The sequence below is a fragment of the Pelodiscus sinensis genome, chromosome 22 (genome assembly GCF_052426305.1).
Source record: "Pelodiscus sinensis isolate ZL-2025 chromosome 22, ASM5242630v1, whole genome shotgun sequence".
NCBI lineage: Eukaryota > Metazoa > Chordata > Testudines > Trionychidae > Pelodiscus > Pelodiscus sinensis.
The window spans coordinates 20,843,815-20,913,691 of NC_143073.1; the positions used below are offsets into that span (position 1 = coordinate 20,843,815).

Sequence of the window (69,877 nt, forward strand, 5' to 3'; positions counted from 1 at the left end):
CTGGTCTGCCCCTCCCCACTGCACTCACTAGGCACCCGCCAGATATGGGCTGCAAGCAGGAGATGCCAACTCCCTGTGGGTAGGTAGGGGGAGCCCTGGTCCTGATCCTGAGCTGGACTGGGTGCTCAGCTGATCCCGCCCAACTCCCCCTTCAGTATACGCTGAGCATGAGCCAGACTGCACCGGCCCAGCTATCTCCCGGGGAATGGGGCAAGACACGGGGCCTTTCCCCTCTGGGGGTGCTGGCTCCAATCTGCCAGGGCAGGCACTGGCTGGAGCACAGGGCCTTTTCCCTCTAGGTCAGTAGCTGTGGGCTGAGGGCATTGGTGGAACTGTGGGTTAGGAGTGAGGGGCATCGGCAGGGCAAGGCTATCAAGGTGCAGCGGGTCGGGAGGGACAGGCACCCTAGGGGTGGCTCAAACACACATCTGGCCCCTTCCCCTCCCCCCAACCATCTCTCTCTCTCCCTTGGCAACCACAGGGATGTTGTTGCCGCGGTAACTGCTCCCCATGGAGTTGCCCGATCTTCCTGGTCGCCATGGAGACCGTCTCCCAGAAGGAATTTTAAATAACTTTCCCCCACTCCCTCTCATATAACCCCACCCTAACCTCCCTCCCCCACCTCAGTCCCCCACCATCCCCCCACCATTACCCCCATCAATGCTGAGGAAACAGGATTCCTGCCCCCCATCTGCCCCAGGAGGAAAACTGCTAGCAGGGCACAAGGGTCACCCCCTCAAACCCTGGGGCAGAGGAACCAGGTGCCATCCCTGCTCCCCCACTGGGCAAGGTGCCAGCCTTGGCCTTTTAACAGACTGCCTTTCACAGCCTCACCCAGCCCAACCAAAACAACAACAAAGGCTCATTCTCAGCCCTGCCAGGGCAGCCAAGGGGCTGCGGGTCGGGAGTGAGGGGCACCGGCTGGGCTGGCGGGGGGCTGCGGGTCGGGAGTGAGGGGCACCGGCTGGGCTGGCGGGGGGCTGCGGGTCGGGAGTGAGGGGCACCGGCTGGGCTGGCGGGGGGCTGCGGGTCGGGAGTGAGGGGCACCAGCTGGGCTGGGGGGCGCCCAGGACTGGGCTGGCGGGGGGCTGCGGGTCAGGAGTGAGGGGCACCGGCTGGGCTGGGGGGCGCCCAGGACTGGGCTGGCGGGGGGCTGCGGGTCAGGAGTGAGGGGCACCGGCTGGGCTGGGGGGCGCCCAGGACTGGGCTGGCAGGGGGCTGCGGGTCAGGAGTGAGGGGCACCGGCTGGGCTGGGGGGCGCCCAGGACTGGGCTGGCGGGGGGCTGCGGGTCGGGAGTGAGGGGCACCAGCTGGGCTGGGGGGCGCCCAGGACTGGGCTGGCAGGGGGCTGCGGGTCAGGAGTCTCTGCATTGTTTGGGGGCCTAGGAGGCAGCTCTCAAGCCAAGGGCCTCACCCGCGTCCCCAGCTCAGGTGCCCAGTGAAGGTCAGACACCTCAGGGCTCCCCCATGTATCAGAAGGGCTCTTCCTTTCCCAGCCCACACTCAGGTACCTGCTGAGGGAGTACCAGGTTTGATGGGGAGGGGCACCAAGTGTTCCCCTTCCTCACGCCTGTTGGGTGACCCTCATTCCTCTACATGGAAGATGGGGAAACCTTAGATAGTGCTCCTGCCCCCCACGTCCCTCCCCCTATCTGGGCAGCAGGGGAGGGGCAGGAGCTGTGTCTGCGGGGGAGGGGCACTGTCGTGCTGGGCAGGAGAACACGTCTATGAAGTGGGGGAGGGGCACTTGCTGGGCAGGGACACTGAGGTGGGCGAGGGGCACTGAGGTGGAGGGCACAGGTCTGTGGCTGTACAGTGGGGGAAGGGCAGGCCTGGTGCTGAATGTTGGGGGGGACTGCCCCCAGCTCAGCCCGGATTACCCCGGCTCTTCCTGGCTAAGCCGCTCACTCCCGGCTTTTTGGCAGCTGCCACAATTTAGCCTGGGCTGACTCTGGCCTCCCTACAGCCTGATGCCTTGGAGGGGGGACAGGAAGGGGGAGAATGAGACAGCAGGGATCAGGGAAGGGGGTTCTGGCTCCAAGAAGCCCCTCCCCATTGGCCGCCACCCTCCACCCGCCCCCCAAGGCTGGGACGCCTGGAGCAGCTGATCAGTGCATGGGCAACCCACAAATCCGCTCAGTTGGGACAAGGATGACTAAAGGGAGATTTGGGCTGAGACGGGCTAATCCCTGCCCTGCCCCCGCATTTAGAGTGATGAGATAGGAGGGGGCTCCCAACAGCTCCAGCCCTGGCCTCACCCAGAAGGGGATCCGGGGGGGGGGGGACAGTCTCTGCTGCCCCTACCCCCATCGACTTATTTTATTTATTTAAAATATTTTTACCCTCCCTCTCTGTTTAAAATATTCAAAGTGGCTGACAACATTTTTAAAAAACACAATAAATAAATGTATAGAAAATAAAATACAAGACCCCAACGGGGGGGGGGGGAACATAAAACCTTGGCGGACACCAGAGCATGAGAGTGGGAGGCAGGTGCTGCATGGGGCAGCCTATGAGAGAGGTGGGGGCTGCAGTGGGCGGGGACCGGTGGGGGAGGGGGATGACAGAAGGAACAGAGGCTGCCAGCTGTGCCCCCTCCCCTCCATCCCGGCATCTTCTCCCCCCACCCCATGAATTATCCATCAGTACATTAAGGCACCAGCTGTCGAACCAGAGCCTGTGTCCAGGGGGCAAAGGCGTGGTGGGGGCGGGGGCGGGGCTGACAACAACATAGGACCAAAGAGTAGATGAAGGCATCTCCCCAAACCCATCCCCCAAGACAGGAGAACCCTCCCTCCACAGCACCTGCAAGAAAGATTGTGGACACCTACCCCTTCCCATCCCAGAGAAACCAGGTGTCTGGGCTCCCCACCCAGCCCCTGCATCTCTAGCCAGTCTGTCTCTGGGATCAAGGGGCCTAGAGCCAAGTCCCAGGTTCTACCCCAGCCCTGGGAGGGGAGTGGGGTCTAGGGGTTAGAGCAGGGGAGCTGGGAGCCAGGCCCTTTCCCCTCCACAGATCAGGCCCCAACCATCAACCCAAGAGCAGCTGGTGGCTAGACATGGGGCACAGTGGGCAAAAGGCCCCTGCCTCAGTGGCGAGCTCCCCTCTTCCCCCTCCTGCACCTGCAGACATGGTGGGCACATCCCTTGCAGCAGGACAAATGGGGCCATTGTGGCACTGTGCCAGGCCAGCCAGTGGCATCAGGGACCTGAGTTCTCACCAGGCCTGAGGGCCTCCAGGGCAGCTAGGAATCCCAATCCCCTGTGACTGTGCCAGCCAGGCAGGTAGGCGCCCCTCCCCCAGCCACCCACTGGCATGGGGCACAGCGATCCCCGGGGGAGAGGGCAGCGCCAGCCCGCCCTGTGCCATGGGGCTGCCAGGCCCAAGCCCAGGGTCCCACGACCTGGAGAAGGGGGCACTGCTGGGGGGCCCCCGATTGGGGCCTGAAGGGGGGACCGGGGGCCCCCCCACAGTGCCTGCGCCCCATTGTACTAGGCGCTAACGGGGCCCCGGACTCCCCCAGCTCAGGGAGGCGGGGGGCGTGAGAACCGGGGCGGGTGACCTTGGTAACTCCCCCTGTGCCCCCAGAGGAGGGGCTCCCCCAGCCCCTTTCGTGGCCCCGCCCCCAGAGCTGCCCTCACCTGGCTGGTGGCCCCGGCGCTCAGCACCAGCTGGATCCAGGCTGCCCAGAGCCCCGCGGGCAGAGCCATGACCGCGGCTCCCGGCGAGCTCCCGCCGCCCCTCACGCCGCAAGCTCGCCTCGCTTCGCCGGGCTCGGGCCGCGCTGGGTGCCCCGGGCTCGCCTCGCCGCCGATGAAGCAGCCCCGGCGCTGCAGCTCCCTTCCGGCTGGGCTGTGACAGGAAGAGCCCGGGCCGCCAGCTGCGGCTGCTGCAGCCCCCCCCCCGGCTCCGCCCCCCGGCTGGCCCCGCCCCCCAGCCAGGGAGCCGGGGATGGGCAGACACCCCCCCCCCCATGCTGCTAGCAACACAGACCAAGCTAGGCCGGGGGGGGGGGGCACCTGCAGCCCAGAAGGACGCCAGACAGCTCCCCCCACCCCAGGAGTCCAGCGCTGCAGTGCAGCCCGCACATCCTGTGGAGGGGAGTTCCACAGGCCAATATGACTGCCTGCCTTTCCCAGGAGCCTGCACAAGGCCCAGCAGATAAGGGGCTGGGGCTCTAAACCAGCTTTCCAACTCCCCTCCATCCCCCCCAGACCAGGACAGGAGCCAGAAGGCCCCCACCCCCACCCCCACCCCAAGCCAGCCACAGATAGAACCCAGGAATCCTGGCTCCCAGCCCCAGCTGAGGGGCATCCTCTTGGAAATGAGGCACCCGGGCATCACCTCCTGGACCCCAATAGGAGCAGCAGTGAAGGACCCCAGCCTGTGGGGTGAGGCCCACATGCTGTTTCTTAGGAGGATCAAAGTGACACTAATAGCAGGTCCGAGATGGGCTGAGAATGGGCACAACTTGTCACAGTGAAACCAGACAAGGCAGGGCCAGGAAACCCAAGCTGGGGGGATTAAGAATTAGCAGGCCGCCATTACTCTGAGCTGGGAGCAGCAGCTACCCTGTTACCCCAGGAGGAGGAGCCATGGGGCTCAGTCATTTTCAAGGACAGCCAAACGGAAATCTCTCCCATATGCGGTGGGGAGATGCAGGATGCCTGTGGGGAGTCCCTGTTACCTCCCCAGAACCACAGGCAGGGGGTCACCCCCTCAACTCATCCCCCAGGCCTCCTGGGAGTCCCCTATGGAGGAGCTGGGGGTAACCCCTCACACGCTGGGGAGAGAATCCAGGTGTCCTGTATCTGGCAGGCATAGGTGCCCGCTGCACAGCATGCTGGGAGATGGGCCCCAGCATCAGGCTGGTGCACATTATGCCATGAGCCTGCAGGGGGCAGCAGGGGGCACCAAAGTCTATATGCCCCAGCCCAGCCCTCATGGGCCCCTCCCCCCTTTCTGTCTGGGTCAGACCCATGGCTGCTCCCATCTCCCCCAACGACCCAGCAGGCTGTGCTGGGGGGAGGCAGGAGTGGGATGCATAGGCAGAGGGGCTGGACTGGCCCCCCTCTGAGCAGAGGTTTCTCCAGCCCCAGCAGAGTGATCGCGCTGGTCATAGTGGGGGTGGGGCAGGGCTGCAGACACCTCCTCCCTCCATGCTGAGCGTACAGTGACTCCTACGGGCCTCACAGTTCTGCCCAGGCCAGCCAGCCCGCCCCCAGTGCCACATGCTCAGGGTTTAGCTGATCGCCGTATTTGGGGTCGGGAAGGAATTTTCCTCCAGGGTAGATTGGCAGAGGCCCTGGAGGTTTTTCGCCTTCCTCTGTAGCATGGGGCACAGATCACAGCTGGAGGATTCTCTGCATCTTGGGGTCTTCAAAGTATTTGAAGGCTTCAATATCTGAGCTATAGGTGAGAGGATGATTCTAGGAGGGGTGGGTGAGATTCTGTGGCCTGCACTGTGCAGGGGGTCAGACTAGATGATCATAATGGTCCCTTCTGACCTTAAAGTCTATGAGTCTATGAGTCTATATCTGCCAGTCCCTCCTCCCAACCCTAAATTCAGCCCCCCCCATTTCCCAGGTACCCCCCGTCTCCATTCTCCTTCCCTCCTCTGACACCAGCCTTTCCAGCTCTGCTTCTCCCACCCCCCCACTGCAGCCGTCATGAAAGCCTGGCTCCTGGTCACACTTGGGGGTCCCCACCCACCCCCTGGCCTTTGGGGGCGCAGGCTGGGCACTCAGCATTAGCTCAGTGTGCTCAGTGCAGAGGATTCATGGCCGGGTCACACAGCAACCAGGAGGGGTGACAACCAGCGGAGAAAGGGGGGTTACACTTTACTCCCCCCACACTTCTGCCTTCATCCCCTCCTCCTGCGTCATCCCACTCCTGCCCACTTACCTCCCTCTCTGCAGCCTGACACCTCACCCCACCTCTAGCCCCACTCACAACCCCAGAATCCCACACCCACTGCCCCTGCTGACCCAGGACAATCCCAACATCCCTTCTCATCCCTGCTGAACCCACAGTGCCCATTGGAGGGGTCCAATCAGCCCGCTTCCAGGGACTCTTAAGGAAACTGTTCTCTGCTCAGAAATGCAGTTGTTAGCTGCCATGCTGATTGTAAGTGGAACTGCATGTTGTGTGTCCTAGCCCCGCTACCACGGGGCTTTCCACGAGGGCACGAGGGCATTCCAGTGGCTGGGGGATTCTGGCCCCAGGGTGGGAAGACAAATCAGGTTTCTCCCTTCTAAGGGGAATCCAATCCAACCCCATGACTTATGTGGGATGGGGAACAGGACGTGAGGTTCCCTTCTTGGGGGTGAGGGCTCTGAATCCAGGGAAAAGCAAAGGTACATGAGGGGAGGTGTTTTTCTGCTCACTCCTGCAGGGCAGAGAAGGGACATGGGTACTGGGAACCCAGAAGTCCTAACCCTGGTCCAGCCCCTTCCCCAACCACTAGATACCACTCTCATCTTGGCTACCCGCCCTCCATCTTACCACTAGACCCCCCGCCCCGTCTCCTCCCAGACCCCCGGACAGAGAACCCAGAAGTCCTGGCTTCCAGCCCCCCGCCACTCCTCCAACCCACTAGAACCCTGTATGCGTCACCTGGGGTGAGCTCCTGCACCTCGAAGCCAGGGGACCAGTAGCCCTGGCCTGAGACAAAAGCCATCAGGGCTACGAGCTGGAGGAGAGGCTGGCCTATGATTGTATGGCCAGGGGGCTGGGTGCTTTGGCTCAGCCCCTGAGCAACATGCTGCGGGGTCAGCGCTGAGATGTGGCCACCTCTGGGGAGGGCGACTGGTTATACAGGAATCCCTCACATGGTGTTGAGATGCAGCCACCTCGGGGGAGGAGCAGCTGGGTTAGAGCTGCAGAAGGTCAGCACACTGAACCCCTTCCTGGTGCAGCAATTAGCCGTCCAGAACCCACCCTGCCCTAGGTCCAATTGGCAGAGTCTGGGCAGTTCCTCCCGTGCCAGCCCCACTCGGATGTACAATCCCCATTAATCAGTTAACTGGTTAACTGTTAACCTTGTGCCCCTGGAGATGGATGGGAGGACGGTCACAGGCTGCTGGGACACGAGCGTGGAGGCGACACTGGCCTGGATTGAGGTGGTGGCACCAGACCGCATGGTGCCCAATACCCATCTGACTGACGGGCACAGACAGGACCCCATTCGAGGTACCTGTGGCCAGAGTGCATTTGAAATGGGGGGCTAAGGTGGCCCTAAGGGGGTGGGGGGCACCGTCACTAGCCTGTGGGTGTGCTGATGGGAGGATTGGCTGGATGGACCCCACTGTGCCCTGGTCACTTCCCCCAAGGAGAAATGGAGTTGCAGGGGGTCTGGTGGCAGCTGGTGGTTCCCCAAAAGTACAGCCACAGGCTGCTGTACCTGGCCCACAACGTCCTGTTCTTGGGGCACCAAGGGAATCCAGTGCACCAGGCAGAGGCTGCAACAGAACTTTTACTGGCCTGGGGTCTGTGACGCTGTGCAGAGGTCCTGCCGGGCCTGTGACTCCTGCCAGAGGGGGGAAGGCCGGGGACGAGGGGAAAGCCGCCTCGAGGCCCCTGCCCATCGTGGAGGAGCCCTTCAGAAGGTGGCCATGGATAGAGTGGGCCCTGGTCAGGGTAGAAATCCATCCTGGGGGTGGTGGCTCTGTGGCCGACGTGCTGCTGGCCATTTTCAGCAGCGTGGGGGTCCCCAAGGAGCCATCACAGACCAGGGGTCCAACTTCATGTCTGCTTTGTTCTGGTGCCTGTGGGAGAGGTGTGGGGTCCAGCACACCTGGGCCTCGGCGTATCACCCCCTGTCCAACAGGCTGGTGGGGAGGTTCAATAGGACCCTACAGCAGATGCTAAAGACCTTTATGCATCAGCACCCACAGGACTGGCACAAGTACTTGCCCCATCTGCTATTGACACACAGAGCGGTGCCCCAAGAGTCCACAGGGTTCTCCTCATTTGAGCCATTGGGCAGGAGAAGGGGGAGGGGACCCCTAAACTTGCTGAGAGATGACTGGGGGGGGTCTCCCCGGATTGAGAGTCGGGGGGGGGGAGAATGTCCTGGCTTTCCGGGAAAGGTTCACTGAGCTCCTGGGCCTGGCCAGAGAGAACCTGGGCAGGGCCCAAGGGAAGCAGAAGAGCTGGTAGGACCATACCGCATGGGCCCGCGCCTGCACCCCTGGGGCCAGGGGATGGTTCTCATCCCCGTGCAGAAGAACAAGCTGCGAGCAGCCTGGGTCGGCCCTGTTAAGGTCGTCGAGCAGCTGAATGAGGTGAACTGTGCGGCGGAGCTGGCCAGCCGGGCGTACAGCAAATGGGTTTGTCACGTCAATATGATGACGCCCTACTGGGGCAGGGAGAACTTGGTGCTGGCCGTGTGCAGGCCCTGGCAGGGGCAGGGAGACGACCCCCTGATGGGTCTGTTCCCTGGGACTGGGGCTGACCCTTTACTGGAATCCACCCCCTGTGACCAGCCCCCCCTGCCCAGCAGGCAGAGATCAGGGAGGTGCTGCGCTCCCACCAGCAGCTGTTCTCCGACAAGCCCAGTCTCACCAGCCTGGCTGTGCACTGGATAGAGACGAGCCCCCGCCCCCCCGTGCGCTGCTCCCTGTTCAGAGCCACGGGGAAGATGGCCCAGGACGCGGAGAGCGAGCTCCAGGACATGCTGGCTCTAGGGGTGATCCAACCGTCCTCCAGCCCCTGGGCCTCCCCCGCGATGCTGGTCCCCAAGAAGGACAGTAGATCCGGTTCTGCGTGGACTATCGGAAGCTCAACGCCCTCACCATGCCTGACACCTCCCCCATGTCTAGGCCTGACGAGCTGCTGGACAAGCTGGGGGGGAGCTCGCTATCTCACCACCATGGGCCTCACCAACCGCTATTGGCAGGTGCCGCTGGACCCCGAGGCCAGGCTGACATCGGCTTTCATCACCCTGCTGGGGCTCTAGGAGTTCCTGCTCCTGCCTTTGGGCCTCAAGGAGGCGCCTGCCACCTTCCAGCGCCTGGGGACCAGCGGCTGTGGGGGATGGAGAGATTTGCCCTGGCTTATATCAATGATATTTGTGTCTTCAGCCAGACCTGGGAGGCCCACGTGTCCCAGGTCAGCCAGGTGCTGGGCCGGCTGCAGGGGGCCGGGCTAACTGTAAAGGCTGGAAGTGCAAGGTGGGGATGGCCGAGGTGTCTCACCTGGGCCATAAGGTGGGGAGCGGCTGCTTGAAGCCAGAGCCGGCCAAGGTGGAGGCTGTTAGAGATTGGCCAGTTCCGCAGACCAAGAAGCGGCTCCAGGCTTTCACTGGGACGGGGGTTGTCACCGGAGTTTGTGCCCCACGTTAGCTCCATCGCTGCCCCGTCACTGAGCTGTGTGAGAAGGGGAAGCCAGACACGGTGAGTAAGAACTTGCCTGCAGGCCCCAGGCCCGGCTGCCGGAGCTCCCCAGTGTAGATGAAGCCTGCGCCGGCCGCTCCTGCCATGCAGCCGGGAGCTCCTAGGAGCCTCTCCCAGGGACCAGGGCGCAGGGGCTGCTGCATGGTGCAGCCTGCGTGGGGCTGGGGCTCCCCGACTGTAAACTCTGGGTCCCAGTGGCCAGGCCTTGCTGCAGCTGCAGCCCCCGGGCTGCTGAGAGACGCTGACATTGGTGACACGGGGGTAGCCCAGAGGGGTGCAGGGACTGACTCTGCCTGGGCCTGCCGGGGGGCTCCCTGGGCCTGGCAGCAGGAGGGGAGCAGCAGGGCCCCAAATGGGGCGGGGGTCACTTCCCGCTGTTGGGGCCGGGCTGTGATGTTACCTGACTGAAGTTGGACACATGGTTTCGATGCAGCGCCCGGCCCCAAGGGGGAACCGGCTCCCAGGCGGGAGGCCCAGGGTCAGACTCTCGGGAAGATGCCAGGTGAGAAGGGGGCTCTGACACTGGGCTAGAGCAGTGGTGTGCAACCCGTGAGTCACTGCTTGGGGGGCTGCGTCACTTAGATCTGGCTGACCGGGGGCTGGGCCCGGCTATTGGTGGCCCCTGCAGTGTGGGGGGGTCTCAGATCAAAAAAGGGTCCCACAGCACAGGCTAGAACAGCAGAGCCCAGGTCTGGGCAAGATGCAGCTGGGGCCCCAATCCGTCCTGCCTAGCGCTTTGATCCGTCCGGCAGATGGCATCTGGCTGCCCTGTATTTAGTGACCCAGCCCTGTCCCTTGTGCCTCCGGCCCTGCCCCTTGTGAGTGGAGCCGCCCCATGGCCACACACCAACATGCATTAAGTGGCCCCTGTGTAAATATTATTGCCCACCCCCAGGGTAGCCTGATCTGAAGAGCCCTGTGTATGACTGGGAGGTTGGCAGGCCCTGCTCAGGATCAGGCCCAGTAAAATTCTTCTTTCTGTTCTTAGATGGTTGGGACCCCGCAGGGCACAGGTGCCGCACTCCCACTGGAGGACTCGTTACATTGACCGCCAGCGATTTATTTCCAGCTGTGGACACTAACTCAGCAAGGCAGGCAGAGCGTGTGCAGAGATAACACAGACGGGACATTGGCACGTCCGCACTCCCACCAGGCCCGCAGGACAACCTGGGTGTTAGCCCCTGTCTTCCTCATCACTGCCACCTCCTCGTCTGCCCAGTGGCCCCCATTCTGGGCCCGCCCAAGCTCTGCATCTCTCCCCTCGCTGCCCTGGGATGCTACTTTTATGCTGATGCTACCACATCAATTGCATGTTGAGTAGGGAGCCGCTCTTATGTCTTCTAGGTGTTTCCTTCCCTCGCCGGTGCTCAGGGGCCCTTTCCTGGTTGGCTGGTGGATTTATGATTTCAGCCCATTAGTCGATATGTCAATTCATTGCCATGGATGTTCCATCCAGAGCCTCCCAGAAACTGGCTCTCATCTCTTTTTCTGTGGTGAGTAGTTGGTACATGCTCAAGACTCCCCCTTACATCCTACTTCCCATTCCTTGAAACTGAAGGTTATTTAAGTTTTTCCCTGTGAATAGAGTTTCCAGATGGTTTCAGCAAAAATACCGGACACACGACATTCCATCACAATCTACATTCCATCTTAGTTAGAAAATACCAGATATTTCTATTTTCTCAATTTGTTTCATGAATAGAAAGTTCAAATACTGGACTATCCGGTTCAAAACGCTACTTTTATGCTGATGCTACCACATCAATTGCATGTTGAGTAGGGGGCCACCTACGGTTCAAAACCGGACACCTGGCAACTCTACCTGTGAAAGGTCACAGGTCTTAACACTGCATGTTAACTGCTACAGCCAATGTCTCACAGGAGTCAAACTGTCCGTTGCTTCCATCACTGCTGACTGTTAATAAAGCAAACTATAAAGCAAACAAAGGAAAGCTGCCCCCCCCCCCGCCCCCCGGGCTACAACAGAACTTAGAAATGCAAATGTGCATTGGTAAAGCAGGAGAGTGGTAGACGTCTGCTCATGTCCTTGTGATTGAACAAACAACCCTTAGCTCTTGTTAGAGCTCTGATTTGAGATCAGAAGGAGTATAACATTGACGATGAAGCTTGATTGTAGTAGTGGTGTTGTCTATGTTTCTCTTTCGCAGTTGTGGTACATGGTATGCGAGCTGTTTATTGGATAAATTACCTTGTGCTAATTGCCATGGTGCTCAGGGGTGTGACGAAGTGAGAGAGTGGAGGGGGGTTGAAAGGGGGGGTTGCATGCAGAGGGGGGCATTCAATTCATTGCCATGGAACATTTTCAGTTGGATGTTCCATCCAAAGCCTCCCAGAAGCTGGTTTCGGTTCCTGCTCTGTAGTTGGTACATGCCCAACACTCCCCCTTACATCCTACTTCCCATTCCTTACATCTGGTGAGTTACTTAACTTTATCCCTACCAAAGGACACAGGTCTTAAGCCTTTATGTTAACTGCTAAAGCCGAGGCCTTACAGGTATTAAACCTGTCAGTTGCTTGCATCACTGCTGAATATTGTAACGCAAATTATATTGCCAAGCTGTGAATATAACAAAGGGCAGCTGGCCCCTGGGCTGCAGCCCCCTTGCTTTGATAGGGTGATTGCTAATTAACCTGTCATATACATTCTGGGCCTTACTGTGTGCTGAAAGCCTGCATGTACCTACACACTCAATGGCTGGCAGGAATCTCACCTGCCCAATACGTGTGTGGACGTGCCCATGGGGTATCACTACAATGTTGCTGTGACCTTACACTTCAATTGACCCTGAAAATATGGTGCTGTTTGGCTATGACCATGCTGGCCAACTTTATTACCCCTTTTCTTTTTTAGATGGGCTTTACCTGGTTAACTGTGTAGGCTACCAAGGAGGCGGATGGTGGAGTTTGTTGGTACCTTCCTTTTGGCCACGCTGTGGCATGTTTACCTGAAACATTTTTTGTTACCAACCTAATGACACCCCCTTGGGTGAGCACCAGGCCGTTAGTGGATTCATCTAGTGGGTGATATACTCTTGGAAGTGGTACATAAATGCATTCACCATGGACACCATTTCTGCAGTGACCTGTTGTGTGGACAGCTGCAATGTGACTCAAGAATCCTTATTTGGGTTGAATCCAGTCAAGAAAGTGTCAGAATGTCATTTTAAATACCAGTTTTAAAGAGGGTGCAATGTGACAAACCCCATATCTGAGTTGCTTAGCAGAGAGCAGAAGCACTTTTCATAAGAATGAGAACAGGTGGCGTTTTTGTTTTATGATATAAAACAGTTTTAGCAATACCGTTTTACAATTAAGTTTTGATTCACGGTGGGGGTTTTAAAATATAACTTGTGCTGTGTGTGTACTGTACGCAGAAAGTGACGTACAACAAATGCTATTTATTGTACTTCTGGTACAAGTGTAGCCACCTTTCACCCTGAATTTATTGATTAGAGGATAGGCTATTATCCAGGTTACAAAAAGTGATATTTATGGTTACATAGTGATAGAGATGTAGCTGTGTTAGTCTGGGGTAGCTGAAGCAAAATGCAGGACAATGTAGCACTTTAAAGACTAACAAGATGGTTTATTAGGTGATGAGCTTTCGTGGGCCAGACCCACTTCCTCAGATCAAATAGTGGAAGAAAGTAGTCACAACCATATATACCAAAGGATACAATTAAAAAAAATGAACAATTATGAAAAGGACAAATCACATTGCAGAACAGGAGGAGGATGCAGGGCGGGGGGGGGGGGGGGAGGAAGGAAGGTAAGTGTCTGTGAATTGATGATATTAAAGGTAGGGAGAGTGGGATGTTTGTGAGTTAATGGTATTACAGGTGATAATTGGGGAAACTGTCTTGGTAATGGGTGAGATAGTTCAAATGTTTGTTAAGTCCTTTTTGTAAAGTGTCGAATTTTAACATGAATGACAGTTCAGAGGATTCCCTTTCAAGTGCAGATGTAAAAGGTCTTTGTAGCAGAATGCAGGTGGTTAAGTCATTGAGAGAGTGTCCTTTCTGGTTAAAATGGCAAGAAACTGTTTTCTCTTTGTGATCTTGTCTGATATCTGTTTTGTGGGCATTAATCCTTTGGCGAAGTGTCTGAGATGTTTGTCCAATGTACATAGCAGACGGACACTTTCGGCACATGATAGCATAGATTATATTTCTGGATGCACAGGAATATGTGTTCTTGATCTTATAACTCACTTGGTTAGGTCCAATAATGGTATCAGCAGAATGAATATGTGGACAAAGCTGGCAACGGGGTTTGTTGCAAGGGAAGGTACCAGGGTTGGTATTAGTGTGGTATGTCCTGTGGTGGTTGGTAAGAATCATCTTGAGGTTAGGTGGTTGTCTATAGGAGACTATGGGTCTGTCTCCCAGAGCCTCTTTGAGTATGGTATCCTGTTCCAATATAGGCTGTAGTTTATTGATAATGTGTTGGACAGGTTTAAGTTGGGGGTTGTAGGTGATGACAAGTGGTGTTCTATTGTTGGTTTTCTTGGGTCTGTCTTGAAGTAGATGGTTTCTAGGTATTCGTCTGGCTCTTTCAATTTGCTTTTTTATTTCTCTGGGTGGGTAGTTGAGGTTTATAAATGCTTGGTAGAGATCCTGAAGCTTCTGGTCTTTGTCAGTGGGATTAGAGCAGATGCGGTTGTATCGAAGGGCTTGGCTATAGACGATGGATCGTGTGGTGTGTTCTGGATGGGAGCTGGAAGCATGTAGGTAACTGTATGAGTCGGTGGGTTTTCTGTAGAGAGTGGTGTCTAATTTTCCATTGTTGATTTGTACGGTGGTGTCCAGGAAGTGGATCTCTCGTGTAGAATGGTCCAGGCTGAGGTTGATGGTGGGGTGTAGGTTGTTGAAATCTCTGTGGAATATCTCCAGTGTTTCTGTACATTGGACAAACATCTCAGACACTTCGCCAAAGGATTAATGCCCACAAAACAGATATCAGACAAGATCACAAAGAGAAAACAGTTTCTTGCCATTTTAACCAGAAAGGACACTCTCTCAATGACTTAACCACCTGCATTCTGCTACAAAGACCTTTTACATCTGCACTTGAAAGGGAATCCTCTGAACTGTCATTCATGTTAAAATTTGACACTTTCCAAAAAGGACTCAACAAACATTTGAACTATCTCACCCATTACCAAGATAGTTTCCCCAATTATCACCTCTAATACCATTAACTCACAAACATCCCACTCTCCCTACCTCTAATATCATCAATTCACAGACACTTACCTTCCTTCCCCCCACCCCCCGCCCTGCATCCTCCTCCTGTTCTGCAATGTGATTTGTCCTTTTCATAATTGTTCATTTTTTTTAATTGTATCCTTTGGTATATATGGTTGTGACTACTTTCTTCCACTATTTGATCTGAGGAAGTGGGTCTGGCCCACGAAAGCTCATCATCTAATAAACCATCTTGTTAGTCTTTAAAGTGCTACATTGTCCTGCATTTTGCTTCATTTATGGTTACAGTTATTAGCTTATAGCTGAGGGCATGCCCTTTACCATATGTTTATTTTAGGTACATATTGTGCTTTAATGCACCTAGACATTATATGTACATTTGTACTGTTGGTTTAAGCAATACAATGAAGTACTGTGTATGTTCTGATTAGTAGTTTTTTCTTTATGTTTGGTAGACTGCCATGTGGGGACAAGATTATACGGTGTTACGGCTAAGTGCCAAACATGTTCTTGCACCAGCTCCTGAAACGGTGATCACTGACTTCAGATTACATTTACTGAACTTTAAAGTTTATTACTGGAGGTTTACGACAGGGTTTTTTTTGTGTATTTGTTTGTTTTTGCTTCCTTTACATGGTACAAGCCCTGGATCTCTTGAGTTTGCCAGTTAGAACCAATTATTAAGACATTAAAACTGTCACAGAGGAGGAACAATGTCAGCTCTCAAGTGTCAGAGGGGTAGCTGTGTTAGTCTGAATCTGCAAAAGCGGCGAGGAGTCCTGTGGCACCTTAGGGTATGTCTACACTACAAAGTTAGTTTGAACTAACTTTCATAGGCGCTACACTAGCGCTCCATTAGTTCGAATTTAATTCGAACTAACGGAGCGCTTAGTTCGAAGTAGGTAATCCTCATTCCACGAGGATTAAGCCTAGTTCGAATTTACTAGTTCGAATTAAGGGCTGTGTAGCCCCTTAATTCGAACTAGTGGGAGGCTAGCCCTCCCCAGGTTTCCCTGGTGGCCACTCTGGCCAACACCAGGGAAACTCGTCTGTCCCCCTCCCGGCCCCGGACCCCTTAAAGGGACACGGGCTGGCTACGGTGCCCGTGCCAGGTGCAAGCCTTCCAGCACCCAGCCAGCAGACCCTGCACCTGGCACGGATCGAGCCACCCACCCGATGCCCCCCAGCCCTCCCCCTCTTCCCGGGACCAGGCTGGCGGCTCCCGGGAGCTTGCCCGGGACCACAAGAGGCGGGCACCCGCCTGGGCTAGTGTGGACATCGTGGACCTCGTCCACAACCTCCGCACTAGGCACAGGAAGGTGGCCGGCTAGGGCAGGAGAGCTGCCAGCCTGGCCACCCAGGAGCAGGAGTGCATGAAAATCAAGGGGGTCCACTGAGACCCCCGACCCTGAGCCCTGAGCTTACACTGGCTGTCCTGGGTCAGACCAAAGGTCCATCTAGCCCATTAGCCTGTCTGCCGACAGAGGCCAACCCTAGGGACCCTGGAGGGGATGGACCGAAGACAGTGACCAAGCCATTTGTCTCGTGCCATCCCTCTCCAGCCTTCCACAAACCTTGGGCAGGGACACCACTTCTACCCCCTGGCTAATACCACTCCATGGACCCAGCCTCCATCACTTTATCTCACTTCCCTTTAAACTCTGTTCTAGTTCTTGCCTTCACAGCCTCCTGCAGCAAGGAGTTCCACAGGTTGACTCTTTGCTTTGTGAAGAAGAACTTTCTGTTATTAGTTTGAAGCCTGCTACCCATTCCTTTCCTTTGGTGTCCTCTAGTCCTTCTTTATGGGAACTAATGAAGAACTTTTCTGTATGCACCCTCTCCACCCCACTCCTGCTTTTAGAGACCTCTATCCTGTCCCCCCTCCGTCTCCTCTTTTCTAAGCTGAGAAGTCCCAGTCTCTTTAGCCTCTCTTCATATGGGACCTGTTCCCAACCCCTGATCATTGTAGTTGCCCTCCCCTCTCCCAGCCTCTCTCTTCCCCTCTCCCACCTCCTTTTCCCAGTCTCCCCCAGTTTTGTTCAATAAAGACAGATTCTATTTTTGAACACAATTGTCCTTTATTTTGTACATCAAGAAAAGGGGCTAGGGAAGGGTAAGTGGAAGGAGGTGAGGGAGGAATGGGGTACGCGCCCCCGATGGGGAGGACTGGGCTGGTTCTGCGGGCTTTTGGGGTGGAACCTCTCCTGCAGCCCCCCAATTGCCCCCTCTCCCCAGATGGCAGCCTGCGGCAAGTGCAGCTGGTCTGATGGCCGAGTGCTGTGATGTGCCCAGTGTGAGTGCTCCGGGCACTCCAAGCCAGGACTGCTTTGCAAGCGGGGCACCCCTGAGAACTGTCTGTCCGGGATGGGGGTCGGGACCCTTTAAGCGCAGCCCTCGGCTAGCCTGAGACAGCATCTCCACGCTCTAAGTCCTCCTCTGATGCCCTGCCGGCACTGCTTCCGGCCATCCTTAAGCCTGGTTCAGGGTCCACTTAATGTGGACATGCTAGTTCGAATTAGCAAAACGCTAATTCAAACTAGTTTTTTAGTCTAGATCCGTTAGTTCGAATTAGCTTAGTTCGAATTAACGTTGTAGTGTAGACGTACCCTTATAGATTAACCGAAGTGTTGGAACATAAGCTTTCGTGGGCAAAGACCCACTTTGTCACATGCATCTGATGAAGTGGGTCTTTGCCCACGAAAGCTTATGGTCCAACACTTCGGTTAGTCTATAAGGTGCCACAGGACTCCTCGCCGCAGTGTCAGCTCTGTGAGCTCAGTTTTTCTTAGGTTTACTGAGGTTAACTTTGGTTTTCTTTGGGAGAGTCTACACTACAATTGTAGCTTGAAATAAGATACGCATCTTGAGCCACGCAAATTGTGTCTTATTTCGATCTTATTTTTAAATAGCTTATTTTGGAATTTGGCACTGTCCATACACCGCTTATTTTAGAATAAATCACTATTCTCAAATGTCCCTTATTCCTCTACAATGAGGTTTACAGGGATGTTGGAATAACAAGCCTGTTGTATTTCAAAATAATCGGTGTGTTCAAAAGAAATGGGTGTGTTGCTCCTGAAATAGAACTGCAGTATAGACGTAACCTTTGGGGTCATGTCTATACTAGGAAACTATTTCAAAATTACTAAATTTACTTAGGTTTTCTTTGCGGTTTTTGTGCTGTTGTTGAGTACCTGCAAAGATATGTTCTTTTTCTGATGCAGTATTGTGGGACTTGATGTTAAGGCATTTACCAACTTTGAATTTGGCATTTTAATTTATTTTACTATAGCTAGACAAAAGAACAGAATGTGACCAAATTTACAAGGGCAAACATGTACAAATAGTTAACAAGACTTTTTTGTTTAACTATAGACGTATATATGTGCACCCCCCTCTTGTTGGGGTGATCATTTGATGATTATTTTAATACCATGTTACCTTATCTGTAAGTTGTTTACATTTATATTGATAATGAGAACAAAATAAAATTAAATACAAATACAAACAAACATAAAACAATCTTCGTCATGACAATGGATCCATGGTATTGTAGGGTGTTCAGCTGGTACCAGCTTGTCCTGATTTTCTGAAAGACACACACACACACAAAAGAACATGACACACACACCCACACACACACACAAAAGAACATGTGATAGCATGCCTTTTATTTAGACAACTTAGCTTTGAGGCCAGTGTGTTCAAAATCATCTTGATATCTTTGCTTATGCAGACCCCCTTTTGTATCTGTTTTCACAGTTAGCATTGTGCAATCAATTCTTTTTCATACTTAGGGTTAATCTTTTATTTTTAGGTCTGAGATTTTTAGATTCTCATTTTTAGGATTGACTCGTTTTTTTTTTCACCTTTCTTTCTGGAGGACTACAATTTGAACTTTCTGATCTCAGGTAGTTTGCTAATCAAACGATCAATTAACTGCAAACCTTCTTTGTGCTGACAGCTAGGGCCTTTGCACCACAGACACTTTTTGGCTTGCTTTTAGATCCAAAGCTATCAGTAGCTTTGTCTTAAAAAGGGACAATAACTTTTGTCAGAGTTTTAGAGTTTAGAGTTTTTACTTTTAAGTCCTGCGCTCTCACACAGCAACTTGAAAAGGAAATTACAACCTGTTGTGGCTCCTGGAGTCCTCACAGGATTTTAATTTGAAACAAAAAACAGGACTATGTAGCACTTTAAAGACTAACAGGATGGTTTATTAGGTGATGAGCTCTCATGGGCCAGACCCACTTCCTCAGATCAAATAGTGGAAGAAAATTGTCACAGCCATATATACAAAAGGATACAATTAAAATATGCATTCTTTGTTTATAACATTACTTAGCCATATTAATCTTTGCATAGGGTGTAACTATTTCTTTTATGCTCACAGAGTTTTCCTATATTTTCATTAAACAACTTGGAATGAAATGGCCTTACTGAAAACAAAACAAACCAATTTGTTTTAAGCCTACAAAACAGTTCACTAACCTACAAAACAGGAGTGCTGGATCTTAAAAACCTCACCTCCTATTTACAGTATATATATATATATATACACACACACACACACAGATAGATGCACATATTCTCTGAATATTTCTAACCCTATTTCTACCTAGCTGCACAAAGATTACATTCACTTTTATTCATTTGGGGTAAAGTTCCAATAGAACCCACCTTAAAGTTCTTTGAGCACATTTGACTGAAGTATCCACAATTAAATTTAAGGATTTGAGTCAAACTTGCCTGGATTATTTACAGACATTCTTTTGGAAAAGGGCCCATTTTTCCTTCAGAATGACTGCAAAGAAACCAAGAATTCTTTTCCTGTAACATTTTAGCTTTTTCACAACTGCTTAAGTCTGTAGAATTAACTTCCCTGTGGGGGTTTTTTTAAATTATTTTTCTTAAAACACTTTCTTATTTCTTAAAATGAAAACTGGCCTTGTTTCAGGTATTACTCTTGTAAGTATTGTTTTAAGGATTTACATTTCCAATGCCTGTACTTACTGCTTTTTCTCAGTTCTGCCACAATGCCGTCAATCTATCTTTTGCCTCCTGCTTGTCTGGGCCTGATCCTGTTTTTCTTGCTGAATTGCCCTTTTCCATGGACACAGGTTTTGTCCCATTACCAGTTTGCAAGGAGGGTGGCCTTGTTCACTAAGCCCCACACCTCCTGTTCCTTTTTCTTAAGCATATTCCTGAAAACTTTGAGAGTGCTGCTTTAACTCTCAGTATCCAACCTTAAGGGAATCTAGCTGTGTCTGGGTACTGAGGGAGAGACATTTCCACCTTTTTGCTTCTGCAGCAGAGGCTTTTACATTTTGCAGTTTCATATTTGCATTCTTATATTTGGTCAATTTGAGGAACACCTCATTACAGGTTTCATAGGAGCCAAATTGCATCTGTCTGCTTTTTATTTTCTTTTACTTTTTCAGTATTTAGCCATTTTCCCCCTAGGCTTTAAATTGTGTGGATGTCAGCACAATCCATCCATGGGTTATGCCCAAATTTATGCAGGATATGTTTAAAATGAATCTCTTTTACATAATTCAATTTCCCCTCCTCTTTTAAGGGCTACAGCACCTTGCCTGACCCCAGACTCCCTTTTTCTAAACATTATTAAGAATAGTCCTAGCCCACAATGTTACAAAGTATCCCAAAGTAAAAGCCTCCCACAATGTTGCAAAGCCTCCCACAATGTTACTAATTAAATATTCCCAACACATTGTGCTATAAACAAATATTTCCAGACTCCAACACACAGTGTTGCAAATCCACCATATGACTGGAAACACTAAGCTCTGTCCTTGTCTCAGGACTCTATGACCCAGGGTATCTTATACCAATTACTGTACCAATTCGTGGGCTGGGGCAGGGATCCTAAACATCCCCAATTCTCAGGACTCTACAGCTGAGGGTTATAGATACCTAAAAACTTTCTTTACCAGTTTCTCTTAACACCCTCAACCCAGTGAGGGGGAAGCAAGGACTCAAATCCTTCTTCCTAACCGGGGATTCTTCAGCTGGGGGTATGCACACCTTAATGATTGATCAATTTCCAATACTTCTCAATACTTTTCAATACTTCTCAATATGTTTTCTTTCATTACCCTGTAAATGCTTGTGGTACCTTCCCCCTTTTGCATTCTCCACCAAAATGTGCTTAAAAGAAGCACCTGGGATCTTTTTCAGGGGGATAAGGCAACACACCACATTTATTGAACATGCATAGATCAATCAACACTTTATCATATGCATAGGATACATTACACTCATGCACTCACACACACACAAGCACACCCCATCTTGTTGTTACCAATAGTTGCTCCCCCTAACTGCACTGGCCAGGTGAGTTAGATGGGGGAGGGGTGGAGCCGGGCTTCTGCTGATCTGAATCGATGCTCCCATGTTGACAAGAAGAAAACCAGGGGTCCCTCTGCAAGATGCCTCCTATTTATCCCTCTCATGCAGCCAGTTAGTCATCACCTCGCCTTTCTTAATGCTGCTTCGAAGAGAGTTCTTCCAAGGGCAGCACTTGCTGCTCAGACTCCCAAAGCATCTGTCTGTCCAGTCTTCTTTTCAATGACCTCACTGTTCACAGGTATTGTCTTGGATCGGGCTCCCAGCCCCTCTCCACCCTTGCAACTGCTGCTGGAGGGGCTCCCCTTTCATTCTCCAGTCACACCTCATTCATTTCAACAGGGCCATCAAGGAAAGGGGAGAGATCTATTCTACTCCTAGCAAAAGACATTTTTCTTTACCTTAACTATTCCTAAGGCCTATAACATAAAGGGCTTAATACAAAGTTATATGAGAATGATACATGGTTATATGGAAGTGTTACAGAGATTCATCCACAACAGCTGGGGGAGGGGAGGGAACATTTTAACTATTTCTACTTTTAATATTTTCAGTTTGCTCATTAAAAGAGTGTTGGATTATTGTTGCATGAAACCTTTTTAAAAAATGTGAAAATTATAACCTAATTACTTGACACAAACCATACAAAAATTAAAAGCAATTCCAACATACCACAGATTAGTTCACCATTGGATTAAACATCATTATTTCGAGGAGGTTCAGGAATCCTATGGAATGAAATTATTGTGTTGGGATTATAATGCTGGTTTACTAACTAACTAATTACAGTTGTTTTATAGGCATCTTGCTTCTCCTGAATATTTAGATCCTAAATTAAATCAGAAATGGGTGAGAGACAAATATTAACACATGCTTTATTTATTTATTTGGGAAGTATGAAGGCAAATCTGTAATTAGATAAGTTTAATATTTTACACTAACGAATAAGGGCCTATAATAGCAAAGATTGCTACATGTTGCTTGAAAGAAGCTTTGATACTTTCTTAGAAGAATAATTCCTGTTTAAAGTAAGATTATGTGTTATCGGCTTTCTTTACTCCATTGGATAAGGCAGGAGGTGCAACTCACTTGATACCCATTTGAGATAATAATGCACAACTGATTAGTTACATTACGAAAAAAATACATATAATGCAAACTTATGAGTAACAAATAAATATTAATGCTTGAAGTTTGTATTAAAGTTGTCACCTCGCTCCTATTACCTACTTCTTTCCCTTACATACCGATTCCAAATAGTAAGATTTGCTTTTCTTATACCTGCACATTAGAAGTGGGTCTGGCCCACAAAAGCTCATCACCTAATAAACAATCTTGTTAGTCTTTAAAGTGCTACGTCAGTGGTCTCCAACCTTTTTACACCCAAGATCACTTTTTAAGTCTCAGAACAGGTGAAGATCTATCGCCCCGCCCCTTCCCTGAAGCCCCGCCTTCTCTATTCTCCTGTCCATCACTTGCTATCCCCAGCCCTTATACACTCTGTTAAACAGTTTATTTTAAAATTATGCAATATATAAAATTAAAATCATGTTTATAGTTATGAAATAAATTGTCTGTTTTAATTCATGCTATTTAAATGTCAAATGAAGCATTTACAATAATACATTTTGTTCTCTGCTATTTTGTAAATCTAAAATCAAGTATTGATAATTATATATTTTTTCTTCCAATAACAAAGTCTCAGTGTGACACCTGTGACTGAACAGTATCTGCCAGTGTCTTGAAGTCTGGGCTGTAGTCTGAGATTGCTAGTCGTATACAGTCCATCAGATGGGCATCTGTGATCCTGAGCTCAGCCTGGGAAGCTTGCTCCAGCATAGCTGGAGCTAGATGCAGCCTCCCTGGGCTGAGCGCAGGGCAGCCGGGCTAGAGGGAAGAGAAGTCTTCCATCCAGCTGGCCATGGTGCTCAGCCAGGGTGCACCAAGCTCCATGTGGGCAGGCGCAGAGGAGAAGCCGCCGATCACCTGGAGCGCGGGGCAGCCGCTGTCAGCTGAAAGCCACAGTCAGCTTGCTGGGGTGTTTCAGCCCTCCCGACCTCCCAGCTCCCACCATTCCTCGCAGCTACTCACCTGTGTTGTTGCTCAGTGAGTAGCTAGCTGCTCCTCAAATGAGGAAATCTAATGTAAATGTACTGAGCAGGCGCGCAGTTCAGAGAGGGCTCAAGAGCTACTCTTAGAGCCCCTGAGATCTACCGGTAGATCGCGATCTACTGGTTGGTGACCACGGTGCTACACAGTCCTGTTTTTTGTTTCAGCTACACCAGACTAACACGGCTACATTTCTATCACTGTCTAAAAGAATGTGGAACTTTATCTTTTTATTTGTGGGATTATACATATGTTTATAGGGTTTAGAAGCTATTTTTTGGGCCTATTTCCCTTTTCTCTCCCAAACACAGTGTGCAAAATCACGTCCTCTTTCCAGGCTGTTGCTCAAAGCCTCAGTGATTTTTGCTCTCGAGGCTTACTTTGAAATTAGAAATTGAAGGCACAGAGACTAACTGTTAAAACTGCTGGTTTAGTGGGTTACATGGTAGATTCCTAGAATACTAGAACTGGAAGGGGCCTCGAGAGGTCATCAAATCTACTCCCTGGCCCTTACGGCAGGTAGGCTTGCCAGGTGTCTGGTTTTGAACCAGACAGTCCAGTATTTGAGCTTTCTGTTTGGCAAACAAATTGAGAAAATACAAATGGGAAAATAGAAATGTCCGGTATTTTCTAAATCCAATTGTAATGGAATCTCAGGTGTGTCCGGTATTTTTGTTGAAGCCATCTGGCAAGCCTAACGGCAGGACTAAACACTATGTCTAGACCGTCCCTGACAAATGTGTATCTAACCTGCTCTTAAATACCTTGATCGATGGAGATTTTACATCCTCCCTCAGGCAATTTATTTTTAGACATTTCATTACTTTTTGTTGCTCTTCTCAGGACCTTCTCCAATTTTTTCCACATCTTTCTTGAAATGTGGTGCCCAGAACTGGACACAGTACTCTAGTTGAGGCCTAATCAGTGCGGAGTATACCAGAAAAATGACTTCTTGTGTTTTGCGCCTTGCGTGGTTGTGTCGCTCTTTGGTGTGCGTTTGTGTAACTACTCCCCCCAAGGAGGGTGCACACTTCCCGTCCTTGCCTAGAAAACATACGTATACGAGTGACAAAGATTCAGAAAAGAGGAACAACAGCTGAAGGGAAAAAAGAGGAAGCTCCTGGCGAGGTAGAGTGAGAGTTTCTGACAGGCACCAAATTCAGACAGAGAGGTGCCCTGAATTTTTATTTAGATTTTACAGAAAGTGAGTTTCCTACCCTGGGCAGGGAGGTTTCACCTGTGCCTGCCTTGAGGTCCCTGTTCAGGCAACAAATCTGTAGTCTGATCTGAAGAGTGGCAGCTGTATGAGTGGAAATCCATCAACTACACAAAGACACTCGCACAGACTCTCTCCCTTCCCCTTTCTTATTTTTGGTTCTGGACATCCAACACTTGGGCCATTAGAAGCAGCGGGCTGTGCCCACGAGGGCTCATGATCCCATCGCCATGTTTTGTTAGACTTTAAAGTGCTACCCTTTGGTGTTTTTAAGTTTATCTTGTACAGACCCCTCTGAAGCCTTGTATGACTGGGAGGTTGGCAGGCCCTGTCCCAGGATCAGGCCCAGTAAAATTCTTCTTTCTGTTATTAGATGGTTGGGAACCCGCAGTGTACAGGCGCCGCACTCCCACTGGAGGACTCGTTACATTGACCGCCAGCGATTTATTTCCAGCTGTGGACACTAACTCAGCAAGGCAGGCAGAGCATGTGCAGAGATAACACAGACGGGACATTGGCACGTCTGCACTTCCACCAGGCCCGCAGGACAACCTGGGTGTTATCCCCTGTCTTCCTCATCACGGCCACCTCCTCGTCTGCCCAGTGGCCCTAGGGTTGCCAGGTGTCCGGTATTCACCCAGACAGTCCGGTATTTTCGCCTCCTGTCAGGTAAAAAAATTCAGAGAATACCGGACACCTAAAATGTCAGGTATTTTCTGATTTTTTTCCCGGCCAGGAGATGAAAATGCTTTATTTTCCACAAGATCAGTGTCTAGACTGGCGCTTTTTTCCGGCAAAGCTCCGTGTCGAAAAAAAGCGGCAGCCATGTTTATGCTAATGAAGCAGGGGAGATTTAAATCCCCGCTTCATTAGCAATTGTGATACGTCTAACTTACATCCCTTTTACGAAAAAGAGATGTAGTCTAGATGTAGCTGAGGTGTTTAAGTCTCGGCTTGGCGAAGCCCTGGCCGGGTTGATTTAGTTGGGATTGGTCCTGCCTAGAGCAGGGGGCTGGACTTGATGACTTTCTCAGGTCTCTTCCAGTTCTATGATTCTATGATTCTATGACCCATATTGAGGTGGAGGGCATCTTTGGGCATCTCTTGGAGGGTTCCATGACCTCCTCATCCAGCTGGACCTCGATGACTAGAACATCCCCCAGGTGGTGGAGTCATGTTGTGTCCTCCACAACCTTTGTGAAAAGAAGGGGGAGACGTTCCTGCCAGGGTCGGGGGATGAAGACCGTGGAAGAGGGAGGAGGGGGAAGGAGAGGCTCAGGCCTGGGACTGGGCGTGGTGCCTGTGTTGGGAGGTGCCACCGCCTCATGTTCAGGGTGCTTGGTAGCCACAGCGAGGTGGGAGCCAGTGTGGGAGCAGCCACCAGGCAGTCGATGACCATACAGAAGGCTGTGCAGAAGGATCGGCCCTGCTGCAGCAGCTCCCTCCAGGTGTCACGGTGCAGCTGCAGGTCCCCTCCAGTCTCCGATCCTGCCGGTCCGTGGCGCGCTGCAGGGCTCGCAGGGCAGCGATATGCTCCCACTGGAGGGTGCTCCCGTGATGGCGGATCATGTGAGGTAAGGACGATGGTGGGGGGAGGGGTCAACTGCTCCTGTCGCAGCTGGTCCAGCTGTGAAGAACAGAGAAGGGCCGTCATCCCAGGGGACATGGCTGAGACCGAAAGACGAAGGCGCATTCTTGGAGCAAGGCCACTGAGGCCAGGACAGCGGGCCCTTTCCTGCAGGGTCACAGAGGTCCAAGGGGAAGACTCACTACCCCCACATCTTGGGGACAAGCAGGCATGGGAAGGTTCTGGCCAGATGGGGGACCCTGTGGTTGGGCTTCCCTCGGGGCATGTCTAGGGGCCGGGGTACTGGCAGGCTGGGGAGCGACTCCCCTGGTTAGAGCTCCCCTGCCCAGCAGTGCAGCAGGAATGGGCATCTCCCAGCCTGGGAGAAGCAGCAGCCCATGAGAGCTGTGCACTGGAGCAGGCAGCATGTCTCCATTGCAGGGGGAGGCTACCTACGGCTCATTCCCCAGACCGGAGCCGTGTGGGGCCTTCCGGGCACAGGAGGTGCAGAGGGGCTGGGTGCGGATGCACAGAGCGCTCAGGGGTGAGGTTCCTGGGCACATCCACTAACTCGCTTCCACCCTGCCCCCCACTCACGTCCGTCCCCGGAGCCAGGGAGTGATTGTGGGTGGCTCCACAGGGGGCCCAGTGATGCAGGAGCCCAGACCGGCAGGCAGCCAGCGGGCGACGCTTTCGCTGCCTCCCACAGACACCTCCAGAGTGACCGGGGCCCGTCGTGCCCCTCCTGCCTCCCAGCACCTGGGGCAGGGGCTTAGCCGCAGCCCAGGCCTGGGGGCACGTCCGCCCCATGGACTCGTGGGTCTCCCTTGTCACTGTCCCAGAGCTGCACAGAGCCCCTAGGCAGCATCTCCCCCCCCCCCCCCCCCGCTCCTATTGGCCCCCTGCAGCGCCTGGGTAGCTGGGCTGGAGCAGGTGAGCTCTGTGCTGGGCTGCCCTGCCCCCTGCTGGCTGCCTGCGGCATGGCAGGGAAGGGCAGTGGGAGCGGCAGGGGAGCAGCCGGGCACTGGGACTGACTGAGGGATGGTCCCATTTGGCACATGGCCCCACAGGGGCTGGATCTGGGGGGAGGGGGACTGCAGCCCCCTGGCGTGAACCAGCTCCCGTCAAACCCAGGTTTATCATCTGGCCCGTTGGCGCCCAGCTGCCCCGTTAGAAACATGGTTCCAGCCCCACTGCACGGCCCCCGACTGTTCCGCAATGGCCTGGTGGGGTGTCCCCCTGGGGAGGCTGCACCCCGCTGGACTCGTTACTGGGCCCCTCCCCGCTCCACCCCTGCAGGGCTTCTCAGGGAGGCAGGAAAGTGTGGGCGGGGCAGGGGCTGAGGCCTCTGGCTGTAGCCAGCCTGCAGCCGCACCCCTAGGCAGGGCCATGGGCTCAGGCCAGGCTGGGCTCTGCTGTCTGTGCTCTGCCCGCTGGACCTTGTCCCCCAGGCCAGAGAGTTCAGCCCTTGCCAAGGCTTACTGGGACATGGGGCCATCAGCCTCCGGTGTGTGGGCCCAGCGGGGTAGCAGGGGGCCGCTGGGCTGAGACACACGGGGTGAGATGCCCTGGAGAGCCGAGGACAGAGTGGAATGGGGGTGCTGGTGGGAGGCGAGGGCGCGCTGCGCCTGAGGCAAGGCCTGGCCAAGATGAGGGGCTGATGCTCCCCACACCGGGTGCCCGGTGCCCTGGTAAAGTGAGTGGGAGCGGCAAACCAGGTGCCCAGGAGGTACCCAGACCCACAGGGAGCAGAGGGCACAGGAGCGGGGCAGGTGCACGTTGGAAGGTTTGGTAACAACTGTCCCCTTTGCTGTCTCTGGCTGGGATCCCTGTGTCCATCCCAAGGCCCCAAGGGGTGACCAGGGGCCACTTCAGGGGCCAGCCCTGCATGATGGGACAGGAGCTCAGGGGCAGCTGAACCCTTCCCACAGCCCTTGGGGTCCTGGATCTGGTGTGGCTGGACTCCAGCTCCCCCCACTGCACCCAGCCCACAGTGCAGTGATGCCACTGCCTGCCCTGTGGCTGAGTGTCTGCAGTGCCCTTGCCATCCCTCGCCCAGCTGCCCTGAGAGCTCTGGGCCCGGGGCACCCAGCTGGGCACTGCACCCTGGGGCTGCTTCACAGTGGGAGACTGGATTCAGCCACTGCTGCTCCACCCCCTGACCCCCAGTCGCTGTCTCTGCCCAGACACCCAGCGCAGTGTGCCCATGGCCTGGCAGGTCCCATCCCACTGCCTGCATGAGCTGCCTGAGAGAGGCTGGCTGGAGAGGCGAGTGTCTGTTGCCCCGAGCTAGCAGCATCTGTCCTTGGGAAGGGAGACCCCCCGTTCCCTGCGGCACTGCAGAAAGGGACCATCCAATCCCTGCGCTTGATTGAGGGGGAATCAGCAGCTCGTAAGTCGTCCTTTATTGTCACCCTTTTTACCAGGGCACTGCGATGACGTTTAGCCGTGAGCAGCCTTCTCTGCCTGGCCCCTGTTTCTCTCTGCGAGTCACTAAGGGAGCCGTGGTCTTTGGAGGCAAGAGCAGGATCCTGCTGAACAGAGATGAGGTGCAGAATTTCTCTGCTGTGAAGTTACCCTGAATTGGCCTGTCAATGAAGCCTGCTCGGGTAACCCAGTAGGAATGAGACCGGGCGAGCGTCCCCCTTCCCTGGGCGCAGGGCGAGGAGGACGATGGTCCCGCAGGAGGGTGCCGGCCGTGCTCGGCTGATGATTGGCGCTGATTGTTGACGTTCCCCGCCTGACCCTGCCACCTCCCCCTGAGCATGAGACTCAACCCGGCTGAGGCGACGGGAGGAGAGAACCTGTCCCAGCGACTGACCCTGGCCAGCCGGCCCCAGTGTCCCAGAGCCGACCCGGGGACAGGAGCCCCTCAGCACTGTGCCAGGGGCCCCTGCCTGTGCCTGAGGAAGGCACCGTCTGGGACAAGCAGCCAGAACTCGAGCGTGAGATCCCATCTCCTCACTCACGTGTGTCACTGCAGCGGGATCTGGCTGAGATACCTCTGAGCCCCTCAGGCCTCCGGTCTGCTCAGTCAGACCCTCTGGCCTCCTCTGGCTCCGGCACAGTCGGGGTCCCAGCCCACAGAGGGGTCATACAATCAGCTCGGTGCTGGGAAGGCTCAGCGAACGGGACTCACCTCAGCGCCCGAGAGCACAGCCCACGGGACCAGCACCCACAGCCAGGGTCTGACTGTCCGAAGTTACGTACTGAGCAAGCTCATACTGTGCGCCCTGGTTCCTGCCTGGCAAGAGCTGCCCAACTGCTCCTTCCCCCGCCCAGAACAGCCACCACCCCTGGGTTTAACACTAACCCAAAGGGATTCTATTAACTGTGCAGAGCAGGAGGCCAGTGATGGGCGCATGGAGCAAAGCGAGTTACTGAGCACAGGAACAAACTGGGCCAGCTAAGCCTGGCGCTCCAGGGGCTTGTTACCTGGGATGTCCCACCTCAGTTATTCTGAGAAGCTTTTTCCTCAGACTGGAGAGTGGCCAGGCTGGGTGCACGCCTTCCCTGGGTCCCGTCTGAGCCTCTGTCTGCACCACCCACCTCTCAGCAACATGGTGCTGTCGCTCACAGGCCGGCAGTGTGAACGTGGTGTTGGCATGTTGGCCGAGTGGGGCTGGCAGTGTCAGTAGGATAGCCTGCCCAGGACAAGCCACCCGCCCTGGCCAAAGCTCTGGGGGTGGGTGAGGATAGGGACAGTGTAAGCACCGGTGAGTGACAAAAGCTGTGTTGCTCACTGGGCAGTGAGGACAAAGCCTAAGACGGTTCCAGCTCTTATCTTGGGTGCTCAGCAGGGGTGTCCCGACCTCTAGCAGCCACCCCTATTGTCTAGCTCCCCCCCCAGCCCCGTGTAGATTTTGCCCAAGGTGGGAATCCTTTGTGTTCACTTCCAACCTTTTCTCACTTTTTTATGAAAGCACATTTTCATAAGGCCCTCGGCTGGCCCCGTGACCATAGGCTCACCCACACTCACAAGGGAAAATCCCCACTCACCACACCTCTCCCCCTTTCGAGACCCAGCGGAGGGGATCCCTCTAGCCAGTGACCCGGGGAAGTTCTGGGCCCCTCCCCAGGACCAAGTCCCAGTTTTAACTCTCCTAATGGATGGCTGCCATGTCATATTCCTGGAGGGCCAGATGCCACCTCAGGAGCCGGCCTGGCCCCTTTCATCTGGCGCAGCCACGGTGGGGAGAACAGTCAGTGCTCACTGTGACGTGCAGCTGAAACAGGTCCGGCCGCAGCCTTTTCCCAGCCCACCCAGGCCAGGGTCCTGTGGCCGCCCAGCTCTGCTCCTGGGGCAGCAGCTTCCTGCCCAGGTACGCGATGGGGCGTCTCTCGCCCTTTGCATTGGCCTGTGTCGGCTCCACCCCCAGCCCAGTGTCTGAGGCGTCAGTGAACACCATGAAGGGCTTGTCACAGTCTGGGTTTACCAGCACCGGGGCTTTGACCCGGCCTCCTTCAGCCCACAGGGAGCCCTCTGCCTGCTCAGTCCAGACCCCCCGTCTGCCTCACCCTTCTCACACAGCTCCCTGAGGGGGAGGGGAGGGAGCTAACATGGGGCACGAAACTCTGGTGGCACCAGCCATCCCAGTGAAGGCCGAGGCCTGTTTCTCAGTCTGGGACACTGCCCAGTCTCTCATGGCCTCCATCTTAGCTGCTTGTGCCCTTAGGCAGCCACTCCCCGCCTGGGGGCTCAGGTGCGACACCTTTGCCAGCCCCACCCGGCACTTCCCAGCTTCCACACTCAGCCCTGCGTCCTGGGGGCGACCCAGCCCCCTCTTCACCTGGGTCACAGGGTCCGCTGGCTGCCGGCACAAATCCCACCAATGTGCGCCAGAGTAAAATTCCCCTTCCCCCAGGTGCTCTGCCCACCTGTAGGGCTTGTTCCCAGCCCAGAGCCTCCCTCGTCCTCCTCCGAGCTCTGCCCCTGCGTCCTCTGCAAACTGTCAAAGATGGAGGCCTTCAAACAAGTGTGTGTGGTGGAGGGGGATATAGGAGGGGAGTCCAGGCCCCACCTCCACTGGGCTCTGGCCCAGGCTCTGGGAGGGCAAAGCAGGGGTCCGAGGCCCCGGAGTGCCGTCCCCACTGACCGGGACGCTGACTGTTGGGTTTGCGCTGCTGCAGGCTCCTGGTTGGCCTCAGTGTGGCCCGCGGGGAAGCTGCCGAGCCGGCATGTCCGACTCCTCCCGCAGTGGCTGCTGAGGGGTGGGGACCATGTGCTGCCCAGCCCCCGCCTGCAGAGGCCGCTGGGTCCAGGCGGGGGAGGAATGACTCTCAGAAAGCTCAATGGGTAGGGGCACCGGTGATTGGGGCACCCAGGGAGCCTGGGCCCTGTCCCCTCCCCTCCCTCCCGGCCTCGTGTCCCGCAGCACCTGGGCGGGGTAGTCACCAGGCAGAGGGTCAAAGGGCCGGGGTGATGAGGGCTCCAGTGGGTGGGACTGGTCAAGGGAGCGGGGGCAGGGTGACGTAGTGGGGACTGTGCCCGCTCCATCCCCCACTCCCCGTGGAATGAGGAGTAACAGTAAATCCGAGCTAAGGACTTAGTTCAGATTAACTTTAAACAGCCGCGTGTAGCCGCGGGCAGTTCGTTCGGACTAAGGGGGATTTTAAAATGGCGGCTGGATGGGAACATGCAAATAAAGCCTGGGATATGTAAATCCCGGGCTTCATTTGCAACTCCGGTTGCCTGATTTGCCTACCTAGCTCGAATTAACGAGCTAGTGTAGACATACCCTCAGTGAGCAGCTGCCACAGCAGGAGGCTGGCAGAGGCTGGCACCAGGCTGATGCGCAGGGCAAGGAGGCCAACATCCCCTGCATCAGGGCCGTACCATCAGAGCCCCCACCAGGGACAGAGACCACGGGGGCAGCCATTAGACCAGGAGTCTAGCTGGACTATGGAGACACAGCCAGGGAACCCAGCTGGGCTATGAAGTTAAGCCAGCCCCCTCCCCCAGCTCTACCTCTACCAAAGCCCTTTCCCAGCCCCCTAAGGGAATAGGCCCATACAGCTTTTGCCCCCCCCCCCCCATGCTGGGCCCCACATGGCCAGAACCACACAGGCCCCCACAGAAGTAGGGGGAGGAAGAACCTGGCCTGGTAACTCCCAGCCCCCCCAGTATTGAGGGGACAAGACCTCCAAAACCTAGCCTGCCCCTTTCCCAAGGCAGCCAGCCCCAATCCCCCACACTCTGAGAAAGGCACAAGCAGTGGGGCCCCCGCACTTTTATAGCATGGCCTATAGAGGCGGGGCTATGCGGCTCCACCCCGTCCTTAGCTCCACCCCTGGCTGGGGAATTGGCTACGTCGGAGCCAGGAGCTGGTTGAGGGCACTGGGGTCTAGTGTGTTGAGGGATGGGTTGGGACCCAGGACTCCTGGGTTCTGTCTTTGGCTGTAGGAGGGATCTGGGTGGGAGTTAGGACTGTGGGGGTCTCTCCTTGGCTGGGGGAGGGGAGGGAAGAGCCAGGACTCCTGGGTTTGGTTCCCAGCTCTGGGAGTGTGTGATCTGAGGAAGTGGGTCAGGCCCATGAAAGCTCATCACCTATTAAACCATCTTGTTAGTCTTTAAAGTGCTGCATAGTTTTTCCTTTTCTCTATCCTCTGTTATTCCTTTACTAAGCAATTAGCCCGTCATAAGACGGGATTTTCAGGTCTTTCCTCCATGTCGGTCTTCTCTCCTGAGCCTCCAGTCTCTCGCTCCGTGTGTCTCTCTCTCTCTCCTCCTCTTACTGCCTCCCCTCTCTCCCTCTCAGCTCTCCTCCACCTCCTGCCTCTCTCTCTGTCTCTCTCTTTCTCTTCTCCCCCTCCTGCCTCTCACTTGACAGACTGCGGAGCCCAAATGGTTGCTTGCGCCACTTGCTCCCATGCGGTGGCCTGGCTGAGTGGCGCAGAAGTCAGCAGAGTGCCACAGCGGGAGGGGAAGGACATGAGTCAGGCAACAGCGCCACCCAGAGGGAACAGGCAGGGAGGCAACAGCGCCACCCAGAGGGAACAGGCAGGGAGGCAACAGCGCCACCCAGAGGGAACAGACAGCATTTCAGCATTACAGACTCAGACATTGGGATACTATATATATACGACTAGCCAATTAGCCTGCCATAAAACGGGATTTTCAGGTCTCTCCTCCACATCGGTCTTCTCTCCCGAGCCTCCAGTCTCTCGCTCCGTCCGTCCGTCTCTCTCTCTCTCCTCCTCCTACTGCCTCCCCTGCTCTCTCTCAGCTCTCGTCCGCCTCCTGCCTCTCTCTCCGTCTCTCTCTTTCTCTTCTCCCCCTCCCACCTCTCACTCTGTTTCTCTTCTCCTCCTCCTGCTGCGTCTTTCTCACTCAATCTCTCACTGTCCTCCGCCTCCTCCGTTCTCCTCTCTGTCTCCTCCGCGTCCGCTCTGCTTTCCTGCGTTTGAATCCAGCGCCCTTTCCTGACATCAGAGACGCTTGCTCGTCCAGGCCCCGCCCCCTGGCTGTTCCCTCTGGGCGGCGCTGTTGCCTCCCGCCGTGGCGCTCGGCTGACTCAGCCGCTCAGCCAGGAGCAAGTGGCGCAAGCGGCTATTTGGGGTCCGTGCTCCCCATGCAGCACAGGGGTGCTGCATGGGGAGCGTGGGGCTCAAACAGCCACTTGCACCACTTGCTCCCGCACGGTGGCCTGGCTGAGCAGCACAGAAGTCAGCCGAGCGCCACGGCGGGAGGCAACAGCGCCGCCCAGGGGGAACAGCCAGCGTTTCAGCGTTACAGAGTCACAGACATTGGGCTACTATATATCTGATTTCCCTCCCCCCAGCCCAAGCAGCCAAGGAAACCGTCTACCCCAGTGGCCAAGCCTGCATGCAGGTGGGAAAAAGGTTGCCTCTGATAACTGGGGAGGGGCCTTTAGAACGTGTGTGTGGGGGGGGGGGAGGGGGCTGATCTGACCTGGTCCTGGAGCAAATTTCCTGGAGACTTTCCCCCGCCCTCCCCCCAATCTCTGGGGATCTTCCCTGGCTCCTTGTCTATCAGGCTGTGATGCCACAGGCCCTAGCCAATCCCAGCCCCCATGGACATGTTACTCCACCTTCTGTGAGGCAGCCCATTTAGGGACAGGGTCCCCTTCCTGCCCTAAATGTGTGGCAGGCTGTTCCACAGCTGCTGTACCCCAGAGCTGGCCGCATCCCAGGTGTGGTGAGACATCCCTGTGGAGCATGATGCGGCACTGAAAGTGTGTGGGGTGGGGAGGGGTTGGTGGTGTGAGGACTCCTGGGTTCTTTCTGGCTCTGGGAACGGAGTGGGGTCTAGTGGTTAGAGCAGGGGGGCTGGGAGTCAGGACTCCTGCTGGATTCAAGCCCTGGTGGTACTAGGAGGAAGAGAACCCAGATGCCCTGCCCCCACCCTTCCTTCTCTCTCTCCAACCCTGCCCACAGACTTTGGCCACAGGCTCCCATCAACACCGTAATGCCCTTGTCTCATCTCTGCAGGACCCATGTCCTGGTGGGAGAGGCGGTGTCAGTGAGCCAGCTCCCCGCCCCCCCCCCCTCCCCGCCGGGGTCTCACTCTGCCACCAGGGGAAGCCTCTCACCCCCTAAGATGGACGCTCAACCCCCTGGGACCAACCCTCGGCCCCTCCAACCTCTCAGCCTGCTCCTCCAGTGAGTTGAGTGTAGCTGGGGTGGGGGTGGTACTGGGTTGGATGGAGGGAAAGGAGATAGGGAAGGGGAGGGTACTGAGATGCATGGGCTGGAACTAGGGGTATGTCTACGCTAGCCCCCTAGTTCGAACTAGGGAGGCTGATGTAGGCATTCGAAGTTGCAAATGAAGCCCGGGATATCAGCCTGGCTGGGTCGGCTCTGGGGGCAGGGAGGGGGCGGTATCGGGCTGGCTGGGTCGGCTCCGGGGGCAGGGAGGGGGCGGTATCGGGCTGGATGGGTCGGCTCCGGGGGCAGGGAGGGGGCGGTATCGGGCTGGATGGGTCGGCTCCGGGGGCAGGGAGGGGGCGGTATCGGGCTGGCTGGGTCGGCTCCGGGGGCAGGGAGGGGGCGGTATCGGGCTGGATGGGTCGGCTCCGGGGGCAGGGAGGGGGCGGTATCGGGCTGGATGGGTCGGCTCCGGGGGCAGGGAGGGGGCGGTGGGGCTGGGTCGGCTCCGGGGGCAGGGAGGGGGCAGTATCGGGCTGGCTGGGTCGGCTCCGGGGGCAGGGAGGGGGCGGTATCAGGCTGGCTGGGTCGGCTCCGGGGGCAGGGAGGGGGCGGTATCGGGCTGGATGGGTCGGCTCCGGGGGCAGGGAGGGGGCGGTATCGGGCTGGATGGGTCGGCTCCGGGGGCAGGGAGGGGGCGGTATCGGGCTGGCTGGGTCGGCTCCGGGGGCAGGGAGGGGGCGGTATCGGGCTGGCTGGGTCGGCTCCGGGGGCAGGGAGGGGGCGGTATCGGGCTGGCTGGGTCGGCTCCGGGGGCAGGGAGGGGGCGGTATCGGCCTGGCTGGGTCGGCTCCGGGGGCAGGGAGGGGGCGGTATCGGGCTGGCTGGGTCGGCTCCGGGGGCAGGGAGGGGGCGGTATCGGCCTGGATGGGTCGGCTCCGGGGGCAGGGAGGGGGCGGTATCGGGCTGGCTGGGTCGGCTCCGGGGGCAGGGAGGGGGCGGTATCGGGCTGGCTGGGTCGGCTCTGGGGGCAGGGAGGGGGCGGTATCGGGCTGGCTGGGTCGGCTCCGGGGGCAGGGAGGGGGCGGTATCGGCCTGGCTGGGTCGGCTCCGGGGGCAGGGAGGGGGCGGTATCGGGCTGGCTGGGTCGGCTCCGGGGGCAGGGAGGGGGCGGTATCGGGCTGGCTGGGTCGGCTCCGGGGGCAGGGAGGGGGCGGTATCGGCCTGGATGGGTCGGCTCCGGGGGCAGGGAGGGGGCGGTATCAGGCTGGATGGGTCGGCTCCGGGGGCAGGGAGGGGGCGGTATCGGCCTGGATGGGTCGGCTCCGGGGGCAGGGAGGGGGCGGTATCGGCCTGGATGGGTCGGCTCCGGGGGCAGGGAGGGGGCGGTATCGGGCTGGCTGGGTCGGCTCCGGGGGCAGGGAGGGGGCGGTATCGGGCTGGCTGGGTCGGCTCCGGGAGCAGGGAGGGGGCGGTATCGGCCTGGATGGGTCGGCTCCGGGGGCAGGGAGGGGGCGGTATCGGGCTGGCTGGGTCGGCTCCGGGGGCAGGGAGGGGGCGGTATCGGCCTGGATGGGTCGGCTCCGGGGGCAGGGAGGGGGCGGTATCGGCCTGGATGGGTCGGCTCCGGGGGCAGGGAGGGAGCGGTATCGGCCTGGATGGGTCGGCTCCGGGGGCAGGGAGGGGGCGGTATCGGCCTGGATGGGTCGGCTCCGGGGGCAGGGAGGGAGCGGTATCGGCCTGGATGGGTCGGCTCCGGGGGCAGGGAGGGGGCGGTATCGGGCTGGATGGGTCGGCTCTGGGGGCAGGGAGGGGGCGGTATCGGGCTGGCTGGGTCGGCTCCGGGGGCAGGGAGGGGATGGTACCAGATTGGATAGGCTGGCTCCAGAGGCAGGGAGGGGACCAGCCATTGCCAGGCCCCCCCCATCTGGCTGGTTCTCCAGGAACAGTCTTGATGCTTCTTTCCATGTTTTTATTAAATATAAATTATTTTGCTGTCGTGCGGTCGACAGGTGATTGACAGGTGGGGGAGGCAGTGCGGGGTGTGGCGGGATACGGGGTGGGGTGGTGGCGTTTAGTGCCCCGCGCTGGATCGACTGGGCCCTGCTCCAGTGGCTGGCAGATTCTGTGGCCAGGGCCAGCCTGTAGCAGCAACACCTTTCCCTGTGGCCTTCATGTGGGGAACTGCTGGTGCCCTCTGCAGGGGAGAGGTCTCTGCCCCATTCCCTGCCCCCGAACCAGCCCCCCCCCGGATATGCCTGAGTTTGCAGAGAGCCTGTGCCAGGCGTTCAGAGAGCCTGAAGCTGCCCTTATCATCCATGGGCTGTTAGCAGCCCCCTCCAGCAGAGGGTGGTGCAGGGGAGAAGGCAGCAAACCCAGCCCCCCGCTCGGTGTGGGGGAAGGTGCTGCCATCTGAGGGGATTCATGCTCACCTCCACTGCCCCCTCCCCAGAGCCTGCTACTCTGGCCCTTTGGACCGGGCGTACAACGCCGCCCAGAGTGGCCTAGAATCAACCACCACCTTGGCCTTGCGGCCGCCATCTTACATCCAGGTCTGGCAGTTCTGGGCCAGCAGCTTGACGGAATTGGCTCAGAAATGCAGCATCCATTCTTCTCTGGAGGAAGCTGATTGGGCCGCTGGCCATTTTGAGCCCATCTTGGTGGCCATTTTGTATCCACCCTGGCAGTCCCGTCACTGGGATTCATCACCAAGCCCAACCAACGCAGTCAGCTGGGCCGTCAGCCTTTTTGAACCCAACGTGGTGGCCATTTTGAACCCATTTTCAACGGCTGTTGTTGTAACCAACCTCGGGACGTCCCCCCCCTCAATTCAGGGCAGATCCATCCCTGGGGCCAACAGAGAAACTCCACAGGATTGTCAGCCATTTTGAACACCCCCTCCTCAGCCATTGTGAACCCATGTGCTGAGCCGATAGCCACTCATCCCTGCTTCTAGGAACAAAAGTCAAGCGGGGAGTCAGTCATTTTGAACCCAGTTTGTCGGCCATTTTGAATCCCTTCCCCTAGCCAATGGCTGCTCATCTCCACCTCCAGCAGCACAAGTCAGCTGGCCTGTCGTCCATTTTGAGACACTTGGCTAAGCTGAACCTCCATTGATCCATCGGCCAATAGGGGTGGCCCTGGGCCTCTGTCCCTCAACGTCTTGTTGTGTATTTGGGGGAGTCACACGTGTGTCTGCATGCGCTGCTGGGCAGGCCGCCCGTAGTCCGACTGTTGCGAGAGGGAGGTGTAGGAGAAGCGAGAGCCACCTGACACCTTGCTGGCCTGGTCCGACTGTTCATAGCTGCTGTCTCCCTTCTCATAGGCACTGGGCTTGACATAGCTGGTGAAGGCCCGGGTGTAGGGGGCCGTGAGGTAGCCCCCTCCATACACCCCATCCTGTTGGTAGTGGGGCTCGTAGGCCGTACGGGAGCTGGGCGCCCCCAGGGTATAGTGGTGGCCGTAGGGCTGTGCTGACGGGGGAAACATGGTGGTGTGGGGCCCGGCGTAGAGCGAGCGGGAGGCTGAGGCATACTCTGAGAAACTGCCAGGCAGGTGAGGCTCCTCGTGAGCGCGGACCTTGTAGTAACCGTTGGTGGGGTCCTGGCGGGAGAGAGACATGTGTCAACAAGAAAGGGAAGGGGAGGCTGGAGAGCTGCCCCAAAGGACCAATGCAGCGATGCTGCCTGAGTCTGCAGAGAGCCCATGCCCCTTGATGCTGGGGGGCGAGCTGTGCTCTGCATGCCCCCCTATCCAGGGGGACCGCAGCCCCATGTCAGCAGGTCACGCTATGGAGCAGGAGGGGCCCAGGGAGGTACTGGGGGAGCAGGCTGTGCCATTAAGCGAGAGGGAGCAGACACAAGGGCATTGCCTCTTGGGGAGAGGAGTGGGGGCGGGGCTTCCCACCTTGATGTCCTGGCTGCCCTCTTCCTCCTCCAGGATCTCGCTGTGCTCCGTGTGCGACGTGGCCGGGGACTCGCTGCTCGTGGCCTGTGGGGTGAGGAGGGGGAGGGGCTGAGTCTGGAGTAGGGGTACATGGCCTTGCCAGCCACCCCCCACTCCCAGCACCCAGACCGTGACCCGTGACCCAAGGAAACTGGATGCATGGGCCAGCAGGGTATTACAGGGTGCCAGGCTGTGGGGAGCAGAGGGGGGCTCAGTGTCATGGGGCGGGGGCTCAGGAGGGGGCCATGCTGTACTCACCATGGGCTCCTTGACGTCATTCTCTGTGTCACTGGGCCGGGTAGGGCTGCTGTCGCTTGTGGTGATTTGCACCAGGATGTCCGTCTTGGAGAGCTTGGTGCCTCGTTTGGCTGTTGGATGGACAGACAGATGCAGGGCATGAGCCTCACTTGGGTCCTTAGCTCACCTATGGGCCCCACCTAGTTCTGGCCCAAGGGGAAGAATCTGTGACCCATCCATGTGCCCACCTCTGGGGCAGGGCAGCCTGGGAACAGCTGCACATAACACTGCCCAGGGGTGGCTTCCCTGTCACCAAGCTGCAGCTACCTCTGGGGTGGGGCAGCAAGGGAACACCCCTACATAACACTCCGAGTGCACCAGCCACTGGGAGGAGATGCTGTGGGTTCCTGGTCACTTCCAGGGTGGACAGAGGGAAGGCACCACTGGGGCTGCTGAGGGGGTGGGGCTTGAGCCCTGTGTTCCCTAGGCAATTGCCCTATCCACTAGGCCACTCCAGAACCCACCCCACCTGCCTACCTTCAGGACATCTCTTATCCTGCCTTCCTAATACCATTGCCTGCCCCATCCTTGGAGAAATTGGTGTTAGTGGGGGTGAGAGTGGCTGGGGGGGGCTGGATCCACTCATACACGTGTGTTAAAACAGACACAACCTGGCTACGTCTAGACTGGCATGATTTTGCAGAAATACTTTTAACGGAAAAGTTTTTCCATTAAAAGTATTTCCGCAAAAGAGCGTCTAGATTGGCAAGGATGCTTTTGCGCAAAAAGTGCTTGTGCGCAAAAGCATCCATGCCAATCTAGATGCGCTTTTGTGCAAGAAAGCTCTGATGGCCATTTTAGCCATCGGGCTTTCTTGTGCAAAAAATTAAGGTGCCTGTCTCCACTGGCCCTCTTGCGCAAGAGGGCTTACCCCTGAGTGGGAGCGGGAAAGTATTTGCGCAAGAAGCACTGATTTCTTACATTACAAAGTCAGTGCTCTTGCACAAATTCAAGCGGCCAGTGTAGACAGCTGGCAAGCTTTTACGCAAAAGCAGTTGCTTTGCGCAAAATCTTGCCAGTCTAGACACACCCACTGGGGTTACCACATCACTGGAGATCTGTCTGAGACACCTCATGGCTCCAGGAGTGCATGGGAATGACAATCATGTTCATGCCTGGGGACCAGGGCTGCTCACATACGTGAAGGTTTGCTCGTGTGACCTTACATGTGACACGTTTCATGCCTGTACAGACATGTTCTTGGAGGGCAGCATGCCTGACCATGTCACCATGGATATGTCTACACTACAAAGTTAATTCGAACTAACAGACGTTAGTTCGAATTAACTTTCATAGGTGCTACACATGCAAACTGCTAGTTCGAACTTAATTCGAACTAGCGGAGCGCTTAATTCGAACTAGGTAAACCTCATTCTACGAGGACTAACGCCCAGTTCGAATTAACTAGTTCGAATTAAGGGCTGTGTAGCCACTGAATTCGAACTAGTGGGAGGCTAGCCCTCCCCAGCTTGCCCTGGTGGCCACTCTGGGCACCACCAGGGAAACTCTTCTGCCCCCTTCCCAGCCCCGGACCCCTTAAAGGGGCACGGGCTGGCTACGGTGCCCGTGCCAGGTGCAAGCCTGCGAGCACCCAGCCAGCAGACCCTGCACCTGGCACGGCTCGAGCCGGCCACCCGCTGCCACCCAGCCCTCCGCCTCTTCCTGGGACCAGGCTGGCGGCTCCCGGGAGCCTGCCCAGGTCTGCTAGAGGCGGGCGCCCGCCTGGTCTAGTGCAGACATTGTGGACCTCATCCACGACCTCCGCACTAGGCACAGGAAAGTGGCCGTCTAGGGCAGGAGAGCTGCCAGCCTGGCCACCCAGGAGCAAGTTGGCATGAAAATCAAGGGGGTCCACTGAGACCCCCGACCCTGAGCCCTGAGCTTACAATGGCCGTACTGGGTCAGACCAAAGGTCCATCTAGCCCAGTAGCCTGTCTGCCGACAGCGGCCAACCCTAGGTACCCTGGAGGGGATGGACCGAAGACAATGACCAAGCCATTTGTCTCGTGCCATCCATCTCCAGCCTTCCACAAACAGAGGCCAGGGACACCATTCCTACCCCCTGGCTAATACCACTCCATGGACCCAACCTCCATGAATTTATCTCACTTCTCTTTAAACTCTGTTCTAGTTCTAGCCTTCACAGCCTCCTGCAGCAAGGAGTTCCACAGGTTGACTATTTGCTTTGTGAAAAAGAACTTTCTGTTATTAGTTTGAAGCCTGCTACCCATTCATTTCATTTGGTGTCCTTTAGTCCTTCTATTATGGGAACTAATGAAGAACTATTCTTTATGCACCCTCTACACACCACTCATGCTTTTATAGACCTCTATCATATCCCCCCTCCATCTCTTCTTTTCTAAGCTGAGAAGTCCCAGTCTCTTTAGCCTCTCTTCATATGGGATCTGTTCCAAACCCCTGATCATTTTAGTTGCCCTCCCCTCTCCCACCCTCTCTCTTCCCCTCTCCCACCTCCTTTTCCCAGTCTCCCCGAGTTTTGTTCAATAAAGAGAGTTTCTATTTTTAAACACACGTGTCCTTTATTTTGTACATCAGGAAGGGGGCTAGGGAGGAGTAAGTGGAAGGAGGTGAGGGAGGAATAGGGTACGAGCCTCCAATGGGGAGGACTGGGGTGGCTCTGCGGGCTCCTCGGGGTGGAAGCTCTCCTGCAGCCCCCCCGATTGACTCCCCCCTCCGGATGGCAGCCTGCGGCAAGTGCAGCCAGGCTGATGGCCGAGTGCTGTGATGTGCCCAGTGTGGGCACTCAGGGCACTCCAAGCCAGGACTGCTTTGCAAGCGGGGCACCCCTGAGAACTGTCTGTCCGGGGTGGGGGTCGGGTTCCTTTAAGCACAGCCCTCGGCTAGCCTGAGGCAGCAGCTCCACACTCTAAGTCCTAACCTGATGCCCTGCTGGCACTGCCTCCGGCCATCCTTAACCTCGGTTCAGGGTCCACTCAGTGTGGACATGCTAGTTCGAATTAGCAAAACGCTAATTCGAACTAGTTTTTAAGTCTAGATGAGATAATTCGAATTAGCTTAGTTCAAATTAGTCCGGTATTGTAGACATACCGCATGAGACTAACAGCAACCCGCATGGATGCCCGTATCTAAACATGCATGTCCATGTGTCTCCAGAGGTCAGCATGGTAACATGTGTGGGTCCATGTATTAGCCCTGGTGTGTTAACACATGTTAGAAGCTGTGACGTAGTGGGGGTACTTGCTGGCCTGTGGTGACCTCTGCTGTCTGGAGCAAGACCCAGGAGGGAAAACCTTCTTATGCAAAGGTACCATACCGGTTGAACCAGCCCACCCCCCATGGGGAGAAACAAAGGGAGGTGGAATGATGCCCTGGCTGGGGGCAGGGCTTGGAGAGGGGGGTTAGTTCCTGTCGGGAAAGCAGGGAAGAAGGAACTGGGGAGGGGGCTGGGATCCCCCCATCTCAAGGGGGCACTGAGGCCTCAGCCCCCAGTTCCTGTAACCAGATTACATCTGTGCTGTGCTGTATCATGGAGAAGCAATAAACCACCCTCAATTCCACTGATTGGTGGAGTCTGTTTGTGCCATTTCGGGGTGCAGGAGACGGGGGACCCCCAACGCGCCGTCACAGAAGCATGTCTGCATGTGAAGGGGGACAGGCCCATCAGCCTGGCAGGTGGTCATGTCTGTACATGGGTGTGAGGAAGTGGGGAGTTTGGGGGGTTCAAAGGGTGGTTACAGACAAGGGGGCACTCAGTGTCCGGATGTTACTGGTTTAATGTGACAGTGGTGGGGAATCTGTTGTTTCAGAGAACAGCCCAGAACCGAAGCTGCGGAGTCTGGTACCCTGATGACCCCGGCCCTGCTCAGAGGACACAGCTGGTTCTGGCCAGATGATAGACAATGGGCGGCAGAGGGGAGACCCCAGGGACCGGCCCAGTGGACCCCAGCGGGGGGAGAACATTGGATGGAGGAGAAGAGGTGGAGAAGAGAGGGACTGGATGACCATCTTAGTTAGAGAGAAGACAATGGCTAGGGGAGGGGCTGTTGCTGGGGATATTGGAGGCTCTGCTGGGAGACGGGTTGTTTTTTGGGGGATTGAGAGCAGAGCAGGAAGGTCTCACTGGCTGCAGGGGAGGCTGATGTATGGGCTGAGGGCCCAGGCCGACTGGCCTGAGAGATCCTTTGCTGTGTTCAAAGCTCAGTCCTCCTGTTTTGTGCTGGCTGAGTGTTGCTCTGGTCTAGAGAACAGGGGGCACCGTTCCTTCTGAGGGTGGAGGCCCCGGGGGTCCAGAGGGAGTGGACCCCCCGAGGGGGCTCACGGCAGAGGCAGGCGGCTGAAGGCCCTGACAGGCGCTGTCCCAGAGGCGGAGGGGCAGACCCCCCAGGTGAGAGTGGGCCCCCCAGGAGGGGGTCGCTGCACTGGAGTGGACCCCTGAGAAAAGGCTGTCTCACTGCTGCTGGAGAGGAGTGGGCTCCCCGAGAAGGGGCTGCCGCACTGGAGAAGGGGGGCCCTGCCCAGGGATGGATGGGCTGCGGGAAAGGGCGGGGTTAGCCAGTGATCTCACCTTTCCCACGGCACTGGCGCAGGCAGCAGACGGACAGACCAGTCAGCAGGACCAGCAGCAGGGTGACAGCAGCCGCGGCCGAAGCCCCAATTATCATGATGGGCAGGACCTCTGTGGGGGAAGGACAGGTGAGCGCGAGCATGGAGACAGTTCGCCCGATGCAGCCACCTCTGGGGCTGGCAGGTGGGGATAATCGGGCTGGGGTTGGATCCCATGGGACCCACCCAGGGCCGGACCAAGCCATTCTGGCGCCCCGGGTGGACAGTTTAATTGCACCCCGAGTTGGGGGAGGGTGCATGCATGGCCCCACCCCCACACCAGCGCCTGGGAAAGGGCGCATGTGCGGCCCCTCCCCCACACCAGCATGTGGGGGAGGGTGTGCAGAGCTGGCGGCGGCAGAACGCACATGCCCAGCCCAGCTATCGCCGCTGGCACGCAGCCTGGGGCTGCCCGGGGCGGGCCGAGCCTGGCTGTGCAGGCCGCAGGGGGAAGGGCGCTGTTGGCCGGCGTTGCGGGGGTTAACGTGACCCCCGCCCCGGGTGGCCGCTACAGAGTGGCCGCTGGGAGCTGTTGCAGCCCGCGATCCAGGAGCTGTCATCACGGGCCCCCCGGCTAGCCCTTGCCTTAATCTGGCCCTGGACCCACCCTTTCAGGATGGGACTAAGTAGTGCCAGGTCACACAGCAGTAGCAGGCTTGTGGGTGGGTGGGGCCAGTGAGGGCCATGGGCGGGGCTAGTGTGGATATGGGCGTGGCTATGGTCTGGGACAGGGCTAGTGAGGATGTGGGCAGAGTCAGGAAGGATCTGGGCGGGGCTAGTAAGGATGTGGGCGGAGCTCACCCTGCCTGCGCAGCATGAGGGCCGCCGAGCGGGCCCCAAAGCGGTTCCAGGCCGTGCAGTTGTAGGGCAGGGTGAAATCTTCAGGGCGTGTGGGCTGGATGAGCAGGGCTGAGAGCACCCCCCGCTCTGTCAGCGCTGTGTCCACCGTGAAGCGCTCCTCCAAGCCGCCGTCCAGCACCTGCTCGCCCCATGCCCACACCTGCCACGAGACCAAGACACGGGCCCCTCAGTGGGGGAAGGGAGTGGGAGAGAGCAGTATTCATGATGTGCTTAGGGGGCAGGTTGGTGGGTTGGGAAACAGTGGGGGTAGGTGTGGGACTACGAGTTAGCGGAAGTGGGGGGGGACAGGTAGGGGACTGAGGGACAACGGAGGAAGGTGGGGGCAGGTAGAGGGCTGGGGGGCTCAGTGGGGTTGGGAGGGGAACAGGCGGGTGTCACTGGGTGGGAGGTAGCACTCACGATGCGGGGGGCAGGTCGGTGGGTTAGGGAGTCAGTGGGGGCAGATAGAGGGTCTGGAGGTCAGTGAAGGTGGGTAGGGGCAGGTAGGGGCCTGGGGGCTCAGTGGGGATGGGGGGGCAGCACTCACAATGCGGTCGGGGGGGGGTGAGCTCTCCACCAGACACTCCAGCCGCGCTTTGTCCCCCAGCGCTGTCTGCTGGTCAAACTCAGTGGCAATAATGGGGGGCCCTGCAATGAGGGGAAGCACATTAAAGAGGGTGGCACCAGTTCATGCCCCTTCTCCAGCACAGAGACCCCTCATCTCAGGGCCTGCCCCACCCCATGAGAAGCCACTCCTGGGGAGGGGCCACCTCGGGCCTCACCCATGGCTTACCATCCCCCAACAATGCCCCGCCCCCAGGCTATGCTCCGCCTAGGATGCCCCGCCCCCAGGCTATGCTCCGCCTAGGATGCCCCACCCCCAGGTAATGCCCCGCCCTGGGATGCCCCACCCCAGGTAATGCCCCTCCCTGGGATGCCCCACCCCCAGGTAATGCCCCGCCCTGGGATGCCTCACCCCCAGGTAATGCCCCGCCCTGGGATGCCTCACCCCCAGGTAATGCCCCTCCCTGGGATGCCCCACCCCAGGTAATGCCCCTCCCTGGGATGCCCCACCCCCAGGTAATGCCCCGCCCTGGGATGCCTCACCCCCAGGTAATGCCCTGCCCTGGGATGCCCCGCCCCAGACAATGCCCCGCTCTGGGATGCCCCGCCCCAGGTAATGCCCCTCTCTGGGATGCCCCGCCCCAGGTAATGCCCCACCCCAGGTAATGCCCTGCCCTGGGATGCCCCACCCCAGGTAATGCCCCTCCCTGGGATGCCCCACCCCAGGTAATGCCCCGCCCTGGGATGCCCCGCCCCAGGTAATGCCCCGCCCTGGGATGCCCCGCCCCAGGTAATGCCCCTCCCTGGGATGCCCCGCCACAGGTAATGCCCTGCCCTGGGATGCCCCACCCCAGGTAATGCCCCTCCCTGGGATGCCCCGCCCCAGGTAATGCCCCTCCCTGGGATGCCCCACCCCAGGTAATGCCCTGCCCTGGGATGCCCCTCCCCAGGTAATGCCCCTCCCTGGGATGCCCCGCCCCAGGTAATGCCCCTCCCTGGGATGCCCCGCCCCAGGTAAAGCCCTGCCCTGGGATGCCCCGCCCCAGGTGATGCCCCGCCCCAGGTAATGCCCCTCCCTGGGATGCCCCGCCCCAGGTAATGCCCTGCCCTGGGATGCCCCACCCCAGGTAATGCCCCGCCCTAGCCCGACCCTGCCCTCACCGTTGACCGCCAGCGTCACCTCCTTGTCAGCCACACCGATGCGTGGCACGATGGCCTTGCACACGTAGGTGCCAGCATCCTCCTGCGTCACGGCCTTGAGGTGCAAGGTGTTCCCATTGCTCAGCACCTGCAGTCACACGGGGCAATTAGAGCAGGGAGAGGAGTGGGGACTAGTGGTTGGGGGGGAGTCAGGATGCCTGCATTCTATTCCTTGGTCTGGGGGGAGCATGGGCTAGTGGTTAGAGTGTGGGATGCTGGATGCCTGCCTGGGTCCTGCTGGCTGGAGAGGGGAGGGGAGTGGGGGTAGTGGTTGGCACGGGGCCAGGCCTGTGGAGGGCAGGGCACTTACCACGCTGGATCCCTTCTTGGTCCAGGCCAGAGTGAGGGGCGGGTTCCCGGCCCAGGTGCAGGTGAAGGAGGCGTCGGCTCCGACATCCACGGTGAGGGGCTTGGGCTGGGAGACCAGGCGGGGACCGACTGCAGGGGGAAGAGTCAGTCAATGCGGGGGTGGGGCATCCCTACAACACTGCCAACCCCGCCTCCTGTGGCTCCAATCCCAGCCTGCACCCCCCTTCAGTAATCCCCCCGCTAAGCGCCCAGCCCCGCAGCTACCACAGCCCTCCCCTTCCCCCATCCTGCTGCCCCCTGCCCATCTCCAGCCCATTTCCCTTCCTCCAGGCAGCGCCCTTCCTCTGACTCCCACCACAAGTTGTGCCCTCAGCACCCACCCCCGCTCCACCCCCTCACAGTTCCTGCCCAGCCTGCCCCCTCACAGCACCCAGCCCACCCCCTCACAGTGCCTGCTCAGCCTGCTCCCTCACAGCACCCAGCCCGCCCCCTCACAGTGCCTGCCCAGCCTGCGCCCTCACAGCACCCAGCCCGCCCCCTCACAGAGCCTGCCCAGCCCGCCCCCTCACAGAGCCTGCCCCCTGCCCCCTCACAGCACCCAACCCGCCCCCTTACAGTGCCTGCCCAGCCTGCTCCCTCACAGCACCCAGCCCACCCCCTCACAGTGCCTGCCCAGCCTGCGCCCTCACAGCACCCAGCCCGCCCCCTCACAGAGCCTGCCCAGCCCGCCCCCTCACAGCACCCAGCCCACCCCCTCACAGTGCCTGCCCAGCCCGCCCCCTCACAGCACCCAGCCCGCCCCCTCACTCACAGTGCACGTCCACCAGGGTGCTGACGTTGGTGCTGCCCACAGCGTTGGCCACCTCGCAGGACACGGGCTGGGTGAAGAAGGAGTGGTCGACTGTGGCCTCGTAGCTGTCCCCATTGGCCTCGGCGATGGCCACGCCACCCTTCGCCCACCTGCCCCACAGCAGGGGGGAAGGAGATGCAGAATTAGGGGAGCGCAGGCTGCATCAGCTGGGGTAGTACCACATGTGCCCACCAGGGGGTGCAGGCTCCCCTCTGCTCTGGGCCGGAAAGGCAGGAAGAGCAGGCGGAGGGGGCCTGCACGTGCCCCCGCAGCCACCAGGGGGCAGGGCGGGGCAGCCCGCAGGCCGGGTGCAGGCACTTACCGGTAGCCCGTCACCTCGGGGTTGGCGGTGGCGGTGCAGAGGAAGCTGACCCTGCCCCCCTCCGCCACAGTCTGCGGCTGCACAGAGAGCATCACAGTGGGCGGGTCTGGGGGGGAGAAACCTGTCAGCGGGGTGCGACCAGCTCTGGGGTGGGGCTCACCTGTCCTTGCAGCACAGCGCCCCCTCCAGGCCCTGCCCTGTCCCCGCAGCACAGCGCCCCCTCCAGGCCCCGCCCTGTCCCGCAGCACAGCGCCCCCTCCAGGCCCCGCCCTGTCCCGCAGCACAGCGCCCCCCCAGACCCCGCCCTGTCCCGCAGCACAGCGCCCCCTCCAGGCCCCGCCCTGTCCCGCAGCACAGCGCCCCCCCAGACCCCGTCCTGTCTTGCAGCACAGCTCCCCCTCCACGCCCCGCCCTGTCCCGCAGCACAGCGCCCCCTCCAGACCTCCGCCCTGTCCCGCAGCACAGCGCCCCCCCAGACCCCGCCCTGTCCCGCAGCACAGCGCCCCCTCCAGGCCCCGCCCTGTCCCCGCAGCACAGCGCCCCCCCCAGACCTCCGCGCTGTCCCCCTCAGCACAGCGCCCCCTCCAGGCCCCGCCCTGTCCCCGCAGCACAGCGCCCCCTCCAGGCCCCGCCCTGTCCCCGCAGCACAGCGCCCCCCCAGACCTCCGCCCTGTCCCCCGCAGCACAGCGCCCCCTCCAGGCCCCGCCCTGTCCCCCGCAGCACAGCGCCCCCCCAGACCTCCGCCCTGTCCCTGCAGCACAGCGCCCCCTCCAGGCCCCGCCCTGTCCCCGCAGCACAGCGCCCCCCCCGACCTCCGCCCTGTCCCTGCAGCACAGCGCCCCCCCAGACCCCGCCCTGTCCCCGCAGCACAGCGCCCCCTCCAGGCCCCGCCCTGTCCCCCTCAGCACAGCGCCCCCCCAGACCCCCGCCCTGTCCCCCCAGCACAGCGCCCCCCCCGACCTCCGCCCTGTCCCTGCAGTACAGCGCCCCCTCCAGGCCCCGCCCTGTCCCCGCAGCACAGCGTCCCCCCAGATCCCGCCCTATCCCCGCAGCACAGCGCCCCCCCAGACCCCCGCCCTGTCCCCCGCAGCACAGCGCCCCCTCCAGGCCCCGCCCTGTCCCCGCAGCACAGCGCCCCCCCAGACCCCGCCCTGTCCCCGCAGCACAGCGCCCCCTCCAGGCCCCGCCCTGTCCCCCTCAGCACAGCGCCCCCCCAGACCTCTGCCCTGTCCCCCTCAGCACAGCGCCCCCCCAGACCTCCGCCCTGTCCCCGCAGCACAGCGCCCCCTCCAGGCCCCGCCCTGTCCCCGCAGCACAGCGTCCCCCCAGACTATCCCCGCAGCACAGCGCCCCCCCAGACCTCCGCCCTGTCCCCCTCAGCACAGCGCCCCCTCCAGGCCCCGCCCTGTCCCCGCAGCACAGCGCCCCCACCAGGCCCCACCCTGTCCCCTCAGCACAGCACCCCCTCCAGGCCCCGCCCTGTCCCCCGCAGCACAGCGCCCCCTCCAGGCCCCGCCCTGTCCCCGCAGCACAGCGCCCCCCCAGACCCCCGCCCTGTCCCCCTCAGCACAGCGCCCCCCCAGACCTCCGCCCTGTCCCCCTCAGCACAGCGCCCCCCAGACCCGCCCTGTCCCCCTCAGCACAGCGCCCCCCCGACCTCCGCCCTGTCCCCTCAGCACAGCGCCCCCCCGACCTCAGCCCTGTCCCTGCAGCACAGCGCCCCCCAGACCCCGCCCTGTCCCCCTCAGCACAGCGCCCCCACCAGGCCCCGCCCTGTCCCCGCAGCACAGCGCCCCCCCAGACCCCCGCCCTGTCCCCGCAGCACAGCGCCCCCCCAGACCCCTGCCCTGTCCCCCTCAGCACAGCGCCCCCTCCAAGCCCCGCCCTGTCCCCGCAGCACAGCGCCCCCACCAGGCCCCCGCCCTGTCCCCCGCAGCACAGCGCCCCCACTGAGCCCCCACCGTGTCCCCCACAGCACAGCGCCCCCACCCGGCCCCCGCCCTGTCCCCGCAGCACAGCGCCCCCACCAGGCCCCCGCCCTGTCCCCCGCACCACAGCGCCCCCAGCAGGCCCCGCCCTTTCCCCCGCAGCACAGCGCCCCCACTGAGCCCCCACCGTGTCCCCCACAGCACAGCGCCCCCACCCGGCCCCCGCCCTGTCCCCGCAGCACAGCACCCCCTCCAGGCCCCACCCTGTCCCCCGCAGCACAGCGCCCCCACCCAGCCCCCACCCAGCCCCCACCCTGTCCCCCGCGGCACAGCGCCCCCCCAGACCTCCGCCCTGTCCCCGCAGCACAGCGTCCCCCCCAGACCTCTGCCCTGTCCCCCTCAGCACAGCGCCCCCCCAGACCTCTGCCCTGTCCCCCTCAAAACAGCGCCCCCCCCAGACCTCCGCCCTGTCCCCCTCAGCACAGCGCCCCCTCCAGGCCCCGCCCTGTCCCCACAGCACAGCACCCCCCCAGACCTCCGCCCTGTCCCTGCAGCACAGCGCCCCCCCAGACCTCTGCCCTGTCCCCCTCAGCACAGCGCCCCCCCAGACCTCTGCCCTGTCCCCCTCAGCACAGCGCCCCTCCAGGCCCCGCCCTGTCCCCGCAGCACAGCGCCCCCTCCAGGCCCCACCCAGCTCCCCGCAGCACAGCGCCCCCTCCAGGCCCCACCCAGCTCCCCGCAGCACAGCGCCTTCTGCTGTGCTCACAGGCCAAGCCCCTCCCTGCGCCCATGGCCTGGCTCAGGACTCACACAGCACGTCCAGGCTGACGGAGGTCTGCTTGCCAGCGGGTGCGGCTGGGTTGGCGACGCGGCAGGTGTAGGTGCTGCCCATGTCCCGGGTGCTGGGCGTGAGGAGCAGGGTGCTGACGGCCATTGCCCGCTTTCCATCCTCCATCAGGGCCTGGGGGGCAGAGCTGAGCCTCAGCCTGGGGGCCTGGGCCACCCTCTTTGGGTCCCGGGGGCTGGGAAGGAGAATCCCTTCATGCCATAGCCCATGGTCCCTTTAATTCCCTACCCCTCATAGCCAGGCCCACCCCTTTAATATCCTGTCTCACACCCACCCATCCAGACCACCCCTTTAATTCCCTGCCCCACATAGCTAGGCCCGCCCCTTTAATACCTTGTCCACACAATCTGGGCTGCCCCTTTAATACCCTACCCCTCTCACTCACCTTGGCGTAGAGGGCTGAATCCTGCATCTGCCCATCACGATACCAGCTAATCTCAGGGGCGGGCTTGGCGCCCGACACTTGGCAGGTCAGGTTGTAGGGCACACTGGCCTGGACCCGGACGATGGGGCCATTCTGGATCACAGGGTCATTGGGGGGCACTGGAGGGTAGATGGGGACAAGGGGTTAGTGATGGGATGGGAGTTCCCATGTCAGTACCCGAAGCTGGCGGGGGAGAGGCTGCAAAGGGGTGAGCTTCCCCAGAGCAGTGCCCTAGGCTGACAGGGGAGGGGCACTCACGGAGCACAGTGAGCTGGGCACGCTGGGAGCGCAGGGCCGCCTGCGTTGCCTGGCACTCGTACGCGGCATCGTCACCCAGGTCAGCAGATTCGATCCTCAGGTTGTGCTGCCCGGCAGCCGGGTCCCCAATGATGGAATAGCGGGGCCAGCCTGAGGGAGAGAGGTACAGACTGCAGAGACTGGCACAGCCCCCTCCAGCCCCCTCAACAATGTCCCCTTGGGACCCACCTCCAGCACAGAGCCCCCTGGGGACCCACTCCAGCACAGCCCCCCCGGGGATCCACCTCCAGCACAGCGCCCCCTGGGGACCCACACCCAGCATAGCACCCTCTGGGAACCCCTCATCCCCTTCACAGCCTGGTGCCCCCTAGGGAACCTCAAATCCCCACCCCCAGCACAGCACCCCCCTGGAGACCCACACCCAGCACAGCCCCCCCTGGGGACCCACACCCAGCACAGCTCCCCCTGGGGACCTACCTCCAGCACAGCACCCCCCTGGAGACCCACACCCAGCACAGCCCCCCCTGGGTATCCACCTCCAGCACAGCACCCCCCTGGAGACCCACACCCAGCACAGCCCCCCCTGGGGACCCACACCCAGCACAGCGCCCCCTGGGGACCTACCTCCAGCACAGCACCCCCCTGGAGACCCACACCCAGCACAGCCCCCCCTGGGGATCCACCTCCAGCACAGCACCCCCCTGGAGACCCACACCCAGCACAGCCCCCCCTGGGGACCTACCTCCAGCACAGCACCCCCCTGGAGACCCACACCCAGCACAGCCCCCCCTGGGGATCCACCTCCAGCACAGCACCCCCCTGGAGACCCACACCCAGCACAGCCCCCCCTGGGGACCTACCTCCAGCACAGCACCCCCCTGGAGACCCACACCCAGCACAGCCCCCCCTGGGGATCCACCTCCAGCACAGCCCCCCCCTGGAGACCCACACCCAGCACAGCCCCCCCTGGGGACCCACACCCAGCACAGCACCCCCTGGGGACCTACCTCCAGCACAGCACCCCCCTGGAGACCCACACCCAGCACAGCCCCCCCTGGGGATCCACCTCCAGCACAGCACCCCCCTGGAGACCCACCCCAGCACAGCCCCCCCGGGGATCCACCTCCAGCACAGAGCCCCCTGGGGACCCACCTCAGCACAGCACCCCCCTGGGGATCCACCTCCAGCACAGCGCCCCCTGGGGACCCACACCCAGCATAGTACCCTCTGGGAACCCCTCATCCCCTTCACAGCCTGGTGCCCCCTAGGGAACCTCAAATCCCCACCCCCAGCACAGCACTCCCTGGGGGCCCACCTGGGGTCCTCCCCTGCGTTACACCCCCCCCCCCCCAGGGATTCTCATCCCCCTGCAGCAGGGTGCCCCCTGATGACTGCCGTGTACGTACCAGGCAGGTCTCGCTCTCCGCCCAGTGCCAGGCCATCCTTGGTCCACTGCACCATGCCCCGGTAGCCCACGACCACGCAGGCCAGCGTCACCGACTGCCCTGCCACAACCACCTGGTCCATGGGCTGCTGGAAGAAATATGCGCCCCAGCCTGGCAGGAGCAGAAGGGGGAGGCAGGCGTTAACCACTCAGGTCGCTGGGAGCCGGGACTCCAGGGTTCAGTCTCAGTTTGGGGAGGGACACAGGGGGGTTTGTAGGGGAAGGCTCCCAGCAGGGGCACAAGCTGAGGGGACATTGGATGGGGAAGGGGACAGAGTGGGGAGCAGAGTCCAGGGGACAAGGGAGATCCAGGCGGGGGAGTGCAGGCCAGGGGAGGATGGGGGATCCAGGCAGCAGTGGGAGTGTGGGAATGAGTGCAGGTGGGGGGGTGGGGCACCCCAGCACCAGGGGTGTGTGTGTGGGGAGTGTAGGCAGGGAGATGGGGGATCTGGGCAGCAGAGGTGTGTGTGGGGAGTGCAGGCCAGAGTTATCCAGGCAGTGGGAGAGGAGGGAAGCCCCCAGCAAATCCGTTTGTAATTGCAAGTGAATGAGGGACTGGCCTGATTCAGGGGCCTTTCTGGTGGGGGGGGGGGCTGAATAGGGTGGGGGGCGGCAGGGAAATGGAAGGGGCAGGCAGAGGGGTGTTTTGAGGGGCAGCCACTCTGGCTGGCAGGCAGGGACAGGGAATGGGGCCTGGGACCTCTCCCCTCTAGTGGGTGCTGGCTGCAATCCAGACCCATGGTGGGGCCTGGCTGGCTGGGGGGTGCTAGTTGACCTACACTGGCCCCCTAAAGGATGGAGGGTGCTGAGGGGCTTGGAGCTGGCCCAGGCTTTCTGTGGGGCTGGCAGGCTGGGGAGGCATGGGGGTGTAGGAGCTGGGGCCCAAATGATGCTAGGTTTGGGGGCCAGGAGTCAGAGACCCCTCAATGCACTCAGGTCTGTCTGCCCCCAAAAAGGTGGGGGGGAGACTGAATGGGGAAGACCCCCCCTAATCCTCCAGCTCCATCCCCACAAATCCCCCCTCTTCTGGGATCCCCACCCAGCTCCACCCCTCCCAAATACCCCCTCCCCCAAGGGTCCCCCAGGACCTCTTCCCCCAGCCCAACCCCACCGATACCCAATGCCCCAGAAACCCCAATTACCATCCTATGCTGGTACAGAGACGCCACTCAGTTCTGCCCCATTGACTTGCAGACCCTCCCACTTCCCCTCCCTCCCCCCAGCCCCTATTCACCTCTGCCCGCTATGCCCAGCCTGGGACCCCAGCTCTGATCTCCTGGCTAAACCCTTCCTAATTCCAATCCAATCACCCGACCCTTGTCCCCTGTGTCCACGTTTACCCAATAAGCTGGGCTCTGAATAAGGGGATAATCCGCTGGGGAGGGGCTGGGGGAGGAGACAGAACCAAAGCGGGGGATGGACCCATGCCAGGCTTCCCACAGCACAGGGACCCTGCTCTGACCCTCACCCCTCTCCGTGGGCCCGGGAAAACCCCAGGCCTCCTGGCAGGGAAGGCAGGGAAGAGTGACGGGGCAGATCGTGACCTCACACAGAATTGGGAGGGGGGCAATGTCCTGGTTCATTTCCAGCCCCCCACCCTTTAATTTCACTCCTTGACTGGTTTTGACTTCGCTGATACTGAATATCCCCTCCCCCGCTAATTAGATTGTGGCTCTATAATTACAGGGAGCGTTAATGGGATTTCTGTGGGTGAAGGGATGGAGGAGGGATTCCCCCTGCACAGTGTCAGGGGATGGACACCAGCCCCAGAGCAGGGACAGATGGGCACCACGTGGACACCCGCTCCCAACCCCCAGCAGGCCAGGCTGCACTGGTTGTGCACTGGTTATCGGGGCAGGGCAGAGGGGGTGACGTGCACATGCACACACACAGAGCCCTCTCTCTCTCTCACTACCCCCCATAGCCCTCTCTCGCTCTCACACACACACAGACACCCCCCCTCACACACACACACACGCACACACACAGAGCCCTCTCTCTCTCTCACTACCCCCCATAGCCCTCTCTCGCTCTCACACACACACAGACACCCCCCCTCACACACACACACGCACACACACACACAGAGCCCTCTCTCTCTCTCACTACCCACCCATTGCCCTCTCTCGCTCTCACACACACACAGACACCCCCTCACACACACACACACACACACACACACACACGCACACACACACACAGAGCCCTCTCTCTCTCTCTCTCTCACTACCCCCCCATAGCCCTCTCTCGCTCTCACACAGACACCCCCTCACACACACACACACGCACACACACACAGAGCCCTCTCTCTCTCTCACTCACTCCCCCCCCATAGCCCTCTCTCGCTCTCACACACACACACACACGCACACACAGACACCCCCTCACACACACACACACACACACATGCACACACACACACACACACACAGAGCCCTCTCTCTCTCTCTCTCTCACTACCCCCCCATTGCCCTCTCTCGCTCTCACACACACACAGACACCCCCTCCCCCCCACACACACATAGAGCCCTCTCTCTCTCTCTCTCTCACTACCCCCCCATAGCCCTCTCTCGCTCTCACACACACACAGACACCCCCCACACACACACACACACACACACACACACACAGAGCACTCTGTCTCTCTCACTACCCCCCCATTGCCCTCTCTCGCTCTCACACACAAACACATACACACCCTCACACACACACACACACACACACACACACACACACACACAGAGCCCTCTCTCTCTCTCACTATCCCCCCATTGCCCTCTCTTGCTCTCACACACACACACACACACACCCTCACACAGACACACACACACACACACACACACACAGAGCACTCTCTCTCTCTCTCTCTCTCTCTCTCTCACTACCCCCCCCCCCCCCCACACAGCCCTCTCTCACTCTCACACACACGGGCTCTGTGGCACACCCACAGAGCTGTGACACACACCCAGGGCTCTGACATACACGGATGGCTCACCAACAGACAGAGCTTTTGCTTGATACACAAACACACTTTATCCTCTCAGGGATGGTCTGGACAGTATTTGGTCCTGCCATGGGGGCGGGGCACTGGACTCAATGACTCTCGAGGTCCCTTCCAGTCCTAGTGTTCTAGGATTCTATAGCCCATGACACTGAACCCCCCATCATACACTGACTCAGACACACTGCCAGATTTACACGTGCACAAGGAATCACATACACCTTGACCCAGATTCACCCCTCCTGACACCCCCACAACATCACACACCCAGTCCCCCCTCCCATTGACACACACAGACTTACAAACCCTTGGGGCTCCCCACACACACACGGAGGCCCCTCAACATCACTCACCCAGGCCCCTCTACCCTGACACACACACAGGGTCACACACCTGTGAGCCCCCCCCAACACACAGGGTCACACACCCTCAACAAGGTTGCAGATGTCTCTGCACAACCCCATACATACACTGGCACTGGGCACAGTCGCACACACACACACACACACACTCCATGGATGGACCCAGATTCCCCACCCCTGCTCCCCGAGTACACTCACACCCCATGACGCAGCAATAGCCGCAGCAACAGCCGCAGCGCCAGGCTGATGCCCACAGCCTGGCACGCCCACTCACCAGCACTCAGCACACCCAGCTGTCCCCATGCCCCCCTCCCACCCTGCAGGAGAAGATATATGGCACTGATCCAGCACCCCCCACTGCCTCCCAGAGCTCTGGAGAGAGCCCAGGTGTCCTGGCTCCCAACCCAGCCCAGTTCTAACCACTAGACCACACTGCCTCCCAGAGCTGTGGAGAGAACCCAGGTGTCCTGGCTCCTAACCCAGCCCTGCTCTAACCAATAAACCCCACTGACTCTCATAGCTGGAGAGAGAACCCAGGTTTCCTGGCTCCCAACCCAGCCCAGTTCTAACCACTAGACCTCACTGCCTCCCAGAGCTGGGGAGATAAGCCAGCGGTTCCAGGCTGGAACCCACTCTGCACCCCCAGCTGGAGACAGGGAGAATGATGCCCAATGATTAGAGTCAGGGGAGGGGGCACCAGGATACTGGGTTTCTATCCTGTCTCTGGGATGGGAGGGGCATCTAGTGGCTAGAGCAGGGGGAGGGCTGGGAATCGGGACGCCTGGGTTCTTTCAGCATCCCTCATTCCCCGCTTGTCAGCTCTCCTGCCCCCGCACTCACAGACACTCAGGCGCATTTCCACGCTTGACAGCAAATCCCCCTGGAAGCTGTGCAGAGGCCTCGGATTCCTGCCTCCTAACAGGCGTGAAATCTGGGCCCATTGTGCGCCTGGCTCTGGGGAAGGGGCGCTGGAAGCTGCACAGTTCTGACAAATAGCTTTGTGTAGAAACTGGGGCCCCACTGATCCCAGCCTGGTCAGGGCCCTGCCCCCCCCCCAGAAAGCCCCCCCTGTACAGGAGGGGGGCAGAGTGGGAGGAAGGGCGAGCAGAGAGCTCTGAGCTTCCCAGACTGGAACTAGCCAGAGGCAGGGTGGGTTAGCGGTTACAGCATGGGACAGTGAGTCAGGAAACACAGAGGCCAGGGGCTGGGAATCAGAGGAGGTAGGTCTAGGGGTTAGACCAAAGGGGGCTGGGAGCTAGGACTCCTGGGTTCTCTCCCTGGCTCTGCCCCTGTACTACTGCCTAGGAGATTCTGGACAAGTCCTGTTGCTTCTCTGTGCCTCAGTTTCCCCATCTTACATAAAGAGGATAATGAGAGTGACAGACAGAGGGGGCATCCCCAGGAGGCTGTCCCATTTCCAACCCCTGTGAGCCAGCCAGTTAGCCTTAGGGCCAGTACCTTCCCCTCGTGGGGCAGGAGGGGTGGATGAAGCAGGGGAGGGATAGGCAGGCAGGGCAGGCCATAGGGCCTATGTGGAGAGGGAAGGGCCCACACAAAGCTGGTGTTGTGCTGGGAGCCACAGAGGAGGGTGTGGGGGGGGAGCACAGGAGGCTCCACCCTGGGACAGGCAGCTTGTGGGAGCGGGAGCCGCCAGGACCCACAATGGACCCCTTTGTGCCAGGGCTCACTCTGTGCCCATCCCCCTCCTCTGTCCAGCTATCTCCCCGTCTGCTGCCTCTGCAGCCCAGAATGGGGCTGGTCACTCCTCACACACACCCCGGCCTGGCCCTCTCGCCCCATGGCTTGTGCTTCCCGCCGCCACGAGCCTGGCCCTGCACCCCATGTCCACGGCTGACATCCCTCTGGCCTGGCTCCATGAGCACTGAGACCTGCACCTACCTCCTTTGCTGGCCTGGCCCTACCTCCAGGGGGTAGCAGGAGAGAGAGGAAGTGGGGGATAGACAGATTTGGGATAGACAGACAAACAAACCCTGCCCCTCCCCCCGTCATGGGTGGGGAATCTTGCAGCTGCCCCGGGCCACCCCTAATGGCATGAGACACCCCCTCCCAGAAAGCCCCATGGTGGAGGGGCACATGCCCCACCTGTCTGCCTGGCAATGAGCAAACACCCCCGGCAGGTTTGCCAGCCCTGCCTGGCACCAGCTCGGCCCCCAGAAATTAGGTCACTTCCAAACAGCCAACAGATGTTAATTTTGTGTGTGTGTGTGTCTGCAAAGGCAGCCCCTCCCCCACCCCCAGAGGAGAGGCACGTGGGGATTAGAACCCAGGAGTCCTAGCTCCCAGCCCCTCCCCACCCACTAGACCCCTCTCCCAGATATGGGGCAGAGCCCAGGCGTCCTGGCTCCTAGTCCCCTCCCCTGGTCTAAACACTAGACTTCGCTCCCCTCCCAGAGCCACGGAGCAAACCCAGGCATCCTGACCCGTATAGAAAGCATCACTGAGCAGGGTTAGTTATTGAACCTGCCTGGCCACAGGACCAGGGCCCTGGGTTTCACATCCTGGGCAGCAGAGAACCAGGGAGGGGCAGGTACCAGGCTGGAAGGGCCTGTGGGTCTGACTGGAGCAGGGGAGAAATGGGGAAGATTGGCCCAGGAAAAGCAGCTTTGGGATAGTTATGGGCCCTTCTCCTGAGCCCTCCTCTAACCCAGCCCCAGAAATCCCCACAGTCCTCTAGGCCCCCATCCCTCCCCTGTCAGACACCAGTGACCCTCAGCCTCCTTTTCCCCCCTGAGCTCCCATCCCCAATTCCACTCAGCCCCATAGCCCCCCAATTTCCCCGTGTCCCCATCCCCCTCAGTCCCATAGCCCCCCAATTTCTCCCTGCTCCCCATCCCTCCCCTGTCTGACCCCAATGCTCCTCAGCCCCATAGCCCCCCAATTTCCCCCTGTGCCCCATCCCTCCCCTGTCTGACCCCAATGCTCCTCAGCCCCATAGCCCCCCAATTTCTCCCTGCTCCCCCATCCCTCCCCTGTCTGACCCCAATGCTCCTCAGCCCCATAGCCCCCCAATTTCTCCCTGCTCCCCCATCCCTCCCCTGTCTGACCCCAATGCTCCTCAGCTCCATAGCCCCCCAATTTCCCCCTGTGCCCCATCCCTCCCCTGTCAGACCCCAATTTCTGTCAACCCCCTAAGCCCCCAATTCCTACCACTTGGACTCTAACCCTCCACTGTCAGACCTCAAACCCACTCCCCTAATCCCCTGTCATCTCCTCTAAGATGAGTGGATGAAAAATTGTGCCCCAAGGCAAAGACCCCACCCCCATTCTACCCCCCCCCCCCCCGACACCCTGCCCCAAACCGCTCAGGATTCATTAGTGTTCTGTAAAGGGAATTCATAGCTGGGGGCCCAGCAGCCCAGCCAGGCGTGTAAGTGTGAGCTTGGCTCAGCTCCCCTGACACCTCCACACACCCTGGATGCCCACGCCCCCCCTGGGCGATTGGCACTCAGCCATGCCTGGGCACCCCGTACCCGCCCCACGGGCTGATGTGCTCCTTGCCCTGTCAGCACAGCAGAAGAGAGTCTGACAGAGGCACCGCAAAAGCGGGGAGAAGGGGGCGGGGAGGATGGAGCTGAGGTTTCGCTTCCTGCCTCCTGTCCCCCTGGAGCCCCAGCAGAGATCAAGGCCTCCAGAAGGAGAAATTGAGGCAGATTTAAGAGCCAGGCATCCTGGCTCCCAGCCCCCTTCCAGCCATTGGCTCTCACTCCCCTCCCAGGGCTGGGAGAGAACCCAGCAACTCCTGCCCTGAGAACACTCTGTAGGGGACCATCTCAGAAACTGCAGGATTTCTTTCCCCAGAGTGCCCCATGCAGGGAGGCTAGGAGACAACTCCCCACCGCCTGCCCCCTCCTTCCTCTGGGGGACCATGCAGCACCCCACCAGTCAGTGCAGGATCCCTCCCTGGGCCATCCTCAACCCCCCCCCCTCGTGCCCCCAGACACGTCCGTATCCCCTGCCCCCAAACACACTGCTTGGCTCCATCTTCCTGCATAGCAAAGGCCAGAGGAGCTCGCTCAAGGTCAGGATGACAGTCACAGAGCGCGAGAGAGACCCCAGGAGTCCTGGTTCCCAGCCCTCCCTCCTTCCCCTCTCCCCACTAGACTCCTCTCACCTCCCAGAGCCTGGGAGAGACCCCAGGAGTCCTGGTTCCCAGCCCCCTGCAGCCCGTGTTGTGTTTGCAGAAGCCCGAGGAGGAAGTCCAAGAAGACCCCCAAAACCAGCCATTGCTCATCCCACTTTGGGAGTAGCAGGAGATATGGCCTGGGGGACCCAACTGATCCCCGTTCCCCCAGCTCCTACCTGTGTGGGCGAAGCAGGTCAGGGCCAGGAAGTAGGGGAGCAAAGCTGGCATGTCCGTGCTGGGTCAGGGAGCCCCCGTGGGGATCCAGCCCTTGGTTCCGGTCCGCTGCTGGCACTGGGATGGGGATCGGTAAATCCACAGCGTGGCTCTGCTCCAGATTCCTCTGCACCCACCGGGGGAGGGTGGCGGTCAGGACTCCCGGGTTCTATCCAAGGGCAGAGAAGGGCAGGAGAGGGGGGGGTCTAGTGCTTAGAGTGTGTTGGGGCTGGGAGCCAAAAGTCCTGGGTTCTATGCCCAGCTCTGGGAGGGGAGTAGGGTCTAGTGGTTAGAGTGGGGGAGGCTGGGAGGCAGGACTCCCGAGTCCCGGGTTCTGTCCCTGGCTCTATGTAGGGAGTGGGGTCTAGTGGTTGCTGGGAGCCAGGACTCCTGGGTTCCTTCTCGATCCTGAGGACCTGCTTTGCACAGCCAGGCTGATGCTCTGAAACCCTTCAGCTCTGGGGATAGCAGCTCATTGAGGCCAGCAGCCGGTAGGCCCCGCCCAGGGTGGGTGCCGATTGGTGGAAAGGGAGCGCTCATTAATAAAAAAGATCACACACAGCCTGGGTCATCTGCTGCTGCATGGGGGGGAGGGAAGCCCCATATCCCAAACAGAGGATACCCCAAGCAGTATGAGAAGGGTGTGTGCGTGGGGGGGGGTGTAGGTGTGCTACACAACATAGTACATACATGCATGGATCAAGCCAGCTCACAAGAACAGTAAAGGGAAAAGTGCACACACAACATGTGCATTTCCACAGCCTTCCCCCCACCCCCGGGGTGTGGGTGGGTTTGGGGGGGGGAGGGAGCTGCTGTGTATAGCAGAGTGTGTGTAGTTGGCAGTACATGTGCACGTACACACTGTCATTTGTGTGTCTGCACAGTGCGCGTGTGTTGTTTCTGTGTGCAGTGTCTGGTGCACAATCGGAGCTGGCTGCTCCCCTGGGGCCCCCCCAGGCAGGGAGGCCTAAGAATAGGAACTGGGAGTCCCGGGGGGCAGCCACTGCACAACAACCTGACGCAACCTCCAACTTCCCTGCCAGGCACAGCCCGCTCCCCCTGCTTGGGCTGGCTTCTTGTCCCCCAGCCCTCAAATGCCTGGTCTGCTGCCTCCTCTGCCAACCCCTGTTCTGTAGCCTGCCCCACCCCCTCTCTGCCTGGGCAGGTAGCACTCCCTGACAGAACACAGCCCCCATCCTGGGCCCTGCACCCTGCACCCTGCCTGCCATGGGGAGTCCTGTTCCCGCAGGAGTGGAGATGCCATGAGGCTGGGAATCCCCCCATCATCTTTTGGGGGTTTATGCAACAGAAAAGGGGGGGCACAGAGGCCTGATGGAGTCGACTCACCCCACACAAGGGGGTAGAACCTAAGCTCCCCACTGCCTGCCTCAAACCACTAGACCCCAGAACCCCCAGCTCCCCTGCTGCGGCTGTGGCTGGAGCCCAGGCATCCTGGCTCCCGGCCCCGCTGCTCTGCGTGCTGCGCCATGCTGCAGGCACATGCCTGTGCTGCCAATCCCCTGGGTGATGGCTGTGAATGGGAAGCAGATTGTGCTGGGGTGTGGGGCGGGGGAGAGATTTAAGGGGATTTCGCCTGGTTTGTGTCTTCTTTGCTAGACAGATTTAACCCACAACTCTGCGCCAGGAAAGACACTTAGCTCCAATCCAGGGAGGACAGCTCCCCTGGGCTGAGCTGTGCGCATGCACTCACACACAAATACCCATGCGGAGATGTGCACATAGATGCACATGCAGATATTCATAGAGAGACACTCACGGATACACACAGAGAGAGGCACACAGACACACACACACACACACACACACACACACTGTCTACACTGTACACTGAGTCCAAGCCCCCGATCTGTCCATGCACCAGGCATTTCAGTGAGCACTCAGGACTTGAGGGCTGCACAGCTGCACCAGAAGGGCTGTGTGGTGCAGTGTGGATGCTAGCACAGCTGGGAGACCTGGCTGTAAAACCCAGGTTCACAACACAGGGTGGACGTTTCCCCAGAGTACTTCTGAGCCATTGACAGCCTGTGAGGGCTGAGCCGAGGGGATCCGTGTGTTGTGAATCTATGTGTGTGTGTGTGTGTGTATGCATGGCATGTCTGTGGGTATGGGTGTGCATGTATCTGGGTGTGTTTCTGTGAGTGTGAATCTGTATGTCCGGGTGTATGTGTATGTTTAAGCATTTTTGTATATTGTGCATGTATGTTAAAACATGTTTGCGTAGTGTGTGTATTTGTGTGTCCCCCACACACGTGTGCATTGATGTTGCTGTGTCTCTGGGGTTAAGGAATGGGTCTCTCTCGCTCTGGAGGCTCGTGTCTGGAGGCTTGTGGTGGGCACTGCGGGTGAGGGCGGGGGGGGGGGCGGGTGGCTTGGAGACACCCAGTGAGCTGCTGCTGGAATCCGTCCCAAGAGGATTTGGAAAGAATATTCTGAAGATTTGGGGATTAAACAGAAAAAAAAATTGGCATCTGTATGGAGTGGGGGAGGGGAAATCACTGGGGCTGGGGGCAGGGTCCAGTCACACCAGGGCACCAGGAGACAGGACTCCTCTGTGCAAATACCAAGACCCTTGAGCCTAACCACTGCACCCCACTTCCCTCCCAAAGCTAGCGAGAGACCTCAGGCATCCTGGGTCCCAGCCCTCCCACCCTTAGACCCCACTGCCCTCCCAGAGCTAGCGAGAGACCTCAGGCATCCTGGGTCCCAGCCCTCTCACCCTTAGACCCCACTGCCCTCCCAGAGCTAGCGAGAGACCTCAGGCATCCTGGGTCCCAGCCCTCTCACCCTTAGACCCCACTGCCCTCCCAGAGCTAGCGAGAGACCTCAGGCATCCTGGGTCCCAGCCCTCTCACCCTTAGACCCCACTGCCCTCCCAGAGCTAGCGAGGGACCTCAGGCATCCTGGGTCCCAGCCCTCCCACCCTTAGACCCCACTGCCCTCCCAGAGCTAGCGAGAGACCCCTGGCATCCTGGGTCCCAGCCCTCTCACCCTTAGACCCCACTGCCCTCCCAGAGCTAGCGAGAGACCCCTGGCATCCTGGGTCCCAGCCCTCTCACCCTTAGACCCCACTGCCCTCCCAGAGCTAGCGAGAGACCCCTGGCATCCTGGCAGCACAAGTTTTCCTAGGAGACTTCACTGGTGCTATCAGCTTACAGTGCAGGGAGAGGGGGCATACCCCCCCCAACACCTGCCCCCGCCCCCCCCATCTGAATGGCAGGCGGCCCATCAATTGGCGCGGGCGTCAGGAAAAGCTGTCGGACTTCCCAGGCCCAGCAGGGCCCGTCGCCCGGGCAACGGGGCCTTGTGGGAACGGGCCCTGCTGCGGCCCTATTGAGGGCTGGCGATGGGGGAGGGGGACAAAATCCTGAGGGAGGAGTGTGAAAAAGCCAAGGGACCCCCCGCCACTGCCACGGCAACATGTGGCCGCGCTCCCACCCGGATCTGCGCCCCACAGCTGCCTGGCAGCGCCGCCACTCACCAGGAGCAGAGGCTGGAAGCCAGGACCCCTGGCTTCTCTGGGAAAGAAGGGGGGGGGTCTAGTGGATTAGGGCAGCGGCACTGGGAGCCAGGGCTTCTGGGTTCTCGCCACAGATGGGGGAGCAGGTGTAAGTTTGGGGGACACGGGACTAGGATAGTTGGGTTCTCTCTGTAGTTCTGGGAGGGAGATGGGGGCAGGTGTAAGTTTGGGGGACACGGGACTAGGATAGTTGGGTTCTCTCTGTAGTTCTGGGAGGGAGATGGGGGCAGGTGTTAGTTTGGGGGATACGGGACTAGGATAGTTGGGTTCTCTCTGTAGTTCTGGGAGGGAGATGGGGGCAGGTGTAAGTTTGGGGGACACGGGACTACGATGACTGGGTTCTCTCTGTAGTTCTGGGAGGGAGATGGGGGCAGGTGTTAGTTTGGGGGATACGGGACTAGGATAGTTGGGTTCTCTCTGTAGTTCTGGGAGGGAGATGGGGGCAGGTGTAAGTTTGGGGGACACGGGACTAGGATAGTTGGGTTCTCTCTGTAGTTCTGGGAGGGAGATGGGGGGCAGGTGTAAGTTTGGGGGACACGGGACTAGGATAGTTGGGTTCTCTCTGTAGTTCTGGGAGGGAGATGGGGGGCAGGTGTAAGTTTGGGGGACACGGGACTAGGATAGTTGGGTTCTCTCTGTAGTTCTGGGAGGGAGATGGGGGGCAGGTGTAAGTTTGGGGGACATGGGACTAGGATAGTTGGGTTCTCTCTGTAGCTCTGGGAGGGAGACGGGGGCAGGTGTAAGTTTGGGGGACACGGGACTAGGATGGCTGGGTTCTCTCTGTAGTTCTGGGAAGGAGATGGGGGAGCAGGTGTTAGTTTGGGAGACACGGGACTAGGATGGCTGGGTTCTCTCTGTAGCTCTGGGAGGGAGATGGGGGGCAGGTGTTAGTTTGGGAGACACGGGACTAGGATGGCTGGGTTCTCTCTGTAGCTCTGGGAGGGAGATGGGGGCAGGTGTTAGTTTGGGGGATACGGGACTAGGATGGCTGGGTTCTCTCTGTAGCTCTGGGAGGGAGATGGGGGGCAGGTGTTAGTTTGGGAGACACGGGACTAGGATGGCTGGGTTCTCTCTGTAGCTCTGGGAGGGAGATGGGGGGCAGGTGTTAGTTTGGGGGATACGGGACTAGGATGGCTGGGTTCTCTCTGTAGCTCTGGGAGGGAGATGGGGGGCAGGTGTTAGTTTGGGAGACACGGGACTAGGATGGCTGGGTTCTCTCTGTAGCTCTGGGAGGGAGATGGGGGGCAGGTGTTAGTTTGGGGGATACGGGACTAGGATAGTTGGGTTCTCTCTTTAGCTCTGGGAGGGAGATGGGGGGCAGGTGTAAGTTTGGGGGATATGGGACTAGGATGGCTGGGTTCTCTCCATAGCTCTGGGAAGGAGATGGGGGGCAGGTGTTAGAGTGGGGACATGGGGCTAGGATGGCTGGGTTTTCTCCGTAGCTCTGAGAGGGGAGTGGGGTCTGTCAAGTAAGTGGGCAGGGGCAGGGAGCCAGGACTCCTGGGTTCTATCTATGCTTCGATACATTCTGATGACGGTTCCTGCCCAATGTGTGTTGTAGGGCCCTGTAATGAGACGTGAGTTCTCACACCCCAATTTGATTCAAGACAGGGGCCCGACTGGTACTAAACTTGCCCCCGAGGAGGAAAATTAGGGTTGAATTGACTAAGGAGAGAAGGTCCCTTCCCCACCCCAGAAGGCTTCCCCAGACTTTGAACTGCACTCACCCAGCTCTGAGATGCAGCCACCTCTGGAGCAAGGCAGCTAAGGAACAGCCGCACGTAACATTGTATGGGGACAGGTGGACTGAGCTGAGATGCAGCCGCCTAGGTGGGGCCAGGCAACTGGGGAATAACTGCACAGCAAGGGATTAGGACAGGAAGTGAAGGAGAATCCTGTACCTGAGCACAACCCAGTGAAGTGATGGGGAACACATTGGCCTGCAGATTTGGCCTGGAGCTTGGGGTTAACACCCCACAGGGCATTTTACCAGCTACTCTATTTCCAGGCCACAGCATCAGGTCTCTTGGGCATTTTTTTTCCGACTGCACGCCCGGGGGAACCGCAGGTGAGGTCATGGAATAATGCGGGGCAGAGTGTGGTGGGTAATTACCTCCAATGGGAGGCCGGGATTGTACCATGCACAGAGCTGAGGCTACAGCCCAGGCACCAGGTCTGGGGGGAAATAAGCAGCGCCTGGCGACGGGGCTAATTTAAGCACCTTCTTCAAGGACTTCGACAGGCTGGCTGGGGGTCTGATGGCAGACCCCCGCGGGGGGAGGAGGGGAGGCAGAGTGCAGGGGATGAGTGTGTCTGTATCGGGGCGGGGGGGTGTCACAGCTTAGGGCTAAGAGACTGACCCCTAGCTGGGATCTTGTCTCTCAGTGCATCCCCATATACCCTTCTACCCCCTGCACTCCCATAGATCTGCTTCCCCCTTCTGCCCCAAAAACACACAGCCCCATTATATCCCCTATGTACCCTGCCCCCATTATAGCACCATATACCCTGCCTCCTGTTGTGCCCCTCCCCCAGTGAACTCCCTGAATCACTGGGTACCCTGCCCTCCATCTCCTCCCCTCACCTCGGCCTGAGCTGCCCACGGTGCCCTGCTGCCATTGAGGGGCTGACAGGCGGTGATGGACGGTGTGGCGGCCATCTGCTCCCCATGTGGGGACAGGCTGGGAGCCGCCTGCCTTCGCCGTGGGCCGCAGAGGCCTCCAGATGGGGCTAGGGCCTCGGCAGCCATCGTGGACCTTGTGTCTGCCACGGGGACTAAACCTGCCCTTACTACCGACCCTTTGCCCCCTGGGGGCAGTATGGATGCTGGTGTGATCCCTCCAGCTCCTTTCTACTCAGGGGGAAATTTGGATACAGAGGAGGGAACCTAGGAGGCCTGGCTCCTAGCACCCCCTTGCTCTAACCAGTAGACCCCCCCGCCCTAACCCACTAGATACCCTCACCCTTATGCTGAGCAGAGCAGAGGAGAGAACCCAGGAGGCCTGGCTCTGAGCTCCAAGAAGCAGAGCTCTCTGGGTATAGGTGGGAGGAGGCCAGACTTCTGCTCTGTCCCTCTTACCCAGCCCTGTCCCCTCGCCCCCCTCTCCTTCTCCAGGAGGGACCACATGAGCCACCCACTTCAGTTACAGACCAACGTACCTACCTCAGGGGCAGCTCTGGGGCTGGAGCAGCAGCACCCGCTTCCAGGCCAACAGTAGGCCGAGTAAATTAGTGCCAGGGTGCCTGGACATCAAGATCCCTGAGCTTCGTCTCCAGCTCTGGCAGGGGGGTGGGTTCTGGGGGATGGGTGCTGGGAGCCAGGACTCCTGGGTTCTGTTCTCAGCTCCTGGGTGGGAGAGAAGCAGGGCCTAGGAGTTAGAGCAGAAGAGCTGGGAGTCGGGACACCTGGGTTCTGTTCTCAGCTGTAACCTTGTGGAGCCAAGCTGTGCCTCGGTTTTCCCATCTGTGAATTTGACAGTTTCCCACAGCAGGATGGGGAACAGCAGCCTTGGACAGAGGCTGGAAACCGCTCTGAGCCCGGATGCTCCATCTGCCAAGCATCTCATGCATCGGCGCTGGGGGCCAGGCTGAGACCAGCCCCAATCCATAGGCCGGGCTGCTGGGACTTTAACTTGTCACACACTTCCCAGGGTTCCAGAGCCCCCAGGCCTGCCCCTCCCTGCCTAGATCTCTGCCTCACGGAGGGGAAAGAGCAAATGGCACTCACGCCAGCAAGCCAGCCATCACCCCATCACAACTATCTACCCACGAATCCATCTACCCTGGCAGTTGTTTTACTGTATAACCAAGTGCCGGCCCCTCCTCCCCCTTTTGTTCCTGGGAGGTGAAGCAGGCGGGGTGGGGGGGGCACTCTCACCATGACGACCCCCACCCCCCTCCGTGGGGTCAGGGACCCCGATTGTGCCACTGCGTCGTGCTTCATTAAATCTTGATCGGAGTTCATTAAAAGTGTGGTTTGGACATTCCTGCATAGTCTATTAATCCTGGCCTCCCGCCCCCTCCCCCTTCCCCCTCCGCTCCCAGCCCATGGCTCCATTATCCCCCACAGGGGTCACAAAAGCACCATCTGTTTCTGCCGCGTTCATTCCCTCCTGACATGTCAGCAGTGTGGGAGGGAGGGGATGGGGGGCCGCGCGGCTGGGTCTGCCCGCCTTCCTCTGGGCACTGCTTTGCATCCTCCTTCCCTCGCTGGGGACAGGAGCCCAGGAACTGGTGAGCTATGGACCTAGCTAGCCCCAGACATGCCTTCGGTCTAACTATCCATCTGTATATGCCCCACTATCAATCTATCTCCCTATTGCACCTCTTTCTGTCCACCCGTGCACTCCCTGTCTGTCTGGGGTGCAGGCCGGTCCGTCTCCATGGCCCGTTGCACTAAGTTGCTTCTCCATAGAATGTGGCCCTTGTTAAAGGGCACGGCAAAATGTAGTTCACCCAAAATTTTCATAGGGTATGTCTACACTAGCTCGTTAGTTCGAGCTAGGTAGGGTAATTAGGGCAAGCGGAGTTGCAAATGAAGCCCAGGATCTAAATATCCCGGGCTTCATTTGCATGTTCCCAGGCGCCACCATTTTTAAATCCTCCTTAGTCCGAACTCCGTGCCCGCGGCTACTTGTGGCACAGAATAGGTAGTTCGAATTAAAGATTCTAATTCGAATTACCGTTACTCCTCATTCCACGAGGAGTAACAGTAGTTTGAATTAGAATCTTTAATTCGAACTACCTACTCTGTGCCGCGTGGAGCCGTGGGCATGGAGTTCGGACTAAGGGGGATTTAAAAATGGTGGCGCCCGGGAACATGCAAATGAAGCCCGGAATATTTAAATCCTGGGCTTCATTTGCAACTCCGCTTGCCCTAATTACCCTACCTAGCTCGAACTAACGAGCTAGTGTAGACATACCCAGAGAGAGTAGAGACAGGAATGGGTTTCACTCCTCCCTGGGGCTGGATTCAGCCATCCCATTCTTCCGCTGGTGGGTAGGTCTGACAGTTATGTGGGGCTGTGAGTGGTGGGGACACAGAGACAGGCTCACCCCCCAGGGGACCCTCATTCCCAAGAGCAGCAGCATAGTCCATGCTCAGCACTCTGGGGAGTATTGAATTTGGATTTTCAGGGACTTGTTGATCCCTTTGAATGGATGGAAGATGGAAGCCAATGCCCCTGCTGGAGGCCTAGTGTCCAGGGCTGGCCGAGAGGGAAATACGCCAGGGAGGTGGACTCTTGGGTCCAGGAGTGGGGGATGAGCCCTCAGTCGCAGAAAGTCCAGCATGAGGCCAATGGAGCAGGGTGGGGAATGTAATGGAGCCAGGCCTTTGGATGGAATTCAGTGGACTTCCTGTTGGGACAAGAACTGGCCGTACAGCCATGTTTATGTTGCCCTTCTCTCCCCTGGTTGGCAGGTTTCCTCCTTTACTTGCCCGGCCCGTGTCCCCAAATCGAATACTGCTCTTCTGGTAGGATTGCCAGATGCTTTCAACAAAAATACCAGACACACTTGATGTTACTTCACAATCTATGTTGCCTCGGATTCAGAAAACACCGGACATTTCTATTTTGAGGCACTTGGAAGAGAGGAAGGTGATCAGGAATAGTCAGCATGGATTCACAAAGGGCAAGTCGTGCCTGACCAACCTGATTAGCTTCTATGATGAGGTAACTGGCTCTGTGGATGTGGGAAAGTCAGTGGATGTGATATACCTTGACTTTAGCAAGGCTTTTGATACAGTCTCCCACAATATACTTGCCAGCAAGTTAAAGGAATGTGGATTGGATAAATGGATGGTAAGATGGATAGAAAGATGGCTAGAAGGCCAGCCCTAATGGGTAGTGATCAATGGCTCGATGTCAGGATGGTGGTCGGTTTCTAGCGGAGTGCCCCAAGGCTCAGTTCTAGGACCCGTTTTGTTCAATATCTTTATTAATGACCTGGATGGATTGCACTCTCAGCAAGGGTACGTCTAGACTACCGCGTTTTGTCGATGGAAGTTTTGTCGACAGATACTGTCGACAAAACTTCCATCGACAAAGAGCGTCCAGACACATTGAGTTCTGTCGACAAAGCAAGCTGCTTTGTCGACAGAACTCCGTAGTCTGGACGCAGTGTTACAGGCAATAACACCTTCTGTCGACAGAGTTCTGTCGACAGAAGGCGTTATGCCTCGTAAAATGAGGTATACCAGCGTCGACAAAACTGCTGAGTTCTGTCGATGTTATGTCGACAGAACTCAGCAGTAGTGTACACGCTGGTATAGTTTTGTCGACAAAAGTCCACTTTTGTCTACAAAACTAGGTAGT

The 69,877-nt window shown here is 58.4% G+C and overlaps 2 protein-coding genes across 3 annotated transcripts in view; both read right to left on the minus strand.

Moving 5' to 3' along the window:
- Positions 1–3,880, minus strand: part of APLP1 (amyloid beta precursor like protein 1) — a 17,460-nt gene extending 13,580 nt beyond the window's left edge. Inside the window, exon 1 of one of the 2 annotated variants that reach the window (XM_075906975.2) lies at positions 3,643–3,880. In XM_075906975.2, coding sequence (XP_075763090.2) covers positions 3,643–3,711 — 69 coding nt within the window. In that variant the 5' untranslated portion in view covers positions 3,712–3,880. Of the gene's footprint in view, positions 1–28; positions 427–3,642 lie in introns of those variants that run through there. The other variant, XM_075906976.2, reaches the window with a different exon arrangement.
- Positions 3,881–36,447: 32,567 nt separating this feature from the next.
- On the minus strand, positions 36,448–60,487 carry KIRREL2 (kirre like nephrin family adhesion molecule 2). The gene is made up of 15 exons (XM_075906974.2): positions 59,986–60,487; positions 52,265–52,414; positions 50,859–51,008; positions 50,562–50,719; positions 50,140–50,290; positions 47,401–47,506; positions 47,040–47,188; positions 46,230–46,357; positions 45,881–46,007; positions 44,703–44,803; positions 44,117–44,315; positions 43,278–43,388; positions 38,693–38,802; positions 38,396–38,479; positions 36,448–38,092 (listed from the first exon to the last, which is right to left on the minus strand). Exons 1-15 carry the CDS (start codon positions 60,035–60,037, stop codon positions 37,673–37,675), a joined length of 2,196 nt encoding a protein of 731 aa, XP_075763089.2. The 5' UTR covers positions 60,038–60,487; the 3' UTR covers positions 36,448–37,672.
- Between the last annotated feature and the right edge of the window lie 9,390 nt (positions 60,488–69,877).

Coding starts and splice junctions, on each gene's coding strand:
- KIRREL2 (XM_075906974.2), bottom strand. CDS start 60,037: ATGCCAGCTTTGCTCCCCTACTTCCTGGCCCTGACCTGCTTCGCCCAC. Junction 50,720..50,858: donor TGCCCAGCTCACTGTGCTCC/GTGAGTGCCCCT, acceptor TCTACCCTCCAG/TGCCCCCCAATGACCCTGTG. Junction 44,316..44,702: donor CACCCCCCCCCGACCGCATT/GTGAGTGCTGCC, acceptor GTCTCGTGGCAG/GTGTGGGCATGGGGCGAGCA.